This window comes from Malurus melanocephalus, unplaced genomic scaffold, assembly GCF_030028575.1.
Source record: "Malurus melanocephalus ecotype Western Australia unplaced genomic scaffold, MMel_1.1 scaffold_29, whole genome shotgun sequence".
NCBI classification, from domain to species: Eukaryota; Metazoa; Chordata; class Aves; order Passeriformes; family Maluridae; genus Malurus; species Malurus melanocephalus.
Genome location: NW_026623261.1, coordinates 786955 through 859043, shown reverse-complemented (window position 1 = coordinate 859043; position 72089 = coordinate 786955). Strand labels below are relative to the sequence as shown.

The following is a 72089-nucleotide window of genomic DNA, read 5'->3' as shown; positions in this document are numbered from 1 at the left end:
RTGCTCTTGGCTGTTGAGATTATGGACTCTAACTGCATCCTGGAAAGTTGCTAATGTCTGAAACCTGATTTCCTGAGAAACTGTGCATTATAGGGATGTATGTTTTGTCAAAAATTTACTGTTTTCCCCATTTTTAATGACTCWAGTAGCCAAAGCAAGCACCARGTACCWYGTCACACTTGTACTTGGATTGGCTGATGGTTATTCTGACACAAAACATGAATTCACATTACCAAATCACTGCTTGCCCAGCACTTKGGGGATCTAACCATCAGGTGTGCTTAATTCTCATGGCCAGTTGGTCACATCCTCTCCTCCACTGTGGACAAGGCTATCCATTTTCACAGGCTGCACTCAGGCCCACAGAGACAGAATGACCACTGCTGTGTCATTCTGCTGGGKCAAAAATAGCATCACCAGGGTGAATGTGTAAACATGCAATGTTAGGAGGTGGTCAGACCTGATACTTCCAATACCAGACCATAGTTAGTACCTCTGCTATGACTTAGGCATGCCGAAATGAGTCATTGCTGACCTTGGACTTGATGAGCTTGTGAGCTCACACAAAAGAAGATTTATCTCACTTTGCAATAAAAAGTTTCTTAATATTTGTCTGCACTGGAAATGCAAGGTGTAGGATGCCCCTTGRTGTGATAAATTGCACTAGAGCATTTGAAGATTCAGTAGTTACTCTTGTTTTGATATAACAATTCCATGCCCACAAATTCTGATCAATGTGTGTTTSTTTGTGTCTGACACAATGCAGTCCGAATCTTCCCTGATGCCTCCAAAAAGCACTCAACTACATTTGTGTTTCTCACATTAAAATCCATGTCTCTTAGTGTTTTGATGTCTTTTAACAATTGCCCAGTGTATGATTATCCTTCTACTTTAGTTCATCTACCCTATTTTAGAGAGCATCTCTTTTGGAACCCTACCATGTCAGCATACAAAATACACTCTGGTAATCTAAGAGAACAGTTCACTTCCTGAAACAGATTTATCCCCTTAAACACTTCTTCAGTAAATCCAGGGATCAGGAGCACTAAATAGGATAAAGGTCTAAGCAACAGGATTCTGTGTACTGCATTTGCATCCTTTAATTATCATCTTCTTTAAAGGGAGGGGGGGTCACATTTTACTAAACAAGGTATCTTGCAACCTTAATGAAACTGTATCATACTAATTTCCTAACAGTTTGGAGACTGCTCCTGCACAGCTCTGCAAGTCCAGCCAGTGAACTTCTTACAAGCAGGACTTTGACATACATGTTTCAAATGTTCATCTAGTTTTTCCTGATACAGTTGTGCTCTTTGTTTGACCCCAAGGAATTGCTAGTATTTCCACTAGTTATTGGCAAAACTCCCGTAGACTTCAATGYGAGTTAAATTTGTTTGCAGAAGGAGACGTGTCATTTAGTCTGTGGTTTGGTCTCATGTTAGCATGTGCTGCCCACTGCTATGCAAAACAAAATAACCAGTTTCTAAAAGGAAAGCTTATTCTTCTGTGTGTGTGTTTTCTAACCATATAATTAACAAATAAACATGGTAATTTCACTGCCTGCAATTGAATGTCTGGAGCTTCTTGAAAATCATCTTTCACAGGGACCACGTGAGCCTGCAGGGCTCRTTAACTGAGCCCCAGGTGCTAATTCCAAGACTAAGCTGTGTTGAAGTGACTTAAAAACAGCTGCAAAGTAACATTTGGTGGTTTATCCTCTCTCAGGTCAATGTGTGCCCCAGTTCCACTTCCTTGTCTAGATGTGCCCCTGAGCATCTGTAATCCATGTTAGGAATTAACTTAATGTTGGCATAGGGTACCACAAAAAACTCTGCCCAGTCTGCAGCAGTGATGAAAAAAGCTGATTTATGTCAGAATACAAAAAAAAAAGGCAATGGGAAGCAGTAAGAAATATGTTCTGTGTTATTCCATAAATCAAGGAGAATTTCTTATGCAAAACATATTTTTCAATCCTATTTTGAAAGAACAGAATTGTACTGGAGACAATTGCAAAGCATTATTAGAGGCAAAGCAAAATTCCCCTTAGTGGATGCTTGAAAAGTTTGGGGTATAAGATGTTTGGGAAGAAAATAATTTGAATAAAAATAAACGAGACTAAAAGTATACAAAATKATGCAGACAGAAGTTAATCAGGAAGACAGCGAAGGCAGTTCCTGAAAGGRATTTTTTAACCTGCTTAACCAAATGAAAGAAAAGCAGGTTAAAAAAATGTTTCATTTCACCACATGCCCAGCAAACCTAYGTTGCTGTTAAAGCAGACTCCCCTTAAAGCAAAAAGCTAAGTTCAACGTATTTTCCACTTAAAGCAGTCCCCAGAGCTGTGACAGGGGCACAAAGTAGGCAGGGCCCAAATCCCAGTCTTGGTGGGGATGTAGCTATAATGGTGGATGAGAGAGGTCTAGGTTCAATTTCCTTCTCTACCATGTAATCTCAGTTTGGCCAGGGAAGGATGAAAGACAATGGCTGGGCAGATGCTGAAACTTGGTTTGGAGACCAGAATCCCACACAAATTCTCTGCAATTACACAGTTCAATGTTTAAAACATCGGTCTCYCTCTGCCTCTGCTCTGCAGCTACAAAGTGGGAACAATGTCTCMGCACTCCAAACAAAACAGAGGAAAGAGACAAGGAATATGYGTCAGTGTGMACAGACGCRTATTCCTGTSAGTGAGAATCAGAGAAACATTAWCTCCAGGACGRATTCACTCATTTTCCTACYTCTAAGGGTTATTTTTGTTAGTTGSTTGTGTTGTTTTGCTTTGTTTTSTTTTCCCTTTTCCCTCCCTCCCACAAAGTACGTGAGGCTGCTGAGTGCTGCCAAGGTCTAGCTGGGCTCATGCTGCAGCTGCAGCCCTATTCCTAGAGGATTTTATCAGATGCCTGAGTGTCAGGAGGGCAGAAGCAGTGTTTGATGATGCTTGCCTGCAGCTCATCATCCTTCTCTTTTGCCTATATTCTTTAAACTTCAGTGATTGAACCCATTCCTTTTCTCCAACAGAGGGGCCTTCACTGACAAAGCACCAGGCAGTAGAATCTAAGATCCAGCTGTTGTCAATAGTGTTCCYTTACTTCCATAAACTGATTCGGGCTGAAACTACAAATCCCAGTGTGCAACAGCCCAGCTTTATCAAAATGTAATATTGGTTGCCTGGCAATTAAAAATCTTGGCAACAAAATATCTATACTTACGGCTATGGGAGCAAACATTATCTGATTTGATATCGCTGCCCCTTCTAAACCCTGTTCGACATAACCAGTGCTGCAAAATTCAGAAGTCGGGAGTTCAAAGCACAAAAAACTGCTAGAATTACAGAAGAGGAGACACAAAAGGGATGCAGCACTTTTTGACTGCGTTCTGCAGTATGTACTGATATATAAATCATACAGCAAATATCAGAAGATGCAGCCTGGCATTATGTCTAACCATGCTCGAATAATCAGGTCAGTCTTATTTGTTACTGTTCCAATCTCTCCTACAAATACTAGCTTCCTTGTTTTATTCTGATTCATGCAGGCCCATCTGCGATTTGGCAGCTTCTACTGAGTCAGAGAATGTCAGCAGGAGAGGGGAGGGGTGATTAAAGAGAAGAGACAGAAACTTTTCCAGCCCTCTGTTTGCCTGCCTTTTCAGCGTTCTCTGTGTGAGCTCCGCTGGCAACACCTACAATTCCTTTCTTTCATTAGAACATCTGATTCCGCTAACAGGGGCTGCCCAGCACTTGATTAAAGATGTGTTCTTAACCAAGAGCAGTGCAATTAAATGTGAGGGTTGTATGGATCCAAGACCTTAATCAGGGGCAGGAGAATAAAGTATTGCAGATTTGGAACCCGATGCATGGAATCTGTTAAATCATACTGACAGTCACAGACCAGTCCAGCTGGGARTCCAATATGCCTTATATGGTAAATTCAGCAATATTTTAATAACTTTCACTATCTTGATAGTAAGTTCTTTTCTTGACAGTGGAAGTACAGTCCTTTTCATATACTGTCACAGTCAGGCAGAGAGGGACACTCTCCTTTTGCCCAGAACTAGGACTAACACTCAGGAAATTTTGCCAAAGTATAATGGGGTGATACCTTTTAATCACAGAAAAGAATTCTCTTTGCATCTGTTCAGGTCTTTCTTTCATGGCTTGTCTCTCACAAATTTAGTGATAGGAAATGCTAGCTAAAAATTGATCTTAAACACACAAGGTGTGATCCAAGATGGAAAGGACTTCTAACGATCTCAGTGGATTTTGGGTTTGTTACTACTCCTTCTGGACCGAAAAGAAGTTCCTGTTGTCTCTCTGCAATGTCTGCAGAGTGACTAACATAACCTAAAAAGAACAGTCAGCCAAAGAAAGCATTACTATAACCATTATTTTGTACAAGAGGCCCACTGAACTATGCAAGTGCCTCACTCACTCCAGTAGAAAAAAACAAGCACTAGGTCTCTATTTGAGAATCTCACCCAGTGGTTTGAGCAAGATCAGCTAAGGCAGGTCCTGGTAGATCAAAACACGAACCACAGGTCCCCAGGGTCACAGTCCTATGATTCTTCTTGATATGGTTTCTGTCCTTTGGATTAAGCCAGAGCATGTATTGTAACACGAGGTTAGACCAGCCGTGTATRTCCAAGGATGTGTCTCTGGAGAGCRTACATCCCTGTGGAAAARAGACTCTTAAGRTTGTAAATACAGACTAACAGAATTATTTGTCCAATTGCTACACAGTTTGAAAGGTGGAATGAGCTTGACAGAGTTATCAAATTATTTGAGATGACTAAATCTCTAAAAAATTCTTCCCTCACTAATCTGTGAAAGCAAATACAGACTGTACACAACAAGTAAGTTTCTCCCTGTGAAGTGAGTCTATTCAGAACAAGTGGTACCTCCTTAGTCTTCAATGAGATCTATTGTTAACACAACATTCTCCTGGTATTTCACGCTGGGGAGCGGGGAGAGAGAGGTCTGAGTCTGAGGTCCCATGCGGACAAGCAGGATTCAAACCTCAGGCAATGGGTTGGCCTTCTTGTCTTCTCATCACTGAGCCAAAGACCTGCCACTGGTGCTTGGGTAGCCTGGTACAGATCACTGGGGGCTGTTSTGACCTCACTTGGCTGTTCTGCCTTTGGCTGTTGTCAGACCTGTTGCACCGTGCACCCAGAAACGCGTTATGTGCTGCTCCAGGCCAGAGTGATGCGTTTTCAGATTTGACCAACTTTGCTTGGACAGGGGTAACAGAAAGTCTTCAATACCACAACAAAGGCATGCTAATGGCACAGTGACACTTTTGGACTGGAGTGCTGCTGTGGGCTCCATGAGCCATCACAGCAAGCACAACTGTTCTGGCTCAGCAGCAGAGGTCTCCTCGCAGCAGTTGCCTCCTTTGCCCCTGCAGAAGACATCCATCTTCCCAGGATGAGCTGTTGGAATGAATCACAGAAGTCCCTCACCCAGTTCAATGCAAAGTGAGCCCTGCCCCAGCTTTAGGTGGGTTGACATCAGTCTGAGTGTTTGGCTTGTAAGGTGGGCACAGGTTTCACCCTTTCCCACTCCAAAGGGCAGTAGGAAAGAATGGCACATCTTACATTGCTACAGTTCTGTCTGCTCTGATATTCTGCTTCACTTCCTTCCTCCCACTTATCCCCAGAAAGTCAGKAGTTTCCTGCTATGTCTTTTTCTGSTTCATTTTCCTGCACTTCAAAACCAGGATTGTTAATGCTTGCTCCAYAGGACTGCAGAAAAMACTGGMAGGTAAACAAGTRCCAGTGCAATGCTGTAACATCTCATRCTCTCACACTGTAAGCTGCTTGTGGAGAGAAGAGTGGTCTTCCCAACCCCCAAATTTATCACTTAGCTGGATCAGTAATTTATTCTACCTCCAACCAAAGTGTGGTATACTTCTTGTGKGATAGCATCTAAGAATTCTGCAGATCAAAGCCCGTGTGAAGTGATGGAGATGGTGAATGCCCCCTCCTCTAGATCCAACTTAAAAATAAAAGCTGTGTGTCTAATGAAAACCAAATTGTCTGTGTCTCTGCCAAAGAAATAAGAAAACCAAGAGTGTCATTTCCTTATTCCAGACCTGTGGCAGCTGGCCTTTCCTGTGTGATGGAAAGTCAGYGGTGGGTAATATCATTGTCATGAAAAACAGTTTTAGTCAGCAGTGAGTGGGTGTGTACACAGTGTTTTAGAAAGAAAAGTGTGGCTGCTGGGCTTTTTACAGTGTTTAGGRCAAGAAACATTGTGAATTTCTCCCTTCAACAACCCTAAACTTSCTGTGGGTGTCAAGCAGACCTTTATTCCTCCTGTTTTTCTGGGCCAGTAGTAGCAGCACGGAGTTCTGCAGCAAAGATGGTCGCTGATGACATCAGTACTCACTTACAGCGCAAGAGCTCATTTGAAATCAGCTCTGACACTTGTTGCTCTTTCAGGAAAGTCGGTGCAAACCTGGGAATCCAGCTATGAACACAGACAAGTTCACCTAATGCTCTCTGTATAAGAGGAAGAAAACACTCCTTTTTTTTGCATCCAGTTGTGGCAATTAGTGTTAAAATCTGTGCAGCAAAACCGGTATCTGTATCCTTGTTTTAGCACARATGTCCCAGGTGTGGCTGGAGCTTGGACTTCTTTCTGTGGGTTGTTTTTTTTCTGGAGTTTTTTTGTTTGTTGGTTTGATTTGGGTTTTTTTTGTTGTTGTTTTTGTTGTAGTTTTCCCTGTAGGTTCATGGCTTTTACACAGTTGGTTTTACAGGGTAGTGATTACCAGTGGGAAACATTAGCAGGAAATTTTAAGCTGCATGAAGTTCTGTAAGTTTCATTATAGTCTGTGTACACTGACAATACTTACACATGCATGTAAAATTTGAAGTTTCTCTCTTCAGTTCAGTCATTTCAATGTCAAACTGTGGGAGGTATCAGGACTGGCAGATTAATCTGGGATTTGATTTTGGATTTTAGGGAGGTTCAAGTAGCAATTAAACAAAACCAAAAGTCTGAATTTGACGTCTCAGTTCCTCCCTGACTTTTAATATACTCCTATCAGACACTTTGCATTTGGCYTGTGTGCCAAGTGAATGAACTGAATCCAACCTTCCTGAATTGGGGAAATATTCACTATTAATCAAAGTCCTTTTTATACAGYCTGTCTTTCTTCAATTCACAGGACAACATAGGTAGGGAAAAATATAAATACATTCACACTGGTCCTGTAAAGACACATGGAGACCAATAATGTTTGAACTGAATATCATGAGAAAGGATTTAGCTTTAGCTAAAAAAWTTATTTTTAGTAATTTCTGCTTTAGCTGAAAGAAATGATAAATTGCTTGATTCAACTTCCTAGCCTAAAATGTCTCAACACTTCCTTTCACTGGGATTTTAGTTGAGATCTCAGGTCCAGCAGAACACCCCTGCTTGTTCCATTTTAGCTAAGACTGACTGTAATCTTGTATAAGCTCCACTCTTTTTTTCCACACAGTGCAAAACCAAGAAGGAAGCATTAAAAAAATGTATCAGTGTATATATCCATGTGATRTGTACATATCTGTGTGTCTATATAGACAAAAAAGGAAAGCAGGCACTCTGGATTAGTGAGCTTTGATTTTCTCAAATGTTKCTTGAATGATGACAGAGATGATGGCTCCAGCTCATTACATGAGCCTGATTCTCTGAGACATATCTAAATGTACAGCTCCTATGAGACAGCAGTCTAGGCCAAAATACACACAGGCTGGCACTAAATGGCATTCTAGGAAAAACAGAATATATAACACATAACTCATAATAACTCAYAGAAGGCTGTGCAAGCAGCATAATGCTACTTAAATCACCACAGTTATCTTCATTTCTGAATGTTGCAAATTACTTTCATCATCCACTTTCCACTCGCTACAGAAGAATGAAGTTGGTTTATTTTCCAGAGCCAAGCTTAAAGRGACAGTTCACTTCTAAAAATCTTGGTGGGCTGACTGCAGATGACTTTGGCAAGAGATATTTAAACAGTTTTAAATATGTCTTGTCTCTTTGTACATCTAGTTCAGCTTTTGGACACCTTCCAGTAGTAAATGAGGAATTCTTCACTTTCCGTCCCAACTGCTGTGAAATTTTGCTGTAAAATGAACTAAAATAGCAGAAACTTTTCCCAGAGGTGGTTGAAAGGAATACAGACTACTACACAGAAAAGAAAAAAGCTTTTTTCCACACTACAGTAGGAAAAAAGACCCATAACACTATTCAGCCCCAAAGTGGCTGATGCAGTTCTTGTTGCAGAAAGATGACAAAAGGCATCCTTTTCTGCTCTGTCGTATCTTTCTGTGGAAATATCGTGTTTTGCACATCTGGAGTGCTGCAGAAGAGCTGGGAAGTGAAAAGGAGCCTCCACAACTATTTTTACGAGGCCTATTTCTCTTCTCTTCAGGTGGTTGAATGGTCACCTTCTGATGGAAGGAGAAGGAAGGAAGGAGTAAAACTACAGAGAGGAGAAATGGAAGATCTTTGCATGGAAAATACTGTTTAATCTTAAGCTGTCAGTTTCATCCRTGTACAGGGAGACCAGTAGAAACATTTTGCAGTGCCTAAGCTCAAAAATATTTTTTTTATCATTATTTTCACTTCCTTTCTTTTTTTTCCCCCTGCAGTACAAGAGCCAAATCATGATCAGAGGTGTAAGGTAAGCTTATAATATTTTGAARAAAAAGATGACATGCATAAGCACATTTCTTTCATTAGAAGATTTGATTGCATTTACTTATAYGAAACTGGGCTTTCAGAAACTGCTGGATCCCATTAAATCACAGATTATTTTTATGTAAAAGTTTCAGTGCCATTCTTTGGGAGGAGCTTGTTCACATACRATATTAGACATCATTTTTATGCATGTACTATGTGAGTGACTGTGGTGGTCATATATGAAATAAATTTTTTGTATGTGTGTGTGGGGGTACAAAATGTAAGAGTGTGTGAGCCAGTTTGTGAACTGGCTTGTTCAACTTACATCTTATCCCCTTTGGTAGCCCGATACTTCTCTGAGTAGATATTTTGTCTTCAGAACTCCTATGAGACTTCTTRCCAGCAACAGCATGGGTTGTCAACYGTCTTCAGCTGATTTTGGAAAAAAAAATCTCCAACTCCCAAAACAATCAGAGTATCTTTGTGAAACCTGGAAAGATCCTGCAAAGAAACAAGCAGGCATTGTGCACACATAAATCTGTCTGTGGTGTACTTCTAAAAACATCTTCAGCTGCTGTGCATCATATATGGTACCAGAAGAGCTGACCTGCTGCAGATGTCTCATGATACAGAAGTGAAATTCAGTATGATCTWCTGTGTCACCATGCCAGCTGGCAGTGTCATGTTTGCAGAGTTCACATCTGCAATTTTCTTTAATGACAGTCCTTTCTTACTGTGAATATGATTTAYAAATTAGTCTAGCTGCAGTAAACTCATTTAGGGAAATTGAGGGGCACTGGCAGAAGACTACRCAGACACATCTGCCACAGGCAGTGGCATCCCTCCAGTAGAGGGACAATCAAAATCAGACTTCTGAGCACTGCAATCCCTGTGGCACATCAGCAGCTGAATAGAGGTCAATGCATCCACTGAGACCTGATATCAAACAAGCTCTGGCTTTAATGAATTGACAAAGCAAGGGATTTAATTCACCATTAATATCAGCCAGCACAGCTTGCTTACTTGTATTACATACCTTACACATACCTGTGCAGGGCCTGCTCTCTTCCCCCCTTCATTTTGGGACTGCAGCTACTCCAGATGCTTAAACACAAATATTGCTGACTGCAGTACTAGAGAAAAGGCATTAACCACACTTTCACTTTGATAATGTTGAAGGCTCAATCTCTCTTATCCCATGGAAATTCTGGTACAATTCTTTTTAGAGTAACATAGTTAGCAAGGCACTGGTATGAGCGGCCACACTTAGGTATGAGCGGCCACACAGCAAGTGGACACATCAGAAACACATCTCTACTGAGGCAAGAACTTTGCCAGCAGAGAAGGTCCRATAGAGAGGGGTGGAACCAAACTGCAAAAGCAGACAAATTGTCATTTCAAAAAAACAAAAGCACAACTTTTGTGTAATATATACCATTAACAGTGGACAAAAAAAGTGCATTTTCAGTGATGCAAAACAACAGATCAAGCTCTAATATATTTATAAATGGTAACATTAATATAAGCACTTTTTAAAACAGCCTGTCCAAAAAATATTTTGGCTGCAGTACAGATAGTAAGTCCTATGGTATGGCATATACACAGAGACCAAGGACAATAAACCACACAAAAGTACACACAGGGAATCAAAGAGGGGTGGAAAGGCCAGAGGCAATGAGGGGCTTTGATTCAGTGCATTTAGGGCACCTCCCAGTTTAAAGATCACGTACACAACTAAAGACACCATTACAAATGAGTCCAAAAGAGAATATAAGCAATATAATGGCTAGAGTTGTATATTACAGATCTCAAAGCCAAAGACATTCTTTGCATAGCAGCACTGTGAGAATTGCATAAGTTCTTGGGCCTGCCTTCTGGATTGCTGTAGATCTTTATTCAAATGCTGTTGAAGACATTTGGATACAAAATCCCTATTCAAAAACCAATATTTTTTTAACAGACAACTGGAGAAATAAACTGGTGTTCTGAATGTGCTGGAAAATTCTGTTACACTGATTGCCAATCCGTTCCTACGTGTAACAGCCAACTGCCTTCCAGTGTGTGCAACACTGAAGGACAATTGTGCTGTTGCTGGAGAACAAAGAAAATTCATTCTTTCAGCAACATTTTAAAGATACATGTCTGTCACACTGTAAGGACAAAACACTTAATGGAAATGTACTTTGAGTTTGAGGAATGATACCCAGATGTTTTAAGGGAATTTTTTTCCCTCTATTCCTTCTGCCTCCATCAGAGGCTCTGACTCAGGCTGCTTTTCTAGCCTTCAGGTGGCCTGCTCTGCTGCATATGCAGGTARGATCTAAGTGACCCTTCTCTATATGCTTCTACCCTGCCCCACTCCTCCACAAAAGGGTCTGGTAAGATTATGGCTCCATCTCCCAGCATGAGGGAGAATGATGCTTTCTCTAAGAGTGGTCCACTAAGTACCACCCAGCTGATTCCTAGTGGCACCCCCATTTCAATGGGCAGCTGACACTGTGTCTCCAGGGAGTTACTAAGACCCATAAACATGCCATAAAGAGAGACTAATTCAGAGTGCAAGTAAGAAAAATGTATATCAGCATTAAGACTTCAGTGTATAGAGGAGTAAAATCATTAAAACCTATTTTGTAACCAGTCTTACAAAATTCACTGCTTTCATAACTGTCACTAGAATTAATAGGAAGGTCAAGTTATGCTTGGATCATTTGTGTTTCTTGCACAAATATGTGTATATGTGTAGATTTCCTTGTAAGAAACAACAGAGGGAAACCTGAAAGCCCAATGGAGCTTTTCCCCCTCCAGCAAATAAGTGAATAAAGCCATTACTATGGTTCAGTAATCACAGTTATGGGAACTAGAAAAATCACCACAGTCCACTGGCCCTGTTACAAGGGCAGTTGAAGAGAATATTTAAACAGTGACAGTGGCAATTTTCTAAGGTTAGCACTTCCAACTAGCCRTCTGCAGACCAAAATCACCAGGTTTGATAATTTTAGGCTTCAGAACCAATGTCTGTAATTAGATGAACACAGAAAATCTTGACAAAATGGACTCATCCTTGACCTATTAGTTTATTTCAAAAACCTTCTGTTCATTTAACTTACATACATCAGGGAATGTTGTTGGTATTTGATCCTTCCTCTGTGATTCAACAATGTGGTCTATGTCAAAGGCAACCAAAGAAACTGAAGGGAACTAAAGAAACACCTTCACTGACTAATCAAAGGAAATGCTTTCATAGTTACATACTTCCAACAAAACTGCACCACAATTTTTCAGAACAAAACTGTTTAACTTCACCATAAAGGTAATTTAAAAAAGTGTTTTTGCAGTCAACAGTGACTGATGTTAAGAACCACATTTTTTTACAGTTCTCTCATATTAACCTTCCCTCAGCATTAGGTATTTAAAGCAGGTCAGCTTCTTAAGCATTTAAAAGGTCAATTTGCAAGGCATTTAGGTTTGCTRATTTCCACAGTTAAGAGTATTAAGCCACATTCCAAATTTACAGCATGCCTAATTTTTCTAGTTCTGAGGAAGCTAATGGAGTGCAATCTCTAAATTAGGGCAAACAGTCRATTTTATAGAACTCTTGATTTTTCACTTGAGGACACAGAATTTTGTCTCTATCTGAACTGTATAAATTTTAAGATTTTCTGTCCTTTTATTTTTTTCCAGCAATAACTTTGCAATAACATCTGAGTAAGTTTTGATGAATTGTTGATTTGCTTGAAGTCTTCATGTACTGTGGGGTAGACCTAGAAAGGACCAGAAGTCTAGATAGAGCAAATTACTCTGAGTGTGTATTTTGCCAAGAAAACAGCCACAATGGATGATAAATTGGGATTTATGGCTCTAACGCCTGCTCACTCCAATAYTGGCAAGCCTGGACTCATATCAATACTACCATACAGGCTATTGCTCAGAACACATGGCCTCCTGTTTTTTTCTCTCTTCAAAATCAAAGTTGTGCAGAGGAAAGAAGAATAAGGTCCTAAAAGGAAGGAAAAAGGTRTGAATTCTCAACATGACAGGAATAGAACAACAGATCACTACCAAATTAAGCACATTAAATTTTCCCTATATTACCACATATACAATTCACTAGGACAAAAGCCTACACTCTCTCTGAAATCCTTTTTACATTCACATAAGAAGATGTGCACATTAATGGATCCTGGGATGATTCTTGAAATTCCTTTGAACACACTAYGTTTCTCCAGAAGAAGAAGAAAAGTTGCCAGACAAGATCAGGCTGAAGTTGAAGAAATGCCTCTTTACTCCTTTTGACCTAGACATGCTTTTTAAAGGCAACATTTATCATCATTACTGCACTGTGCATCCAGCAAAAGGTGAAAAAATTCCAGGATGAAGGACAMTGTCTTTCTGAAAGTTCAGAGCCTGGGTAGCATCCATACTTYTTTCACGCTGTGGGAAGGAATGAGGCAGGCTCTGTCATTCAGATGGCAAACAATACCAAGTCAAGTGGTGGCAACACCAGAGTTGCAATGCCATGTGCCAGAATTTTGGGCACTGCTGTGATCGTACCTCGATGCAGTATTTCCATACCAGATGTAGTTGTTGCCAGAGTGCAACATAAACTTCATAACTGACTGCCACGAGTCAGTCCAGGAGCAGGGAATTAGCAAGTGGCTCAGGCACTCTAGTCTAGGAGAAGAGTAAAAAAAGGAGCGTGGCTGCAGCACCAGGAACAACGGTGCTTGCTCTCCTGCCTTGAGTRAAAGTAAACAAGTCCATTGTTATCTGACTTTGCCAAACCTCAAAGAATAATGCTAGAAGGAAAAATAAGTTTTACAGAATTGAGCATATACAACCCCTTTCTTCCCTTCATAAGTTGTATGTTACAGTAGTCAGAACTACCGAAGTGTTTACAGTATGCTATATATATAATGGCACRTTTAAGCTTTGTAAAGGGTTTGGAACATTTCAGAAATGTCTCTGGTGCTGAAAAAGGCTATATTACAAATCATATAGTATTTTAATTCAGAAAAAATATGTTTGGGAATTTTGACCTAGCATAAGGATTAGGAAACTGAACAAGGATGCCATGAAGCATGACTGACAAATCAGTCGAGCTAGTCTGCTTCAGATACATATTGTGCAAGGCATTATCACTGCGATCAGTCACCAAAAATGCATATTTAGGTTTTTTACATTAAATACTACACCTGTGAACCTATGTAAAAGATATACAAAATATAAATGTCATCAGGAGTGTATATTTCAAACTTTTTAAAATAAACACAAAGTATATATATATATGTAGGCATATAGGTTGTAATTTCAATGTCAACACTAGCACAGTTTGTCTCTTCTAAATACAGGCCTGTATACTTCCTAGTCCAACACATGCACCTACAAACACATGATCATGCATACAGCTTCACGTTCTGCTGTTTGCAGAAGAGTCAGAATATACAGCACTATACATTGTTTCAACTCAAAATTGATTGGCAAATTAAGACGCTATTCAAAAAAATTCCTTGTGAACTAGCAAAAAAAAATTAAAAAAAAAAAAGAAAAGACCCAGAGAAAACCAGGGATATAGCTATTTCATCTGAATAAAAACACTGAAGACCATGGTGATGACGACCTAAGATTCAGAATGCTTTGTCCAGCGTGTGGTGGGGGTCACTCTTGGACAAAATACAACAGYGTGGAACTGGTTGCTATGACACATACCAAACACAGTCATAGTGAGGCACAGAGCTTTCACAACACCATCCAACCCAGCTCTGGGTTCAGACTACTGAGGTCTCTGACCGAAAGGAGACAGAGTTTAACACTGTTCTTCTCACAGCAGGCGGTGCTGAYGGGGATCTGGATGCCCATCTGGAAGGTAGGCGTCGATTTGCTGGCCGAGCGGGACGGGAGAAGCCCTTCTCACTTGAACATTTAGCTGGCACACATATCTGGAACACAAAGGCAATTCCTCGCTTTAACAAGTTACAGCTTTTSTGGAATGCAGCGGGAATGCAGGAAGACATTTGTGGTGACCTCAGAACAGGTGGTTGAAGCTATTAAAAGGAGCACAGCAATGCACAGAATGCAAAAAACCAGCTATTTCTATGTGCGGGGACTCTCACATCAGTTGCTGTTTAAAATATATGGAGACAAGTGTCAGACACAAGGAAAGGATAAATTGATAGTGCAAGACAAAACTGACATTTGCCTCTTATCTCTTAGTTTCTTGAAGTTTTTTGTCAATKAACACTGTAAACTATTCTAAGTGTAGAAGTCAGAATACCACCTGATATTACTGGAGCATGATCTATACACTTTTCAGGCATTTTTTGATAGCTGCAATTTTCACAGTCACATACTGCCAAGAACTCTGTTTCCATTACTGCAGTGTGAAGCTGTTTAACTTGATAACTAATTCAGAATGGTTATGTATTAATACAGTGTCATGTCTACGTGCAGAGCCATAAATGCAAAGGGAACCCAATAGATTTTGATCATAGCTACATTGATGTAAATTGGAAATAATGAAAATAAGCCCAGTGCCTCACTCCACATGTAGTTCTTTTCATCTCTGTGACATTAATTCTGCTGGACCTAAACTGGTAACTCCTGATCAGGCAGTATTCCACACTTGGTTTCTTCAGATAGAGATGACAATATAAAATGTGAGCCTGTGGAGAAACAAAATCCACTTGGCTTTTGGAGTTTTTCTGGGTTTACATCAATATAAACTTAGTCATTATCTGATCAAGTCATTATTCCTTCCTCCATATTCACAATGAAAATTTGTTTGCCTGTCAAAAGTTTATTGGATGAAAAAGAAATCAGAAACTTCATGGYTTTTTTCTTTCTGTGCTGAAGTAAAGATGTGCCTGTTACGCAAGACATTGCGTCACTGCAAGGCGTTCAGAAAGACATGCAGAAGAAAATCTGCATGGTCAGATTCTCAGCTGCTTAAACCCACATAGCACCRCTGAAGTCTGTGAATTTGTGACAAATTAAGGCATATCAGCTGACAGCCTGAACCCATTTAAATTTATCAGCTCAAAACACACCTGCCTTCTCTTTTTTGAGATTCCAAGAGACACATCTCTTAGTGTTCTTTGTGGACTTTTATGGAACCTGCAACTTACAGTGTGTTTTCCAAACCATCTGTTTGCCTTTTCATCAAGAAAGAACATTGGCAAAGGCAGTATTTCTRAACTTCTGAAAATAAAATTCAGCCAAATATAAATTAATTAGTCATGCCATGCTCTTCTGTTTCTGTCAGCCTATGCCTGATTATATAGGACAAGCTGGAACTGAGACATGATTAAGGGAAGGTTACTTTATTACTGGAAACTTTATGGAGTCACAATACCCCTTGCCATAGGCAGTTCCAAGGAAACCTGAGCCAAGCAGCACCCTGGATACTGAAGAATGTTACCTAAGATCTCTAGGGTTTGGGGCATGGCCAAGTTTGCTTCAGCCCTATGGGAAGGCTTATGGCAACACATCTTAAGCAAGAAGAGAGGGTGTTAAAATCTGATTGAAGTTCTCACTAGTTCAATCCTAGAACAACTGCAGTGCAGTAAAAATCTATCTTTACAGAACAGCAGCAGGGATCAGAATCTGGCACATGTCATCACTGCTCATTCTTACTTACATGCTCCTGCCCTCCCACAACTCTACAATCTGCAGAGGAAATGCTCCTGATTCATCCAGATCCTGGCCTAAAGTATCTATTTTTACACGACTATTTACAATATAATGTTAGTCTGTCCCATTTCAGAGTCTGTGGCTTGTTATGAAATGAAATTATTTTGGTTTTGCCATTGTTATGAACCTTACCTCTGGTAACTTCTGCCTCTCTTTTCCTTGCTTGAGTTGCTGCCCAATATGCCTGGCTGAATTCCTTGGAAAGTCTTGCTTTTCTTGCTCAATCTGGAGCATTTCTAAATACTGACTCAGTGTCTCACAACCCCCATTGGTCAAYTCAGAATTTGCCTGTGTCCACTTATCTTTGCAGCATTTTGAATTACACAGAGAAGTCGCTGTTGACTTTTCGTAGTTTTTCAAAAGCTTTTCAACAACACCATAGTTSGACCTTGAGTCAGCTGAACGCGGGCGACCGGACAAATTACTTGGTCTCCAGTCATGCTCGTGAAGCATGTGCCTATAACCACTAGTATTTGGAAGWCCATTCGTGTGTTTTTGTTGCCCTGCCGTCCTGACAGCTTTGCTGGGATTGCTAGCTTCTTGCTCCTTTGCTGCAGAGAGTTTGGGATTTGAAGCACAAGATGTATTKACAGTTTCTGTCCTGCTAGTAGCAGAGTCACACAGAGGACCACAAGGTTTGTGATCTTCTGATGCTGCTTGAGGCACCTGATTTTGTTGCAGAGCAGGGTTACATTTATCTGTGTGAAATACAGTCCGATTAAACTCATCAATCTTTGCTGCCAGCGTTTCATTTCTTTGGGTCTTTCCCAAAGTATACTTGGTGTCTTCCAAAAGATCAYTGTGCAAGGTAGCAGGGGCATAAAAGTCATTACTGAAAAAAGGGCTGCTGTGAGACTTGCCATTTTGTTTCTGGTGCWTCTTGTTGCTTTGGGCCATATTTCCATCTGAACAACTCTTCTGGGCTGACAGTGAGGCAGGCTCGTTTTCATTGTCTTTTCCCAGCTTGCCCACATCATATGCCCACGTGTTGTGGGAGAAATTTGTTGGAACATGGCACTCATTTTTGGTTACAGGTATTGCAGTAGTTACCATCACAGGAACTTTCACAGCCTGCCCTTCATTTGCACAGACTGCTGCAGATTTATTCTTGTTTACAGGTGAAGGATTCYTCAGTTTCCCTCCATTCCAACAATCCTGAGCCTTGCAATTGCTTTTGATGCCTGGATCTCTTATTGGTGATTCTGAAAGCTGTACCACTGCAGAAAGTGAGTTTGTAAGGTGCCGAGAAGTGCTCCGTGGAGGAACTGGTGGAGCTTCTTTCTTTTGCCAAGATCTGAAATCTGTTCCTATGTCACCAGTCAGACCACCATAAGACATGTCCTTCAAAGACTTGGTGGAGCTCATCAGATTCTTCCTATTGTTRTGTTCCTCTGTTTCAAAAGCAAGTGAAGTCTGTGATTCATTGCTGGACACATGGTTCATCTCAGGCAGAATAACYGTGTTTTGGGTTTCCTCAAATTCCCCCAGGAAAGGAAGTGACTTCATTCTGGAAATAACAGAGGAGGTGTTTTAGGGATGAGCAATAAGAAACCCTCCAGAGGACTCAGAATGGATTAATTCTCCCCAGGAGCATGTGTTTTAACACTGGCTACTTAAAAAGGTTTGAGAGCAGTTTTGCTGCAGCTCATATATCCAGCATAATTGAAACATACATGAAAAATTTGAAGAAAGGTCAACAAAACAAATTTGTATTCCTTTCCTTTACCACTAAAATTCATCTTCTGAGKTCTTTTGATGACTTTGCTTTCTTATCTATGTTACAGTAAGGACAGTAGGAGCAGGTTCTAATGACTCCTATGAGTCTCCCTCACTATGAACTGGATGAAGAAAGCTTTAGGACACAGAGTACCCTTTGTGTCAGTTTCCTAATTTTACACAACAGTAAAAAGGTGTCTTTTGACATCTGTTAAAAAGCACCTTTAGAAGCTATCTATCACCTATGAATCCACTTGCTTTAATGATGCAAACAGTAGCCCAGCTAAAATAATACACCAGTGCAGACATTCAACCGATTGAATAGCAGAATGTGAGAAATCCCTTTGCTCTTTGGGAGCACCTGAGAAGGTTCAGTTGTATCTAAGAATTTCTGCACAACTCAAGAGGCACTTTGGTGTTTAGCTTGCTAAAGAAGACCATGAACACTGAATTTTCAGCAGATGATGGAACGTTCACGTGCCATACTTTTCAGGGTCTGCCATACTTTTCAGGGTCTGCCTTGCCATCTTTCTGTTAGTACAAATGTATCGTGGTTCTTCCCTCTCTTGCCTTTGTTCTTTTGGATCATCAGTTCCTGACACATCCCCCAAGCTTAAGGCTAGATTTGAGCTTTAAGAAACTTCCCAGCCTGACAAACCAACACAGTGCTGTTGTATGGAATACAACATACTTCRTGGAAACAGGGCCAGGGCAGATAGAAATATCTGTTCACTTTCCCAATCCTCTATACAACCATTGAAACAAACACAATTTCATCTCATATAAATAATAATCTGAATTGGTAGGTTCTGTATATAAAATCAATTTTGCTAGTAAAATGTACCTTTGTATCATATTTCAGCATATTTCATTTGAATGCTTTATGCTGAGCACTGAAACACTAGGAAGGTAGGAACTGCCTAACTACTAATAAATGCAGCAACAAACATGCCTTCAAAGGGAAAAGCATAAAGAGCATTATTAATTTTCTTCTTTTAATATAAGAAGTCTCAATATGTTTTTACCTTCTGTGATTGGACTTCTTTCGAATTTCCTCTTGATAGCTGCACAATTCYTCACTGACTCTGGCAAGTTCTTTAAGAGCCTTTATAAATATAAAAACAGTTCTTTAATATATACATTTTAAATGGTCTCTCCAGAATTAATTTGAAACTTGTGGTCATTTTCCTTTGAGATTCACAGCAGAGGGAAGTAGTATGAGGAAAAGATTAAAAAATACCCCCACATTATGAACAGTGGTTAAGAGCATGATATCAACACATTTTAATGGTGAGAAGATACTCATTGATAGCAAAACTAGGAGGAAGTAGAGATAATGACTTGTGGAAAGCTAAAATCAGGGAGATCACTTCAGCTTAACCTGGCAGGCCAAAGTCCTCAGTGTTTTCCTYCCCCTTGTAACTGAAACATGCTCATACTTTACTTACTACATTGAGATCACCAATATAATTCTTGGTGTTTTCCTTGGAAGTTTCAATGCTGAGGCTGTCTYCAGGTTCCCCGTGGTTCTCAAAGGCCAGATTGTCCATTAACAGAGTATTGTTTCTGCTCTTGTCTCTGGGTTCTTTCCATTCGTGTCCTGTCATACCGAGCACACTCCCTTTCTCCATTCTGTCATKCACCATGTTGTGTTGATGGTTCAGCTCCACTGTGTCACTCTCTTGCAAAGCAGGGGAATGCATGGACAGCTGCAGCATCTTGCTCTGAATGGCCCTGCTATCATGGGCATGCATATTGCTCTCCCTTCTAAGTTTTACTTCCTGGTAAAGCTGAAAAGACAATAGAACCTTCTATTAAATCATGGTATTGTAAGGAACTTTATRGCAAAGCCCCCATATTTATCTTCGTTTTGAATGCTGCTTCACTCAGTAGCACTGATTAGAAAGATTCTACTAACGTGTGTTGGTAGAAAAGTGCTGAGTCGCCTAGTGTGATAATTCACACGCCATAATTGCYACAAGGAAAAGGCTGTTACCATTCACAAACTCTCTGCCACAGTTTTAATGTGTGGCTTCCACCCATGTTTGGTACTGGAAGAGATCTCCCAAGATAAGTGGCCCTGCCCTGAGCTGAAAGCTGCATGGGTGTTTTCCAAGTCATATCAGCACACACAACTGTGGTCAGATGGATAGGGAACGTGGGGGAATGTGAGGGAGACAGAGTGTTCTGGCTATGTTACAGCCTATTAAAGTATATTATTGGAAGGAGGGGAAGTGAAATCTCATCACATACAGTGCCATCTGCACTAGAGCAGACTCTTTGGGTTCTCAGACAAGAGGAATTCTCTGTGACTGGAGTGATAAATCAGTGCTGCAGAATGGCATTATTTGGCAATGTCCTGTCACCCTCTTCTTCCTTGCTATCTGCTGAGATCCAGTGACTTCATTAGTAAAAGAGAAGGTGTTAATATTGGTCACCCACCACATTCCAACTAGGAACCGTGGTAAATTATAAATTAGAAGAAAATAGCAACATCATAAAAATCTCTTCTGCTTACAGTATAATTTCCAGTGCCAAGAATCCCACAGCTCTTTATAAACATTCATTCTTAACTTGCTCTCACRCAGAAAGCCCACAAGCACCTCTGAACAGCCATCTGCCTGCCCTCTCACAGTGCACAAGGCCATCATCACAGCCTTTGGAAGGACAGTGGAAAACAATAACAGCATGAAGAACATGTGGCCCTTTCAAGGCTAGTGCTGTGCATTAGAAGTATTCTCACGTTCAGAGACTTAACACTTGACCTCATCCTGGGTTTTCAAATTTCACTCCCAAAGCCCAGCTGTTCATGGAAACTGAGGGCTGAACTTTGCCATTTCCAAGAAATAAGAGCCTCACACAGATTCAGCAGAGCAGTAAGAAGGAAGGATACCACCTAATAATAACATCATCTTCTAAACCCTACAGATCTTCCTGAAGGAATTAAGTTAAGTTTGGTGAGCTAGAGAAAATTGCCAAATTAAAATACAAGCTGATAAGTTTAATTGAGGAAATCCTTCTACAGATGATGGCATTTAAAAGGTATCTATCTATCTATCTATCCTTTTCTGCAGCCATGTGGCTTTTGGAGAAGAAATGTCAGGCATCTGAAATCAGCAGCAGCTATAGACACAGCATAAGAAAGCACCTTAGGATTCCAATAACCTTGGGGTACCATGTGCAATTTAGTTTGGCCCTGCARATTGCTTCATTCCCTTCCCCTCAGCCCCATTCCATTCTTTATCTCTTTTTCTGTCTCTGTCATGATTTCCTAACCTATATGCTAATAAAGAATATGATGAAAATAGTCTTTCCTGACATTGTCAGGTCTACTAATAGCCAGAATACCTTTCCATTACRGTCATTCCAAAACAGCTGTTATACCTAAGAAAATGAAATTCAAYCACATGCACAGATCACATTACTAACTTTTGAAGCATTCTCAGCTTGGCAGTGAAATTAGGGAAGACTGCACAGAAAAGCCCTTACACAAAAGACAAAATGTGGCACCAAAGTCTGCAAAAATAAAGTTTTTTTTTTATTTAAGAGGGCTGACATAGAGYTCTGCTGCAGGCTGGTATAATGGGCAGTGTTTGGCTGCAATTTCTGTGGCTCTGACCATTTTCCTTCTCATACTTTCATGTGAGCAATCTTTGCCATACATTCCAGCATTGCTCAGCCACAGGACAGTGTTGGCAGAGAGCAAGCAGAACTATTCCATGCGTGTATTAGATGAAAAATGTGGAAAGCTCACTAATGAAAAAACTTGCCTCCATATGCTGCCAAGAAGACACAGTTATTGCATTAGAGAGTGTCAGAGGGTTTGGCAGCAGGGACAATTTGGGGATAAAAGAATAATAAATAATTGCTGTGACTATTTCTGGAAGGAGATGCATTGCAAATGGCARGGAATGAGTGTTTGCTAGTATGTGTAAACACAAGTGGTGTCAGAACTTTCATGCTATTTACTGTACCTGTTTTCTCTCCCAAAAGTCACCCATAAAAGGAATAGGTTCTAGCCAGAATAATTCTGTATCATGCAGTATTTAATATATATATAAATTATTTTTAATATTATCATTTGCCCCAGCAGAMCTGTGTCATCTAAATCCTTTTTGCTTATTGTTATGATACCTACATTTTTTGTTACTGAATACACATTTTTSTAAAGCCATGTTGTTCAGGATGTACTTGAAAAAAAGCATGTATAATACAGGCAGAATGGCTCGTGCCCCGTTGAACTGGCAGCAGTATGTACAGCCAATAATCTTGTAGCACACAAAGCCATATTTTACCTCCTACTTTGTATTCATAACTATTAAATGAGCAACTGCAAATATTGCTTCATCCCAGGATTTTCATCCTACCATCAGCTATTAGAAACTTCCAGTGACACATAAGAAATAGGATAAAATTAAAAAAAAAATTGAAGTGACTCCATGTCATACACCCCATGTGAAAATGGTAGTGTTCTGATATTTGTTCAAAAGTACCTCTTCTATTTTCTTCTGCATGAGCTTCCACTGACATTCCCATTCTTTCCTTTCATTGTCAAATCTCTCCAGCAATTCCATTTTTTCTTTATTCCAGTTCCTCTCAGTATTCTCCAGTTGTTCACGCAGGTCCATGGCTCCAGTCTGTGCAACAGCAAAGATAGCTCTGCTTTTTTCCTTTCTTCCCTGAATGTTTCCTGGAAGTTTATGAGAATAAGTCTAGTTTTTTATTCAAGCTTTCAGGGAACAAGACAATCAAGCAAATTCCCAAATTTATAACTGAAATGTGCTTGCAGGACACAGTATTACCGACTGCTTGAGGTTTATCTGGAGTGTGACTGAAATATGGRTGAACTAAATATTATGGGACATAAACCCAAAGGCAGAGATGCCCAATCTGGAAAGGGAAGTTGGAACACACATTCAGGAGCACAGAATTCAGTAACATCTGCCACACTAGGCTCTGTACCCATGATCACTTTGCATCTTTGCCATTATTCTTCACAATAAATCTGTTTTCAACAAATTTGAGTATGTATAATACAGAATGGCACTTCAGGACCTTGAGATACTACAGTATCTGCCTTTGAGGGTGCAAGCTATTTTTATGTTTGCTCAAAAGACAACTKTGAATCTAAAGATATCAGGTTTTCTGACACACTCCTTAAACCCTTGCAAGGAGCAYGACAATGACTGTCACATTCTTTTGGCAACTGAAGACTGTAAACTTGATATACACAGGGAATTCTCATGGCTCCATGAAWGTTTTGGAATTCATGAAGGAAGACAGGACATGAAAGCTAATAACAGGTACAAACACACAGACAGGAGAAATCATTTAGATATAAAAGGCAGTAGGTCACTTAAAAGGGTTCAAGAATTTTGGATTTACAAATCTAAATCTATAAACCTGAGTTTCGTRGACCACCATAGGGAAAACTAGAAAATATTCTCCAATAGTACTAACTCCAATCTAGTTCAAAACACCTCTTAKAATGTTTGACTAATTTGTGCTTCAGTTTCTTCTTCCTCTTCAGAARCCTTTAGCATCTTAATGTCAGTGGATGAAAAAAATATTAATTGAACCACTAAATAGGCATGTTTTAAGGGAAATATTTTAGATCTGCTTATCTGACCTTGGAGCAAAGCAGCTACAGGTTTTGTGGGTCRGGTGTTCCTCTTGCTTTCTTAGGCTTTACACTAGAAACCCCACTACCATCATCAGCACATTTATGTGCCAGCAAGGCCAAAAYAACATTCACTCAGTTGTGATGGCTGCTGTGATGTAATGCCTGGTACACAGGAGCTGATACTTGAGTTTGTTAACTTTAGCTCTCAAAGCCCGTTGCTGTGTCACCTAGATGGATGTAGAATCTAGTTCTAGCAATAAAATACCTCTGCATTACTTTCTTCTTCTGCCAGAAACCAAACAGTTAGGTAAATGAGTTATTGGAGAGTTAACTAGGGGTGAGCCCTGTTYACCTTTTTTCTGCAATTTGTTCATTTCCCTGACTGATGAGCAGTGATTGCCAACTCACAGGAACTGCTGATTTTACTGCCCACATTTTCTATGATATAGTAAAAACTAATTGCTGAGCTAAGTTCTTCCCCATCCTGTATGTTACTGGGCAAGTCTTGTTGATTCAGCTGTGGCTACCATTAATCACCATTTACCAGTGTCTGCATTATTGCAGCTGACTGGAAAGAGGATGCCAAACTTGGAGTCAGCTTTTTTCAAGTAAGCAAAAGAGCTCAGAGGAAACCCAACAGGTTACTCAGTTTTTTGGGTCATAGGAAGTCGCCCACAGGATTTCCTAAGACATCATGGGCCCAGCCCTAACTCAGGGCTKGTGGAACAGTTTACCCCAAGCACCTGCCTTGGAGCTCTGAAATGACAATCTGTCCCWTAACAATCTACAGATTTCATGTGCTTCTTCTTTCCTCTGCCTAAAAATATGCAGAGCAACTCCATTAAGCCATAAAGTTCCCTGAAACTAGGAGCTGCTGAAAGACAGCACAGAATTCTCATCAAGAAGGAAGCCAAGTACTGGTTTGCTCACAGCCCCTTAGGGAATGCAGCCAGGCAACAGAGACTGCACCTCTCCAGGCAGYGTTTCAGCTTTGTGCCAAACTCCAGTAAGTGTTGACCAAAAACAACTTGCAAAAACTTCTATTACACTGCAGGTCTACTGCAATCTAAACAACTATTGCTAATGAACTTTAAGAATATTTCAGTACTTTGTCACTTTGCTAATTCAAAGGTTGCAATTTTTAGCACTATCACTTGATTTTTTTTTTGCTACATTTATGTCTTTATAACCTTTCAGAATACCTCTGAGAAATAAACAAAAATAAAGTCTCTGCTCCACTATAATCCCTACACAAATACATGTCAGAAAAAAAGATTTAAAAAACTCCCATGTGCAAATGCTGTAAAGTCATGAACAAGACAGGCAGACATAATCCATCACCAATTTGCACAAAAGGTGATTTTGCTAGTGCACTGTTASTAATAATGACCATGCTTTAATCAGCCACATGTTACTAGAAGAGTCAGTACTGTACAGTGTATTTGTTTTTATACATATAAGAATATATATAATATGTACTCCTTTCAAGCATGAATATAACATTAAAAGGCTTTTGGTGTTTCCTTAGTGCTGGAAACTACTGTTGCCATGCAGGCATTCATCTTAACAATTTTCAAGTTGTTTCATGTGGAACTCAGATTATAAAAAGAGACTGAAGACAGTCAGAAGGAAATCAAGTCTTGAAAGAAGATTGTTACAGAAGTTACAGATGGTCACTTGTAGCTCCAAGATCCATAAAAAGCCTGTATTGTTTCTTAGGCTTCTCTGTTTTCCTCTTGACATAAATTCTGAGAAGAAAACTCATGTTTATTGATGTTAGCAGCTGGGCAACTATACAGCTTTGCTGCTATTGTACAGTGGATCAGTTCCTCAAAGACTTTGACTCCTATTTCTACTTCTTTTTGCCCCTCTCCAACTCCCCCTCCCCTTTTATTTTTTTTCTTGGTGTTTCCTTTGGGTTTATTTGGGGTTATTTTGGTGCAGTCCTGCAATGTGCAGTCCTGGTAGTGCAGCCTCTGCCTTTACAGTGCACCAAGRTTTTCCCATGGGTATTTCACGTGGCTTAAGCAACCCAAAGGCATGTGAAATGCCACATTWTCATTTGCTCTGGGAATCAGAACAGTATCTGTGCTCTTGCAGTATTGGCAATTTCTGCATGTCCTAGACAAGGTCAGAAGCTCATTATAGCAATCAAATTAAGCAAATAATCAATYTTGTCTGCATCAGCTGCATTTTCCCTTAACTCTTCCTTTAGCCCTCCCTCCTCTCATGCAAAAAATGTTTTAAGCCACTATTTGATGTTAGTCATCATTCCCCTKTACCATACCCTTTTTAGCCACATATTAAAAATGCAAGATTGTTTGCAAACAACCTCTAGCAACTTCTGAAAATAATCTGCTTGACATCAGCYGTGATGTTATTTTTCAACAGAGTTTAATCAGATTGGATGTGCATAATCAGTCAGATACATAAATCTTCCCTTGTTTTTACAGAAAAAAATGCAATCAAATTATATTTCCAAAAAAGTGCTGTATTTTGGATGACTAAGAAAATTGTAAACATATGTATTTGTTTAATTATAAATGTGTGCCATGTGTCATGGTAAGCATGCACTTTATACATAAAAACAAAGTTGAGTGAGAGAAAGGAAAGAGAAAGAGGGAGAAATGAGAGAGACTGAAACAGAAAAATGAAGAAGGGAGGGGGAAAATAAAGCAAAACGAAAGTAAGAGAAAGAAAGAGGAAAAAAAAAGAGAGGATTCAAGTCCTCACAATGCTATCTGTCATCTCTGTTCTGTTAATATTTTTCTGCCTGCACTGAAGAAACAGACTGAACTTTAAGAAAAAAGACCATATATAACATAYATGAACTTCACATTACATATACATAACATTAGAGGGATAGTTAAATAACTGTTTGCCACATCAGAAATTAGCCTTCTTTTTAAATCTTAACTGCTCAAAACCACTGATTTAAAAGAAACTGCAACCATACCTTTCATGGAACAAGAAATCCTTTAGGAGTTTTTCAGTCCATTTCTAGGCATCAGCAAAAGCAATGAAACACTTAGCTAGCAGGGATCCTGTTCGGTGAATCTTGATCTTTAAAAGAAATAAGAAAGCTAAGCAAGACACAACCTTTCAACGGGGGCAGCATTTGCAACTCTCTTTGAATAACTCCTCAACTTTTGCAAACTGGAAAACAGTTCCGTTCAGCATCATCCCCGCAGCTGGCTTCCACGTGACGTCAGTGCAYGGAGGATGGTTTTAAAGCCATCTCTTCCAACCCCCAGCTTTGTAACTTTATATCTCCTCATATTTTGTGTAAACAACTCCAAGTCCAGGACATTTTTAGGCTTTGTAGTGCAGTCCAGTCTTTAAAACGTGCCAAATCAGCTAGTGTCACTATTAAAGCTATGACAATAGGCAAATTTAGGTTTCTTTTATTGTTGCCCATACTGTGAAGGAAGATTTTTTTGCTGTATTTCAGACCCAGTTTTCAGGGTTATATTTTTTAGTATGAYCGTTTTGAGCTTTGCAATTTGATCCTCCTTAACAGCTTTGTAAAGGGAGTTWTGTTTAAAGCAGTGGTTTTGTTGGTTAACAGCTATCTGAAAGAGCTAAAAGCAAACCACTCCTCCCTAAAATCCTTTTTCTGTATTCTAAATATGCTCTYACTTATGAAATGCAGAATTATTGGGCAGTGTGTAATCCGGCTGTCTTGCATTCTGGAAATGGCAGCAACGGTTTCTTTGGGATACACCCAAATATTCCTGATACTTTATAACATTTCTGGATCAGATTCTCCAGTCTGTTAAGACACTTTGTGTCTCAGCAAAGCAAAGCACTTGAAATTGGATGGAGACTCTCCTTTGAACAGGGAAATTAATCTCTGGCACAAGGCTTTTAAGGAAGGTCCAAAAACACCTTGGGCTGGATAAATCACTGGGAGTGTCCACAGCAAGTGCTGGCATGGGATGAGRGAAGGAAGTGTGACAAAAGCAATCCAGCAAGAAAAAGTCCACAGGAGCCCCTGAAGACAGAGGAGCAAAATTGMGCTGCTCCCCCTGCTGAGCCGCAGGCAGGAGGAGCCCAAGGTGTAGCAGGAGCGTATTTTTATGGGCAGCAYAGCTGATGACAAGATAATCGTGAGGCAAAGGGCACGATATGAGGATTTGCACATCCTTTGCTTAGTCAGCACTCTCCTCTTTAGAGCAGTAARTTTTTATGAGATAAAATCCATGATAAAATCCATGCACAGTATAAAGATTTTAGCTCTGGGTGCATTTTATAGTAAATACCAAACCAGGCTTCAGGAAAAACACATTTTTTCTCCTTATATGGTCTAGCTGTAAGTCTAAGTGAATACATTAATAGGGTCCCATGTAACCTAAATATGGGCTATTTGTGAAAATTTTAAAGATTATCTAAAAATTGAACAAATATGCCCAAAGTATGCAACGGAATATTCCTGAAGGAAATTCCCAGACTCTAAACTCTGATGATTTAAATGAAAAGAAACAGTGTGACTTTCTTTTGTGAGGTTAGGTCTCAAGTGCCAGCTGACATGGCTGGGAGCGAAGCTGGCRTGCCTGGGAGCAGAACTGAGCCCACAGCTGAGGCCAGGCACCACAGCACTGCCTCCTCCCTGCAGGCAGCACAGCTGCATCGCTGCACATGAAGGCAGACTCCTAAGACATGTTTTCTTACTCTTATCCATCAGCAAAAGCCATAGTTCTTGTGTCTTTAATATTGCTAGCTCCACGCCTCTCGTCTTGCTACGTGCACCCTTTGAAGTAAAAACAGCAAAAATAAATAAAACTATGAACTAAATCCCAGGGTTGAGCTCTCAGTCAAGCAAAAGCCTACATTTCTGTCAGTGAGGAATTRGAAATGTGTGACTGAGGGGCTCAGAGGAGACAAGCACTGGGCCCAGCTCACAGGTTAAAGGGACACGTTAAATTCATCCTAATATGGAAAAGGTGAGACAAAGGAAACATGAAGTGAGTTGTAAAAACATGGGATCATTGTTCTATGTAACCTTGAGTGTCACAGTAGAGATTTCTGCTTTTGAGGAAAAGAAATTATTCAACAGACTGTGCCTGCTGTCCCTCCTCCAGCATCAGCAGACAAAGCAGAAAAGGTGGATTTCTGGTCTCTGGCACAGGTAAAATAAGCAGGAAGACTRCTGCAGGCTTATTACACCCAACATACTGTTTCCACAGGAAAATATATTTTCTCCATAACTGGTACCAACACTGCTTGTGTCCAAAGTCATCATCTCAAAAAAAGGTGCAAGGGCATTTCAAAACGAGACCTCTGCTAAATTCCTCTTCATCGTGCAAGACTGGAAACAAAGCAGCATTAATTTCAGCATGAGCTATAATTTGATCATGTACTCAGAGTAATGGCTAATAAAATGGACTCAAGACCACCTCAGAGCATCTTTGGTTCTGCTGCACCAGCTTGGTAATGGCACACCCATTTTGCATGGCCACATAGCCAGTGACAAGAAAGAGGAGTGGGCAGAAGGGAATACAAATTCTGTCTCCTCTTACTGCTGTGTGCTTCTGCGATGGGAYACAACTCGGTGGAGAAACAGAGCCAACAAAGTGTTATGTCATGTCGCTGCTCCAAGGTTACACTGGAAATCGGTGGCAGATTCTTTAGATGTTTACTTTAAATAGAGCCACCGTAATTCTCCCCATAGGCAACTGCATGTGTAATGGCAAAAGTTGGGTTTGAATATCACTTCCCCTGGCATTAAATCAGAGACAGAAATGTTAGCCAATGGGAACTACGTCCCTGATACTGATGCTTTTGGAAGTCTCCTACTCACCTATCAGATTCTGGGGTGATTAAGGAGAAGGGCATGTAATACCCTGAAGCTCTGCTTGTTTTCGTAAACAACTCCCAAGGTTCATGTGCAGTTCATCTCTTTTTATAACACATATCTAGACAGCCATGTTTTTGGCAATTTTCTATTTTCCGACTGCCAGGCATATTTCTGCACCATGGCACCTGCTCTCTTCTAGTGTTGATACTGAAGCACTGGTGACATGTGTCAGCAGACACTTACTCTATCCCTAAACTGGAGCTTCAGGCATGAATTTTTGGTTTGAAAGAAATATCTCTGATCCTGGAGAAAATGGTCATTCTAACATCATGGGGATTTTTCAGTAGCAGTAAACAAAATATTTGTAAAGGGATTTTGTCAGGGCATTCAGAGCCACCTCTAAAAAGGAATAAAAATTTAATTGATTTTTTTCTGTTTGCATTGAAGGAAAAAAAAATGCAACAATTCCCTATATTACATAAAAATTCATTGGAGAAAGTGCCAGTTTCCACAACTGTAAAAATCAGAATCAGATCTACAGAAACAAGACCTTTGCCTTTTGAAAGAACACAGAATGAGTCCCCTGGGAACACAGGAAGCAGAAATTTAACATTTCAGGGAAGCGTTAAATTAAGGCAATCTAATGGTTCAAATTCAATGACTTTCTTCCCCTGGAACATTAATATTTTACCAGAATATTCCAAAACGGGAACTATGAATCCTCTAAGTGAGATTTGAACTGATAGGTAACCTGGCATATCCAGCTTCTTGTCACACGCTAGCAAAATCTGTATTCTTCTTTCTCTTTCTCCTCAGAATTCCAAGCTCTGCAGCAGGCAGAASCAGTGAATCAGCAGTGTTCTGTCTGCCTCTGCCCTGCCTGACTCTAGTGCAGTCATGCTAGAGGATGCTGATGTATTCAGCTGCCTTCTCCCTCACCTGTGAGATGGTCTTTTTGCCCACCAGGCCAGAAATTGAGTGGGGAGAATCTGCTTTCTTTCTTGGCAAGTATAATTACTGCATTTCGTAATACCAAGTTATTTCAATTTAGCAAGACAYAGAACACTTATTTCTTTGGCTAGACCTTATCTTCTGGCTATGGATRAATGTCCACATCATTCTAATAGCTTTCTCAGCAACTTTTAAAATTGTGCAATGTCTGGTGTGAAACCAGATCAGCAGCTCCGATCACTCCCTTCAAGCCGAATGCAAAAGGACAGGAAAAACACTTTTCATTTCTRACTGAGATTTCTCTGTTTGTGGGGCTCCTTACCATTCTCCTCGCTCATTACAGATTGAAACACTGCGGGAAGCATCTACAATCATATTGTACGCTTTGGTGCGCTTTAATTTCAGATTGCAGCCTGTGCAATAATTTCCTAAATGTCCCAAAAGATCTCAGCTTTGATTTTGCTTTGTTAATTCCGGATGGAAAGCTCCAGATATATGCAAGAAAAAACACTGTGAGAATCAATGGGGTTGYAATTGTCAGTGCTGTGCAGAGATTATATCCTTTTCTCATCTCAACAGTTCATTCTTATCTTCTGARAAAGAATGAACCTTTCCCAATTACTTCCCAAGATTTATTCAATTGTATTCAAGTGTATTGGTACTTTACAGTAGTCCTGTTACTAATACACTCACTGTAGATCAAGACCTTCTCTACTCATCTTTATTACACACAAGACCAAGAAAGGTACAAACAAGAGTGGGTCAAAAGCTAGAAATCCAGAACTTCAGATCTTAGATTTAAGTATGACTTTTTCTCTCTTATGGAAATTGAATCAGTAACATTCACAAGAATGCAAATGATCTTTTTTTTCCTCCACGGGAGACACTAAAGCAGAAAGAAACGGAAAGAGTCAGTCTTGTGATATGATTTAGTATGAAAAGTTTAAGCCTCAAATCATTGCATTTTTAATGTCCAAATTGCAAATCCATGGGAGAAAAACCCTGGTGTTTCCAGCAGTTGCTAAAAACAAAAGGCCTTTTCCAATTACAGAAATTCACTGTGAATTACAGCTTGGATCACATCCTGCCATAATAGTTTCTAATACGTGGAACTCAACTTTTCGGCAACTGTGCATAAATTAAAGCCTCTAGAAACTCTTCAAAATTACTTTGGGCCTGACTTTATCCCTAATCAGGGAACCCGTCAAGGCTATTTATTAAGTTCACATATATTGATCATAATTCCCTTTAGACATCTTACTATGAAACATAATGAACATACTATATGAAACGATAATGAAGACAACATCCCCTGGTAGGAATAAGTATTTGGATTAAATCAAGGAGTTGAGTGATTTAGCTGATCAAGGTCACTACACCTGCAGCGAATGTGAGGGGAAGGTAGATAAACAAGGAAAAAAATGCCCTACTTTTTAATAATGAATATTTATACTATTTTTTTCATTCTCATAATAAAAAAAATTTTGCCCCACCTCTTGCTGCTATCTGAGGATTTTCCCTCAAAATGGTGTCTCAACTATTTCAGGGAGCAGAGCACAACCCAGGCATGGAGATGAACTGTTCTCACTGGGGAATGAATTAAGTGAACAGAGTACTAGGATGATAAATCAGAAGKAATTCTTACTGCCAGCTAGAAAAACAACTGCTTTGTTTATTACCACCCTTTATTACTAGATTATTCAACATGGAAACTGCAGGATAGAAGTGCCATTAATACACAAACTTTTCCACATATTTGTGGGACTTAGTGGTTTCAACACAGGTTGAATAAAGCAGAAAAGAAAAGTGAGCTCCATTGGGCATTTCAGATGAGAATATTTCTGTTTTGCTTCTGATTTGGTGMAAATTAATGAATATTAAATTGGTTCCAGTTACTCAGGAAATTTTGATTAAAAATTTAAAAAAACAGACAAAGTGAAAAAAATTCTGTTTTCTTTTGCTTACCTGGAACACCGTGGTGAGCAGGTTTCCTATTCAACTGGGTGACTTTTTGGTATGCTTTTTGCAGGTTTTTTGGTTTGGTTTTGGTTTTGGCAAACAAGTAGTCTTCAGTGTTTTTACAGCAGTGGCTATTACAGAAACTATGTCTCTTGCACKTCTTATCTTGGAGGGTGGACAAAATAAACAAACTGAAAATAACACTACAATGAACAGTAAATGATGAATGACTTACAGTACAAAAAACAGTGTAAAAAGGAAGACAAGTTTAAATATYGTTGTGTATGAAAGGGATGAAAATAATACAAGGATGAGAATAAGTAAAATGATAGGCTGGAACATCTGGGAAAGTAAATACAAAGACAAAGAGAACAGTCAATTAATGGAATAGCAAGTCCAAAGCTTCAACAAAATAAATAGTGAATCAGATGATGCTTGTGGAGGGACCATGTGCCCATCTCCCATTTCCTTCAGTAGGAGTTCTGCATGGTCCAGCCCTGAAACGTCCAATTGTTAGATGTTCAATTGTTGCTATTTGTTTAGAAGAAGCACTAATTTGTTTGTTTTAAATTTGTGTAAGCCCATGCAGCGCTCTGCCTTCAAGCCAATGGGAGCTCTACAAGCTCAGAACCACCGCTAGATCAGAAAGTGAGCATGCTAAATGCYGTCTCTGTTCGATTTCATGCAATACATGTAGAGTAATTGATTAGCTTTAAACTCACTGCGTCTGTGACTTTCTGATACAAGGAAACAAAAGACTAATTAGTCAGCATAGGAATAAGAATAGCTTTCAGCTTCACCTGGCAACTACTTCGACTGTAAACCAGCAAGACAGCAAAAAGTAAATTAACACAGCAAGAGACTTACAAAACATTGGATAACTTCATTAGCAATAACAAGATATGCCAACTATAGGATGGCATGATAAGATAAGGGTAGGTAATTTTCATTTTTCATGGCAAAAGATCTTGAATCAGCAATGAATTTGCTCCCCAAAACYTCTCTGAAATAATTCTGCACAAAAACAAACCACACCAAAGATGCTTGTTACTGCTGCATGCAGGCAGTGACCAACAGGCCTTCAACAAGATGCAATCTGTTACAGCAATTCCAATAYTCACATTACTGAGGGGCTCTGTTAYTYCATTAAGTAGATTTGCATGGTTTCTTTTAATCTGCAGTTTGCCATATTCTCTATAATTTTTGAAATCTAGTATTTCCTCTGGTTTAAAATTTTATAAATTTTCCTTTTATTCATTTAACAGGAACCCAACCACTAAGTAAACCATCATGTTAATCTATGTGCCAAAAATATTGTCTGTAATGCCTTTGGTGGCATTGAAGGCACACTCTGTCAAATGCAACTGCAAAGCCAGAAAGGAATAGTATCTTCTAGCTCCTAGAGCATAATTTTAATTTCCAGGAGGCATGACTTATTCACTGCTCTCAAACAACTCTATCAGTAGAACATATTTTCATATGGCCAAATGAGGATTTGAAGTAATATAAGAAGCAGTGATTTTTGTCCACTGACTAGAATAAAGAATTTTCTTTTTGCACCATAAATCGAATTTGGGGTTTAATTTGCTTGGCAGAGCCTTTTTACCTGTAGGCCGTAATAAGTAAAAGTCTACCTGACTCACTGACAAAGGTTCATCTGCACTTCGATCGTCCGAAGACTTTGGAACTTCCAGTCTGTCGATGAAAGCCTGGAGCTCTTTCCTGAAGGCCTTCATCTGCGCGTTGATCCGGTAGAGAAGCTCATGCTCACGTATTCTGCTGCCMTCGTCCTCCTCGTCCATCAGTCCAAAGAGGTCCCCGTTAGCTACATAAATCCGYGCCTCCGTGATGATGGTGCTCGTGTCGGCAATCAAGCGATCTATTGTCTTGCCCAGCCGCTCCGCTTCGGAGCGAATGTCCTTCATCTGCTGCCTGTCAGTGAAGCTCTTCTGCCACCCGGACGGCGTTGGATAAAAAGACCTGGTGGGCGTCAGGCAGCGGATGTTGCGCACCTCTTCCGAGTCGCTCTCCCCACCAATGGGCCCTTCCCTTTTGCGGTGAGGGGGGCGGGAATCGTCATCGCTCTCCTTTTTTCCTGCGTCGCTTTCCGCATCGCTGTCCCTAGGGCTGCCACGGATACCCAGATGAGAGGCCAGGTCGTAGCGCTGCATGTTGGACATCAAGACTCTGTTCTCATACTGGAGTTGCATGACTTTGCCGCTCAGCTCGTTGATCTGCATCCGTGCAGCTTTTAGCTCCTCCTGCAGCGCTTCTGTCTTGGCACTATCGTGGTGCCTAGAGCTCTCATGGGCCCCAGATTTGTACTTGTATTTGTTCAGCTCAGCTGTTATGCGCTTGTTTTGTTCTTCTAAATCAGCTACATTTCTCCTCAGCAATTCTGTTTCATCTTCCACTAGCTGCAAATGCTGTCGTAATTCTGACAGGGATTCACTCTGCTCTCCCAGGAGCGGGTTAGTCGTCCCTGAGAAATCATCTCCTCTTAAATCATCAAGCTCTGCTTTCAGTCCTCTGTTTTCTACTTCTAGTTCTACTATTTTCCTCCCAAGAATGTTGGCTTCCTCCTCCACAAGCCTCAATCGAAGCTTGAGTTCAGCTTCTCTTGTGGTAGGTGGCCCACCTGCTTCACCTTTTGGCAAGGGACTGTCCAAATCCCCATAAAATGATCTGTATTTTTGCAGCTCATGTTCAAATCTGTCTTTCTCTTTATCAATTTTTGCCATTTTCTTCCTCATCAAGGCTGCTTCTTCTTTGACAAACTGTAGCTGGCATTTCAGATCTTCATTGTCCTCCTTAGGAAAAAAAATACAGTATTTGAAGAAACTTGAAGTCAAACAGGAAATGTCCAGCGGATCACCTTAACTTAAACGGTTAATAATCACAGGTACATKACTTTAGATACTAAAATATTTTCCTGCAATTTTCTTTTCACTGATCAATAAATTAAAAYGAGGGGTAAATACTATTTGCAATTAAAATTTGCACAGTCCCTAGAAATAACTTGGGCGGTGGGAAAAGGGGGGCTGGTAAAAAACCTTATATTTTCTATGCTTGCAAAATTATCAGACTTTACAGTGTTCAAAAATCCTGAATTCAGCACAGACAGAGCCTATGAATCTTGTTTCACTGGTGCTGCCATTTACTTTGCCTAAAATGCAGAGTAAATGAAAGCTGGTGGGGTCTGTTGCAGCACCAAGTTTGCTTGGGTGGTCCTTGAGATTAGTGGATATCTGTGGGTCTGGGGTAAGATATCTTCCGTTCCACAGCACACAGGAAAACAAAGGGCAAAGCAAAAAGCAAGCCAAGTGGAAATATGTAAATCATGTACCCCATTTCCATAGCATACCTGAAGCCTCCACATAAAAATCGAAGCTACAGTTATTGCAACATACCTCTGTTGGTGTCTGCTGTGACTTTTTTTCTGATTTTGGCAGATCTTTGCTTCCTCTCCTTTTCAGTGATTGCTGTAATTGAAAGAAAAAGACATGCACTGAATTTTTCTAAACATATATTAAAGAGGCATATATCATTAATTTTAAAATACAGTAAACCAAATGCAACTATAAAGGAATTAATTTCTYGTAATTTTTGAGATACCAAATACAGAAGGGAGACATTATTGTCTGAAAATGATACAGCAATGGCACACAAAGAAGGTTTTAGTTTAATCAGTCTGTTACCGGTTTTATTGAACRCATTTTAAGACTAGTACATTATGAATCTTTAACACATGACGAGAGTGGTAAGAAAGCAGGCATTCCAAGTGGTAACTTAGAGATGGGAAGACAAGCAGTGAAATCCAGCTTGGACATTTGATATTAACCCTAGTGGGGCCAAGGCACTTTTAAAAAGCCTTAGGCTTAGAYTTTGTGGTAGGACAGCTACACAAAACAGTGTCACTGAGATCTGTCAGCTGACTCCACTGTACATCTACAAGCACACCTTTCTCTGGGCACTCTCAGGCTTCAAGTTTGCAGTGTATTGCAGTCACACCTCCCTAAGTGTACCCTGTAGACAAACTCACACATAGCTCATATGTTTTCAGAACATATTCAAATAAATATCAGTTAAAACTGCTTGGACTACAAATTTCWAGTGAGAAACAAAGCATCAGCTCAAGAACAGAAACACCCAAACCATATAAACACAGGTCTGTACCACCACATATGAGCAGGATTGCTTGCTTGCTATCCTCTCATCTGCTATGTAGCCCAAGGGGWTAGAAAAGAAACTCCTGCTCCCAGAGCAGGATGCACTGGGATTGCTAGTGTATCCAGCACAAATCTTGGAGCTGCTGAGAGCAGAAGTGGTGCTTCCAGCAGCAGTGGAAAACAACTGCATTCCCCTTGCAACACTCAATACAGATTAACAAGAAAACAGAAGAGAAGAAAGCAAATGAGAGAATATGTCAATAAATAACACTCCACTTGCAGCTGTTCCCAGTTTTTATGTTTCCCAGGTAAACTGTAGGCCCTGAGGCGGGACAGTGCTATAACCATTATCATCTCCCTCTGAGATTATGCTCTGGTGGAAAAATGCTTCGAGAAACATTCATTTCCCTGCACCAGCCAGGGGAGGATCTAGTTCTATCTAAAAACCATCCWGTTCCACAGACTGGCAATTAAATGTGTACATAACCATCAAGAAATTGAGCACATTGGGCGGGTATGCTGTACATAAYAATCCTGTGCACCAGTTGCCTGCTGGTACCAATCATTCTCTTTCTTCTGCAGATCAGCTCCRTTAAAAATTCCTATGCTCATGGGCTGCTCACTCAAAAGTAAAAGTTWACGCCATAGAAACAACTCAGATGTAAATCTGAAAAATGAAGTGACTTTTCATTAGRTTTTCTACTTAAATTTACCACAGAATTAAAAAAGAAATTAAAAAAATATTKTCAGATTCAGAATCAGAACTAAAATTCAATGATGTGTTCACCAAGAAGCAGAATTCAAATTTTTTTTCAGAAATATTGAATGCTCTTAGTAGACCAAACAATAAAACAAATCAAATATCATAGCTAGATAGCTGGATAGCTGTAATGATTAGCACTACTTTCTATTCTGCTCTACTTGAATTACAATAAACTCTCCAGAGCTTGTATTATTCACCAACAAAATCACGGCATTTAGGAAAAAAAAATTATAGCAGAAAGCGATGAAGAACATGCACAATTCAATTAGCAGGATGATCTGGGTAAGTGGATTAGGCCCAGCTGGAATTGGTATCATCTCTTTTCRCATGAAAAACACCACGAGGCAATTCCTGACCACTAGAGGTTAAGATCTSACACATCTCAGCTGACAGACAATATCCTCACAATCAGTGTCACACAACATCATGTCAGGGCACTGAAGCAATATCACGCCAAACAATGCCACATATCAAGAAGTATATGCTGTTATAAATATTAAATTTTTGCTGTAAATACTAAATTTTGGAGAGTTTCTTCCAGATGTGCATTTCACAATCAACAGTGGCTACTCTTTCTATCATTTCTCTCAAGCCTTGTACTACTGCACTCTTCCAGTTCGATTTTCAACATGAAAAATTACGTTGCTGCTAATGAAATAAGTGATGAATTCATTGCAGAAAAATGGAAAAAGGAAAAAAAGCTCAAATGAATGTATGACAGAGCTAAAAAATAACAACTCAGACTCCTGCACACAAATCTTCATACTAACCCTGAAACTGGACATTACTAAAATGGTCTCCACATTGCTTCCCACTAAAGGCCACCTCTGTTGTTTTCTCAACTGTGGCAAAAAATCTGCCCCTTATGTGCTAGAATTCATTTTGAGTTTGTCCTGAAGGACAGTTTGTGGGCTCAGATAATTTTTTTTCCATATAATTTAAAAACATCATATTCAGAAGCATCCACAGCCTAGACAAGACTGCAGATAATGTTTGCATTAGATGCAAACCAGATCACACACAAAGGGCAATTCTGTTGCAGTGCTCAGCAGCGTCAATTCTCCAGTGACCTTCACTGGAGTTTTTCCAATGTCTTGCTGGAGATGCTAAGCACTTCTCAAGATGGCACAATCCTCCTCTTGCCAGCCCCAAAATGCGAGCCAAATGTGCAGTCCTAACATCACCTGTCATGCTTAGTGCTTCTCAGATGGAAAGAGACTTGAAATCCACTCCGAGAATAACACAATGCAGAGGTAATTGCATCACACTCCACTGAGTAGAAAAGCTATAAAACAAACTCAAATTCTTCCTACCTGATTCTAAGCTAATATCTCAGCAATTAATAAAGAATCTCTACGCAAAACCTACCAAGATTTTTCAGGATGCTTTGATCTGATTATTTCAAACMTGATCTGGGGGTATATCACCTAAAAATCATTCTAGGCAACCACGGGAGGAATTCYTGATGCATCAAGAAATTTATGCATGCATAGAGGCGCCATAACAGCCTTTATCCCACCTCACAGAACAGGACAAAGTGTGTGCAGCTCCTTAAATCTCCACAACTACCACGAACCTTCTCATCTGCACAAAACTGTRCTGTATTCAGCTATGGTTAGCTGCCTTCCAAATGCTGTAACACATCTGCAGAGCTTTCAAAAATCTGAATAAACCTAACACCATCTTTACAGTCTTAAAAGTCAATGAATATTGAACAATTTTTGGGCTGCATAAACTTGCCTCTGTGTTACACAGAATGACTATGACCAGGGAAATGAAAATTTGCCCTAAGCCTCTCTCTGCTTTTTCYCTTTAATCAATATGGCTGGGTAACTCATGGAGCTGGATCAAATCAGACACAAGACAATTTTTTTCATTTTCTGTCACTGGATCTAATGTAATAAAAATTAAACTGATACTATCCATGTTGGCAAATTGAAAATGTATATTTCCCCACAAAAAAATCTTTGTTTTTTGAATGTCTTCCTTATCCTGCAACTCTTACCAGTGCAATTTGCCAGTAATCAACTTGAAACCCTGGCATTGGCACAAGTACATAGAATGATACAACACTTTACTCCTCCTACTACCATTAAAGAGCAGGAGTAGTCTTGAGTATTTCTGTATTCTACTTGCCTGCAARATCATGTCAGGAATGAAAAAGCAGAGGACAACTGAAATGCAAAAAGCACAGACTTCCTATCCAGAAAGCAAATACTAAGCATATCCCTACAAGCTGTCGCAATGCTGTCTTCACATTAAAACTGGTATATGTGAAAACACTGCTGAAGACCAATACAAAATGAAAACAATCATTACTACTTCATTAGAGAGAGAAAAGTAGTTCTCATGTAGTTGAATGACTTCATATTGTAGAAGAGAAAAGAGRAGCTGCCTTCCAATATTTGTATTATTTGATTTGCATTTATTTTGCAATTATTGCAGTTACCACTTTCAGATCCCTTACTATTATTCATTTGCCAATTAAATGAGAAAAAAAATAAAAGAAAGGAATAATATATGCAACATTTGCACTTTACCTAGAGAAACATTTTGCAGTTTGAACCTAAACCACATTGCTACAGCATATCACAGTAACTCTGTGGTATGAGTAGGTRAAAGCATTCTTTGCAGAGCATAAATGAAGCAGCATATTTATGCTTCCATTATATTTGCTTCCTCCTTTTCCTTACTCAGAAAAGTGACAGAAGATGAAAGCTGCCTTTTCAAAGCTCTCACTATGTCCTGGTCAAATGGCTGGCCAAAGTCTGATACTTTGCTTTCTGTGGTTACACACTCCTTCTTCAGCYCGGATACCATGAAATAGTGAGAGCAATTTCTCTGAGGAGGAAGAGATCTTCTGYCATTTGAACCTTTCAAAGAATGGAAGAACTGGACATGCTTAGCTCCCCATGCTTAGCTCCAGCTAGGCTTTGTTACAGATGCAGAAACCACAATCATCTTTCACTTKGCTCTCTCATCCTGAAATGCGGAAGAAAATCTCAGAACACCATGAATATTTTGAAGTGTAAGTGCAAGGATAAATTATTGTCCAGCATAGTGATGATAGTTAAACTTTTYCTAGGGCTTCTTAAGTTGGTGTTTATTTGCAAGCTCAGCTATTTGTCTGTTCTGAGAGACGAGATTCAGTCTTTTTGCTGGGGTTTGCACAATGCCTAATACAATGTACTGCTCCAGCCTTTATCTGGGACTGACAGCCTGACAGACAGCAAGTCAACATAGCTGAAACCACTACCACATAACAACAGCGATAATCAGAGGCACAGACATGTATATGGCAATTATGAATTAAATGCATAGGAGATTTCATCAGATGTAAAGTGATTTTTCTCACACCTCATACCACATGCAGACTTTTTCAGTTTTCTTAGGATATCTTAGAAGAGATGCCAAATAGATTTTCATGAGTGCCAGCAGCCAGATTAGGTTCATTGCCTCGGTTACACAAATGCATACACATTAACCAAAGTGTAGTTCCCAACAATAAAGGTTTGTCTCAAAATGAAAAGTAATGAGAAGGAAAATAAGAATGATTCTGAGCATAGTGTGCACCTCTGCACCGCTCATTGAAATGCATAGAGAAGTCAGTTCTGCAAAGTTGTGGGGTGATCACACATATCCATTTGTGTTCGTGCTCATTTGATACCAAAGAGTTGCATTAAACATGCAGACAGCGCTTAAGAGTCCTTCACCCAGATTCACAGGGTGGAATGGCATCAAACACAGGCACATCCGTGTGCATCAGTAGGCACATCTGTGTGCATCAGTAGGCACACAGCAGAGAAAGGAGCTTTGAAGCTTGCCCTGTGAGACTGTGCACTTCTGACCAACTTCCAGTTATGGGAACCTCTCATCAAAAAATCAGATTTTAGAGGTCATTTGAAAGGATGCAAAAATTGAAGATTAATTCAGGTAGGAAAAATTCTGAAATCAGCATTTGGTCTTGAAACCTGAGCAGTGAGCAGAAGATTTTCTGTTGATAAGGGAAAGAAATCCAGCTATCACATCAGCAATCACTACTCTGTCCTCTGACTGCAAAGARGGGTCTTCTGTTACTCTTGGTCTCTTCTTTTGCCTGAGTTTACTTGGGAAAACTCTTCTGTAAAGAGCTCTTTGTAAATTTGCCAAAAGATATTTTCCATAATCGAATATATGGGGAACTTTCAAAGGTGTTTGAAAAGTCTGGTCACTGAAAACAGAGGATCAGACTCTACATTGCTCTGAAGTTAGTCCAGTGTGATCCAGCCACAAATTAAATCTACAGTTTAACAAGCAGCTCATGTAAAGGAGGTGTTTTAGGAAAATAAGCCATGGAGGGTGGAAGCTGAAATGCAATGAAGATGTTTTAGCAGTTTRGACATCCCCACACCTGCTTTTCTCACTCTGGTACCAGTCTAATCTGACAAGCTGAGCCTGCATCCAATACTTTTCCTGGTATTTCAACAATGCAAAGGTGGAGATGAGGGGAGGGAGGATATTGCAGYCCTGGCTAGAGCAGAGTGTCCAGCTGCTTCACCAACTTCAAGAGGCTCATCAGACGAGTGACTTGATCCCCAWGTCATGTCCTCCTAAATAATGACTCTTCCCCCTAACTGAAACTTACTCTGGTTCTTATGGGAAATGCTTATTCCCAGCAAGGGAAGAAGCAGTGGCTCTTAGGCTGACTTAAAACTTTAAGGTAGAGGTTGACTAAAAACTATTATTGAAATGTTCCCTTTGCTAGAAATGTGAATATCTCATTCTGAAAAGAAGCTTGACAGTCTTCAACTCATTATAAATATTTGATCACTGGAACRTATTTTTAATTAGCTATCATGAGCAAATATTTGACTTCAGCATTTATCACAAATGTCACTGAACCAGCAAATCACCTGCAAATTAATGCCACAGCAGCCCTAATGGGGTTAYGCAAGAATCAATTATAGGTCCTACCCTAATTAACATTTATCGTTGCTACCTGGGAAGGCCTATAAAATAACATTGGATAAAGACCGCAGATAGGGTAAACACTGGAGAAACATTAAACATTGAAAAAGACCATCACTGATACAAACCTTGGTGCAATCAAATAACATCTGCTTTAATATGACTAAATATGAACATACAGATTTAAGAAAGGGGAGTAAAAACTGTGCTAAGACAATAGGAGAACCTCCTATMGAATAGAAGATCCCTTGAAAAGTCACATCTCTGAGAAAAACTACAGGATCATAAATAATAATCAGCTGAAATAATACCAAGGTGTAATTTTGTGATCAAAAGTTTTATTAATATATGATGTAGATATCAAAACTGAAGTTCACTGTGCAAYAACTAAAAAGAATGTGCTTCTCCACAGAATCAAACCAGCCTCAGGCAAGTGGAATGATCACTTCCAAGTAGTGCCCATTTTTCACCTTTGAGGGAGGTCAAATTCCTAACCTAGGTTGAATGCTCAATTTTCACATGGTTAAATTATAACAACCCTAAGCATGAAGCTTAAAAAAACCCCAAAAAAACAAACAAAAAAAACCAAACAAAAAAAAAATAAACAACAACAAAAAAACTAAACACCAAAGTACTGATGCTGGACTCTTGAATTTAGCAAGGCAGAAAGAAATTGTGCTTCCTGCCTAGTAACTAACTTTCAGCATATTCAGATGAGAAGGGAGGTGCAAATTTTCACCTGTTCCTGAGACAGCTTAGGAAGAGCTGTGGTAGACTGTTCTCAGCTGCCAATTTTTAACACAGACCAGCACMCTTTCTGAAAAGTAGGCACCAGTTTGAATAAAATGTCTAGGGTATTTTATGACCTGCATTATTCAGAAGACCAAACTGGTTTGTTATACAGGACAGTTCTGCCCTCATAGCTTCTGAACACATGCAACTTGACTAAAATTTGAGAACTGAGCAAAAATACTCCTAGAAGCACATCACAAGAAAAACAAACCTTTGAGTGTATCTATGTGTACCAGCAAGGCAATATTCCAGTTCAAAAATCTTTCTGGAGAAAAKAATCTTTCTGTTACTGGTGCTTCTAATTAATAATTTAACCAAATATTTACTAATTAATATTAACATTTAACCAAATATTTCTAATTAATCATTCAACCAAATCTGTAAATTTAAAATCATTTTGACCAGCCTGTAATATAATTGATGGYTGACAATCAGGCCAGTTGGACATCATCATTAGTCACACTTTGCAGAGATGTAGAATCCTCCCATTACAGAGAACATTGTGGAAACAGAGGCATGGCAAATACCTTCTGAGTGCCAGTACTCATCTGTGACCCAAGCAAAGGGCTTTGCTGTTATCCTACCCTGGATTCATTGCTAAGCTAGCCAAAGTCAATTAAAACAATCATGCAACCAGGATCAAGCAAAGCAAAACAGACTTTATACCTGCAGGTTTTATTCCACACCTCCTGATATATGCAGCTGTTCATACCAGCAATGGTGGGGAGAAGATGGAAAACACATCATATGTCAAAAAATCTGAACAGAAACAAACACTTCAGAAAAGCACATTTGCACATCTAAGAGGTTAATCCAGTGCCCTTTACTTCAAAATAAGAAATGCTGCTCTTRGAACTCTTAGCTATCAAACATTATATAAATCTGAACTTCTCAAATGCCGGAGCTTGYATTTCTTGATACTATGAACACAGTAAGTGAAAAAAARSCCAAAACATCAAAAYYCTGGTGCTTTCGTTCCTGGCTAGCMTTGATTCCACACAAYTCAGARGAGCTSCTRAGCTGATCCCCAAAGCCAGCACACCATATAGTTGAGTATCCTCCCAATCAAGTGACACATACTGTAGCATAGAGCTATAAATGTGTGCAAATGAGAGGGTCTAAAAGATGACACAGCCTAAAAGAAGAGGGTCAGAATATGCCATTCTGCTCTCCCAAGTGTCATATTCTCCGAGGTCAGTTCAGAGGTAAAGCACAASCAGCACACTGCCAGTTGATGTGGAATCAGCTGAACAATGACACACAGAACCCATTTGTGGGGCAGCATTCCCCATCACTGTGTATAATACTTTGTAATCACGATGTATAATACTTCCTTTGTTGCACTTTGTTCTTCATGCATTGCTCCCTTGCTGCACAAGAGGTGTGTGCTTGATGATTCCTATGCAAACAGACACACACACAGGCACAGCTGTATGGCACAGAAAACAGGAGGCACAAGCCACTGTGCAATATCAGTGCTGCAGGGAAAATGCCCTGCCTGATAGCAAGTAGCTGCCTCTGATCTCCTGTTTACTCAYTTGCCTCAGCAAAAAGTCTGCTTGGACAAACCCTGGGCTCTYCTGTTTAGCAGAAGTAACCTGGAAACAATTTCCTTTCTCCCTATCCAGAAGTGACYTTTTGTATGCTCCATTGAAAAATGGGAAAATAGATTCTGTTTCCTATGAACAAGCACAAATCAGAACAGTYGAGGCTGAAAGAGACCTCTGTWATRAGGYCYYCAAAACCGGCCTMAGCAAAGCRCCCTGGCACCTCCACAAATGGGCAAATGTTTTGARTCATTAAACATAATTAGTGCAGTCTCTCACAACCTCTGAAGATCGAGTCCAGTTCCCCTTGCTCACAGCAGAGACAACTAAAGCAGGCTTCTCAGGGCTGTGTCCTGYGGGGCCTTGAATTTCTCCAGGGACGGAATCTTCTTCCTCTATARGCAATGAATTCAGAGTTTGAGCACCTTCACAAAAAAGTTTGTTCTTGTCCTGTCGCTGAGCACCATGAAAAAGAGTGGTGTTTCCTCCTTCTTCTTTATATCATATGAGATATTTTATCAAAACATGGATCTACCCCAGCCACCCTGCCCACAGGTCCAGGGACCCCATTTCTGCTCGGCCCAGGCTTCAGCTCCTGCTATGTGACCTATGTGAGGTGCACCGAGTCTGAGCCTGTCTTTAGCTGACCCAGTTGCTCCTGTCACCAATCATGGAGTTTGTTGATACACCTGTGGAGTGGTTTTCCAACTGAACATTAGACCTGATTCACCACCTTGACCCTGACTGATAATCTGGACTGCGCAATCTCTGATTTTTAAGTGCACTGCAGACAAACACAAGTGACACTATAAAGCATTTGCAACAAAACAGTAAATTTGCCTGATTTTGGGGGGGGCATGGAGTGCGAGGGCAGGGAGGAGGAGGTGGGGAACTCAGGGCTTTGAAGGAGAAGGATCAAGCCCTGTCAAAAGGCGGAGTATCACACCACATCTTTTGTATCCTACCGTGTGTCATTAGGATCCTAGTTAACAAACAGTATCACCACTCCTTTAGGACCTGCATACTAATCACAGGAAAATATAAAGAAGATATGCTTGTTTCACTCTGCTTTTCTGATTCTGGAAGTATGGGGTAATTTATGCCAGCCATCTAAATGCATAGAACCATCCTTCCGAAAGAAGTAATGAGCAATTAATATAGAATTGTAAWTATCACAATTCCTGTGATAGCTTTGTTGTATATGTCTCTGCTGTCCACGGTCCTTTTGAGATCTTGCCAATTTGTTTCACCTGTTTTTCCACTGGAAAYTGCTCCCTGAGGGCCCATGACATGTTCCAGAACAGCCATCAGCACTGTGACATGGCRAGGCTCTCCTTCCTTACACTGACAGCTGAGTTCAGCCAAAATGCAGTGCAGCACAAACCACCATAAGGCTACTTCCTATTTACTCTCCTAAAGCCAAGATCAGCTACCTGCAGCTGTGAGGCTCTGCAAAACTCCTGCCRTGAACACAGRCACCTGAAGRATGCACWGGGAAATTCCATCTGCWGRAYAACKGAAAAATCTACCAGGCTACAGGGTYCTCTGGAGGTTTTTTMARCTGTAAATTTGCTAGAACCACCWGARTATGTAAAGACAGAAAATTGTTTCATGTGGGGTTTCTGAAAATCTCAATTTAATACTATGGGAAAGATAGCCCTGAAACCAACAAAGAGCACATACACTGAACAATAACAGAGCTATGGTATTTTTTCTTTCAGTCTAAAACCTGCTCACCTTTGACCTGTATCACCACATTGCAAATATTCTGTTATTTCAGGTGTTTCTTTGAAGGACAGGTGCACCTAATAGGACTAAATACAGTGGTATAAGGAACACAAAGTATGTATAACTGTTAATCATCAAAGCCTTGGTGGGACTTCCAGCAATATGATGGCATTTGGTGTACATTGATTCCATACAAAAAAACCTATCCAGACCTCTGGTTCAGCATTTAGAAAATGCCTCTGTTCTGCCTCCATAAAGCATTCTAAGTGATCGAATTTGTCTTCTCTATAATGCAATCTYTTTCTTTAAGATCTAAAGAAGCACACATAGTGTCTTAAAAAAAAAAAGTAAAAGAATTCCAGAGACCTGCCAAAAATGACAAAATGAGCAAAAGTAAAATGTGAGCTGGAATTTGAAAAGCATAATATATTATTAAATAATAAAAAGCAACTTAGGCAAAGCATCAACGAAAGAATCAGGGTGGATCACACGCTGTCTATGGATACTGTAAAAGGTAATACAATAGAGCTATTTAAGAATCAGCTAAGCCAGGGAGCTCATTTTTACACTTTTAAGTGTCCTAGCAAGTTTTTCTTTCAATTGAGCAGTCAGGTTAGTACCCCTGTCTCTAAATTACATATATGGACACTTGAATGTCTGTTTGAATAAAGCAATACTGACATTGGGAAGTACAAAAATAAAAACTTTTCTTCTGTGACCAAGGACCATTAAAGAGCCCAAGAATAGTACTGTATTTCCCAAACTTTTCTCCATTTGTCCRTGTGGTATCTTCTTTTGGCAGCCTTAGTGAAGTCAGTAGTGAGATTGCCTACTTCAGCAAAGAGATATAAAARGCTTTCTTTCTCCTTTGTACCTCAAAGAAGTCATACCCTAAAGTCTGTAGCAAGAGAAATACACCTTTTTCAGCCTGTCCCATTGTGAGTTCATGCTCAAAAACCATTTTCTCTCAGAACCAGTCACCATCTACCCACAGCTCCCACCCTGTCCATTACTTCTACAGACAACTGGGCATGCCAGCTGCATTGGCTTTGTCACTGCTGGTGATTGCCCCTTGCCAAGTAATTCCCAGCAGCAGGAAAATACATGGCAACAGACTGGACTTGCTGTTCTGMATCTCGTTTGCCATCTCATCTGGCCCCATACCAAGTCAGAGAACCTTTGCCTAGTTTTTACACTAGTAAATGAAATGGTTAGAGACTGTTCTCAGGACCTGATGCCAACTGGCACTTCACAATTCTATCCTCTTTCAGCTATTATGACAATACAGCTAAACTTCCCTGCAGCTTCCTTTCAAACAAACAGGATCACATCCAAATTGTCMATCAGTAACAAGCTCTGACCCAGGCCAGACCCCAAATAATGCACTGAAGCAGTGGTAGCTGACCCAGGTCAAAACCAWCTAAAGGATGTTAGCAATTGCCTGMCAGCGTGTGGGCCCTTCCTTAGCCTGATTTATTTTACAGATAYAGTTTTTGACTGCTGGAAGCAATTGTCTAGCAAAGAACAACTTTGAAAAAAATAATCCAAGCAAAAATAAAGGGTCTCAGGTGCTCAAAACCATAATGCTGGGACTCATATCCTTTCTGTAAAATGTTAAGTTTCTATGTGTTTGGAAGCTCTGGTTTTGTTCTATGCTTCCATGCTAGTTAGGTTTTTTTAAGATGGTCATTATTTTTTTTTCTTTTAAAATACACGTTACTGCAAAAATACTTTAATTTTACCCAAAGACTGTATTAATATGAATAACTCCTTTGACAAGAGAACTTGCAAATCTAAAGCTGCTACTATCTATCACAGAAATTAAGGAAAATAAGATTCTGACACAAGGAAGGAACTCCCATGTCCCCATKAAATCAGAGTAGCAGCATTATGTCTACAGATTCAAAAGAATTGATCAGACTTTGTGAYGGCTAAATTAGTTTCTGTTTTAAACCCATTCCAGATATACTCTTTTTCACTACATCTGCCACTCTTTCATTATTACTTCCCAACTAGCCATGAATCCCGCCACTCCTTTAACACATCCTTGTGAATTTTCAGACCATTTAATAGGAATTCACAAAGCAGCACACCAACTTCAATGACTGAAAAACACCCCTGCCTAATGGCATCTTTACTCACAAAATCTCATTACAATAAAATATGAATGGAGCTTTATTCTTTTGAAATCACTTCCTATTTAGTACATGTTTTGGAATATATTGTTATTGACCAYCAGGCTGTTTATATTCAATTCTGAATAAGTCTGTTGAAGCAAATAGCTCGTGTGAATTGCTGATGGCTGACACATAATTAAAATCTAATTTTATGAAGTTTAAGCTGTTTCTCAAATGCACCTTTTTTCCTGCTTATGGTATGACATTTTCAGAATATTACTGCAACAGATTCTTTAACAGAGAATAATTTCTTTCTCCATTTTGAGTCTTTTCTCATATTCAAAGAACTAAACCAAAGCAAACTCTGCTTATCCCGCTCTCTGTGCAATCATAGTGTGCTCTGAGCTGGTATGTCAGTCACCCCCTCACAGGGTATGAATAGCTACCCCACAGAGTAATGTTTTTAAAGGAGAAAAGTCTTTGGGCAAGAAACCAAAGAGGGTTATACATCTGTGGGAATTCAGTGCTCAGAAATCACTGAGCTGTGSTTGGACACAGAGGACTTTCTTTCTTTTTCCTATACAAACTCAGGCAGACACTGGCTTCTCATCTCTTTTWAAAAAGTCTTTTAACTATCCTGTTTCTCTCTTCATCTCTTCATCAAAGCAAATTGAATTTTTGTGGGGCAACTAACTGAAATTCCAGATCACGGAAACCCTCTGCTTAAAGGCACTGTTGGTAAAAGTGTTGCTGRTAGACTTAGTATTGGGCACTCCAAAACCCACAGGAAGGAGCTGGTCCTGTGAGAGCCCTATTAAATCCTCCCCTGCTGCCATCTGGTGCCAGGAGCAAGTAAATTACTGTAACTGTCCGAAGAGTTCCACTTGCTGCACTGAGCCTGAGAGGATGAGCAGCTACAGCAGCCTCTCATCTCACTCTCCCTAACCTTGCTCCCTCTGTTACCAGCTGTTCGAAATGAGGCTCTAACGCTGAGGARAAATGAAAACCTGAGGTGCAATTATAATGTGCTTGGGAGACAGTATGATGGAGGAGACTGAAACTTTCCCTTTCAAAGCAGAACAACCAAGTATCCATCTCCARTGACTCATATGCATGCAAACAGAAGCTAGAAACCTGTTAACATCTGCATAGTTATGACCTTGCTGGAATCACACAGACCTGTCAGGACAGCTCACATGCCTGGAGTACAGCAATGAACTGATGGAAACTCTAAAGGTGAGGAAGAAGACACAGAAGAGCAGTTCAACTGCACTTGTGTCATCCTGTAACAGGTAATGGGACAACTGTGAGCTACGGGCAAGAATCAGAGGACAGAGAAGCAGCATCTGGAGGGTCTRCTACTGTCATCTGATGCACAGAGGGGGAAATAGATGCAGCATTTTTCAAACAACTGCAAGTCACATGATTTCTGCAATTGATTGAAGACAATTTTTGCCACAGGTGATTAATAAGTCAACTGTGGCAATTACTTGGATGGGTGTCTTACAAGGAATCATTGGTCAGAGGTTTGATGGTCAGTGGCAGCACTGACTGTGAGATGGTGAAGTTTAAGGTCCTAAAAGAAGGGACCAAGACAAGAACCAGGCAAGAAAATTCTGAAAGCACACAAAAATGTAATGCTACCGTTTTTATGTGGTTGCCTTGCCTGTTGGAAATGCAGCAAACCACCACTCTTTATGAGACTTGTTTCCATTTTCTTTCAACCTCTTTGCATTTTAAACATATAAAAGATTTTCTACACCAAGCATCTGTCCTAGGATAAGTTACCGAGAATGTCAATATTTTGGGAAATTTCAGCAAATTATTCAGCTCTGAGATGAAGATGAGAATATTCTTGTTTGTTCATAGTAAATTATTCCAGCAAYTGTCCTCTTGCAGAATTCCAACATGTCTGTATTACAAAATATTTTTGTGTTTATATACAATGCATACCTCATACTTTCCTAATTCATCAAAAGGATCACATAACCTATTAGAAATTTGCCATTCCTATACATTACCAGGTAATTATTACCAGTTTGAACTGCTGAAAATTCAGTATTTATGAATTACTACACCCTTTAGCACTCTAGCTATAAATCTGCACCAGCTGACAGATTATGTTCCAACTCCAGGGCCAGTAGGCAAAGCCTAACTAGTCCTGAAATTACTGTTCCGTGAGGGTCTAGGTAAAGTTGATACCAGGCATTAGAACCAGAAACCTTCCTTTGGGTGCTCACAATAATATCGTTGCTGTTTCCTAGTGAGTGGTCCTCTGCTGCTCTCGGTCCAGATGCAAAAATGAAGAGCTAAGGTTTGGAAACAGGGAAAGAAACAGAACAAACCAAGGAAGCTGACAGATTTGCATGAGGGGGTGGGGGAATCAGGGGAAAAGTAAAAATTTAACAGCAGTCAGAAGCTGTAGCTAAGAAATGGGGATAATATATTTTAAACAGAATAAGAATAAAATGAACTAGAAAATTCATGAAATCCAGAGAGGAGATTGGACACTCATGAAGAGTTGGAAGGACTAGCGAAGGATGGAATGGTGGGAGAAGGACAAGACTGGGACTTAGAAACCAGAAGACAGCAAAACAACCGCTACCAGCAGACATGAAAAAGAAAAAGAGAAAAAGAGGAAAAGGAAAAGGAAAAGGAAAAGGAAAAGGAAAAGGAAAAGGAAAAGGAAAAGGAAAAGGAAAAGGAAAAGGAAAAGGAAAAGGAAAAGGAAAAGGAAAAAGGAAAAACCAGACACAGAATTAAAACTGAGTGGAAGAATCTGGAGAAAGTGAGACTTTGTGAGTTACAGAAGAAAGACTGGAAATAAGATACTGTAGTTAAATGGCAGGAGAAGGGTCTTGAAGAGAGAAAGCATTATGAGAAAGAAGAGCTACTGGATTTTTATCTGAGACAAGCTGGGCAAGGTGGTATTGGTGATCAAGGGGATGCAAGAGGATCTTACCATATCTTTCACAGTGGGGGTTTGCTGTTTTGGGCTTTTTTTTTGTTAGGGTTTTGGGGTTTTTTGTTGTTTTTTTATTGTTGAGGTAGTTTTTTAGGCAGGGGTGGGGAGGAATTTAAGGTTGCTTCGTTGTTTTTTTTTTTTTTTCAGCAGCTTTTGAGTTAAAATCTCCAGCCATTCTCTTGATGTCTGTGCAGCCTAAACACTCAGATCTGTAGAGAGCTAATCTGTGCTTAAACAGAGCAGGCAAAGGTTGCAAGCGTAAGCAGAAAAGTGTAATTACTTTCCTGTGGTCCCACAGCAGGTTAGTGCCAAAATAAAGAATTCATATTCTTCCTCCCATCTCCAGTGCCCAGCTCCACACATTCTGTTGCTTTCTTCCATTTCCATGCAGTGTACAAACCAGACTGACAAGACAGGCACCACTACAGCAAAACACAGACCCCTGAAGGAAGGCATAAGCTCCTCAGCCTGCAGTCTGAACTGCAGGGATAAAATCTATCTCTGGTTCATGTGCCATGGTTATCACAAGTTCTGTATCTGAACTAAAAATCTGTGCTTGCAAGAAGAAAATGGTGGCTTGACAACATCCCCCTAAAGTGGCTGTAAGAACTGAGCTGCTTTGCATCTGCCCAGCTTGGAGCACTAGCAGGGCCATCTATTTCTACCCAGAAAGACACATCCCTGAAAAACACTGTGATTCTTTCAGTTGCATGTCTGCATTGCAATGAGGATTTTTAAAGCCCAGGGTCCAATACATCAGTCATATTTTCTCCSTACTTCATTTGTCTCACAACAAAACACAAAAGCACAGATAACTGGGTGTTTGCTACATAACTACAGCAAGCAAATGCATTTTTAGTTCATATAACAAAAAGGTCTACAAGTGTTAGCTAGGCTTTATCAGTTAACAACAAATTAATGAAAGTTAATTARTGAACAACATGTTCATTATTACTATTAACACGTTCATTTTTTTAATGTCTGAAAAATTACATCTAGCTACTGTGGGTTTCTCCTTCTGCTGGGAAACAATTCCYCTTTGTTTTCATCTTCCCAAAAAGCATTACAATTCATAGCAACCATTATTAATGAAGAAATCAGCAGCAGTTSCTACAAATAAAACCAACACAGATTAAAAATCTTGTGTGTCCATGCAGCATATGCAGAGGTAACATTAAATCAAATGGCTGCAGGCTGGGGGACTGAAAGTAAAAGTAACTGATAGAAAATGTATGCATGGCTGGGACACCTTCCAAATCCTGGATGCTTACAAGCTTCTGCTGCCATCAACAACAATTTCTAACTTGTTGTGGAATTTATCATAATTATTTTTTCTAAAAGCTCCAAATCAAGAAGGCAAACAGCAATTACCTCTTTATATTAATGGACAAATACATCCACATGTCTATATTCACCCAAATGATCRCTGGAGAACTCTAGATTTGACTCTACACCAACACATCTGCTAGCGTTTATCTTTTCTCCATGTTTTCACTCAAGTTCCATGCTTTTTAAAACAACAGAGAATCCACACAGAGAGAACTTTGGCTTTGGTTCTGTCCTAGAGATACCTACCAAAAAATATGCTTTGTTTCTTACATTTTCTGTTAAGTCTTACTTCAATTCTCTCCTATCTCACAATGTTCCTTACAAAAGGAACGCAAATCTCACATGACAGTTGTGCATAAATACATTTTAAAAATTGAAAGGCTTGGGTTTCTGGAGTACATTTGATGACATAAAAGTACAGAAATCAATCATTACATTTCYGAGCATTTTACTATGCTGTGAAATCAAAATGTTTCTTTGTCTTTAAAGAGAAACTTTCCCATTAATTCTAAGCTCATAAAGCAAAGATCCAGACAAAAATTCTTCCCTGTATTTTTATTTAAGATGAGTAGAACTTCCTTAGGCAGGAGGTTCCACTGGTTATAATGGCTGTATTGAAATGAGAAAGGGTTGTAAATCCATGAAATTAGAAGAAACAACTCACAAGCAAACAGAAAATTAACATGATGACTATCTGACAATGACATTTAAAATGCGTGAAACCTTCAATTGCCTGAGAAGAATAAAAATMATTTGTCACAGAAAAATTCTAATGCAGACTGCTTTGGGTTGCTTTCATGTTTTTTTCATATTTAACAATTTTATAGCTTCTTCGCGGATTCTAAATTTCAAATATGTAAGATTTAGTATTCCTTACCACCAGGTTTCCATGGGTCCTCCAAGTCATGGCATATTTGCAAAGTTCATCATAATTTGCCTTTGCTTCAAACCTGCTTTTCTCTGACTTTACCTCCCCAAGTACCCTCCAACTTCCCCCACGCTGTGCTGAAAGTAACAGCCTGAAAAGCTGCCTTCACCTGCTGAAGGCAACTCAGCAGCTCATTTGAAATACATAAATGAAAACTCCTGCCTAATTATGATGACACATACAATGACTGTGCATGGCAGTTCTCCCTAGTTCAGCATAAGGATGTATTTCTGACTCTTTGTCCATTCCACCCCTACTATGGTGTCAAGTCTTGCTGCATGTTTTCATTCTGGCTCAATGCCCCCATTCTGTGCCAGTGGGAATYATCCATCTGCTTCGGCTTCATGAAAAATGTTATTGTGTAACAGAGACCCTAAACATGACACCATCTCTTCTGGAGTCTCCAGCACCCTTTCATTGATTCCAACAGCAAAARCAGAAAGGGCTAAACGCACAAGCCAAGGAAAGAAGTGGAGAGCAGCAAAGGAGCAACAGAACCACATGTGGTTCCACATGGTGAGCCAGAGGGAAGGACCATGATAARGAGAAAGTGACTAGTGATGACTGGGATAAAGAAGCCCTGGCTTCTATATTTAYTTATATTTACATTTATTTRCTGGCTCAATATCAARGARCATAAACTATTAAATTGCCACTAAATATCATTGTAATCTGAAGATGGTTAAGAAAAAGCAAGGCAAAAGAAATTTACAACAATAYAACCTATTGGAGAGAAGGAGGAACCAGAGATGAGAACTTAAAAGAAAGTAGCATCTGAATGGATAAGTATAACAAAGAATTTGGAGTAAAGCCAATCTTAAACACAAGTTATAAGGATAATTACGGRAAGAACATGCTCTCATCAAGAGGCTAGTCCAGGAAACCAAGTTGCATTTGATAGCCGTAACCAGAGAGAAAACAGAAGAATAAAGTCTCAGGAGATTAGGGGAAATCTGACTAAGGCTCAGATTTTTTTCATGCCCTTTTGAAATCTGCAGTTATCTGGGAAAGCAGYAGAAGGTGGAACAAACCACCTGTTTAACCTCTACTAACATGCTTGAAATTCAGTTCCTGTAAAGAACGCATTTGAATATTTTTAATACTACATCATTAAAGGATTTATTTGCAGTTCCYAAAAATGTCCCAACATCATACAACTGAAAATTTCCTCCCATTCTTGACAACTGAAATACATCTCTTGTGCTTCATACAAGATCAAAGAAGACACTGGCATTCCTACTAGTTTACATTCCTAAAAGTGAAAATCAGGGGCATTCATTGAATTTTAAACATTRAAAAGGAGAGCTGTTTCTGAAAGCTTTTCTGAGAAGCTGTTCTTAGTCAACAGTTTCCCCTTATACTGCCTGCTTTGTTATCTCTGTCAGCCGGGCTATTACTGCTGTAATGCAATTTTCTGCTTACTTAATGGCATGGTATCTTACATCTGTATAACAGCAGATGGAGTAATTTTGAAGATTAACGAGATACAGGGTTAAATTATGCTTAGACTGAAAGGCCAGGTAGAGTCTCTCACTTCCCAGTACTCCAAAGAGCATGTCTGAACAAGATGGGGAGGCTGCTGGATCCCCAGCAAGAAGGTAGCAAGGGAAAAACTACTGCTCTTTGTAAAACCGTGTGGGGAACACCATCTGTAAAGTTAGATGCCTCTGACAACCTTGAGCACACTTCCTGTATGAATATTTATGTAGGTACAAGGTATCAAAGCCTCTGAACTCTTGTTACCATTAGTTTCACATTTCCCTCCTAGCAGAGAAAAAAAGGAAAAATGCCACAATTTGGTTCCTGTTTTGCCTATTAAACACCAAATATTTTAGTTTCTTCTCAGCTTCACTATCATGAAGTTGTACTTCAGCACTCCTTGCAACTTTCAGTTTTGACTGCCATTTTTTTTTTGCCCCCACAAGAAGTTRTAGAGGAAAAGCAGTTCAGCAGTAAGAATTTGAGATCTTCAAATAATTGGTGTAGAAGTAAATAGCAACACTAACCTCTTTCATTTTTTCCAGTTCATTCTGTAGAGCTTGTTTGGCAATTTCAACTTCTATTAGCTGCTGTCTTAACTTTTCATTTTCATCTTCTGTTATAGTACGCTTTTCTTCCACATTTTCTAACTCATGATGAAGTCTCACCGATACATCTTTTGCAACCTAAATGAAATGGTACACAAAAGAAAGATTTAAAAAAAATAAATTACTGCTGCATTGCTTAGTGCCTAAGAAACAATTTAGAAATTAATTCTGAATGTTTTGATGGAAGAGGTATGTAAGGAAACAGGTAGACAAGATATCCACAGATGGAATTCTAAATTATTCCAAATTAAGACAATTCCTTCCAAAAAATGATACATTATTCCTAATAGCCAATTAGGAATAATGCTGGCTCAGTTTAAGGTTAAAATACCAACAAACAACATTTTTACTGATGCTGTGTTCACCCAAATGATGTCCAATATTTTCAATGAAAATAAACACTAAGGTTTTTTGCTTGTTTGGGATTTTTCAATGCATTTTCACAGGAGTAGAGTTAAAAGGCATATGACAAGATCTAGTTCTTCTTCTTCTTCTTCAGAAAAAGTAATGAGAATCTTGCCCCRCAAGCCACTGGCACAATATTTTGTTAAACCACCAAAAATTATAATCACCCACCAAAAATATTTTAATATACACTAATCACTGTGTTGATGGTGGTTTAGATACAYAGACACATAGTTTGAAAAGCCTCATTTCCTGCTTTTTTTACAACACAGGAAAGCATAATTAATCCTACTTAGCATTARCTGGGGGAGTTCAGCGAGCTGTCCTTCATGGCTTTCACTTGAACTACCTTTATGTTAGTATGTCAGAGAGCTCTTTGACATACTAAAACTCTAAAGAAAAAATAATAATTGTAAACATGYGTCTAGAAAAATCCAATCTATCAGAAATCAGCAGCAGCTAGTGACTCAGCCTCCCTTGACAAGAAACCCAGTGTGTGTGAATTACAGATACAACACTGCAGTGTAGCACAAAATCATTCAATAACCTCCCCCACTGCACACACACTCAAGACACATAATGCCCAACAGAAAGAGCGAGTGGAGGGGAATTTCAATTATAACCATGCTCCAAAGAGACTGCAGAATGAGCTGAGAAACACACCAAGGCTTTAACTTGATATCTTTTCCTACACTTAGTATTAAAGTGCTCATTTGGTTGTCCAACCAAAGTAAATGGAAAATCMTGGGGGATATTTTAAACAGCATCCTAACAGACCCTGTCTTCAGTCTATAGACACAGTCTGGATCAGTAAATAAAACCAAATCATATTACCATTTCTAGTAGCTAATTTTTTGACACAAAATTTGGTGGAATAGCTATTAATGCAGGAAAATACTACAGAGCATTCTAGATCACATGCAAAATGAGACTCACTTATGCAAGATACATTTTAATACAGCTATAGGAAAGAGTGTACCTCTGAAGGATCAAGGTCCCTAATACATTGCAAAATGAACAATGCAAAATGAACAATTTGGATAGTCATTCTTAAGAAGGACTTGCAAACACTACAGAAAACTGCACATGAGTTATAATTATGGTTAGCCAGCACCCAGAATTCTATTAGGCAGAAATCTGGCATTAGACATTCATCCCTACTCCAAAGCAGAACACATTCATGAATGGTGAGAACACTCTGCAAGAACACTGTTCCTTTCCAAAGAGTCAGTCATATTGGGAAATGCATGAGAGAAATGCTAATTAAAACGAGCTCTTTCTCCAGTTCAGTCTAAGGCCTTAGCTTCCATCTCCTATACTGGCAGATAAGCACCTTTAGCAGAAGTGTTCCCTCTCCTAGCCTGCATGTGTATGATTTGTTAATGAAAGTAACACCGAGCCAACAAAAAAGCCAACTCTGTAGACTGGAATCACAGTATTCATTTGGGTCATGAAGGTCCATATTCAACTTCTGCCTGTAAATGTGTGTATCTCAACTGATCAACTAAGCATCATTCTGAGTGTGCAAAATATTGCTTATTTCAAACAGAAATCCCCATGAAAAGGGGGTGATTTTGCATCTGACCAGGAAGACTCTTTTTTGCCAAGAGCCACATGAGCAACTGTATTTAAAGAACTGTCACACCCACAACAGAAAATGTGGGGTTTGAATAAGCACAGAAAAGGAATATCAAATAGAAATTTTAATTATAATGATGACAAGCTGGAAAACTTTCAGAAAAGATGATCCAAACTAGGCCTGGAAATAACATACTCTCAATCTATCATACTTCTCTGAAAAATGTTAAAAAATTACGTCACATATAAAATTAACATTTTAAACTGTAGCCTGCAGAGTCCATGTGCCATAGAGTCCCAGGCAGAAGTGTGGCAAATAAGCTCACATTTGCTATACAGAGGTCTGCACTTCCATGAGAAAAGGTAAGCTGACTGGGAGAACAGTCAACTGAAAAATGTTTARGTTTCCTGCTTCAGCAGGACTCTTTCAATGTCTAGTGGATGGAAGCAGAAATTAGACTTCCAGCCATGTCAAGAAAGGTGTTTTTCTGTCATTGGACCAATTAAGAATGGAGATGATGGGTATTTCAACACTCTCAATCTTTAAARAAGGACTGAAACTTTTCCTCAGCAAGGGGCTGTGGCTCATTCAGATCCTCTGGATGAAATGCAGTTGATGACACACTGAAATTTGATGGGTTTTGTCTAAGGTTTCAGGTGGATGTGAAAAACCCTGGATTCATTGAACATAACAGCAGTTTTTTTACTGACAGCAACAGAGTCAGGATTTAGTGTCGTGACTGCAAGTATTCAATCAGCTTGACCCCTAAAATCTTTCACTAAAGAGTGACACAATCCCCTCAAAGTCAATGGCGCTGTTTGGAGAAGYTGGTTTAATTCTGCAGTGGAAGGGTATGATTTGCATTCATCATAAAGGGTCCAAAACCTTTAGCTCCTAATTTGCATTTGAGTCACTGCTTGCACATTACCTTTACAAAAAATGAACGGACAGAAGCTGGAAATATCCTATCTTCACACCGGAAGGGCTTCTATTCCCAAGGATACCTTGGCCATTGTACTCTACGAGCTGCACTGGGCGCACAGGGGAATGGATGGAATCGCCTGAGTCATGAGGACCAAGAGCACGGTTGTGTTTCCATCTGACATTCTCCCTTCCCCCTGACACCTGCTCACGGCTGTACCTTGAGGTCCTGCTCCATGCTGCGGATGAGCTCGTTATCGATCTCGCCGGTCTGGGCGTAGCGGAGCCTCTTGCGCTCAGCCTTGCGCAGCCGGTACTGAAGGATCCGGCAGTTCTTGTTGGCTCGCTCCAGTTCATGGCGCATTTCTTGAAGCTGACAAGCATCCTCCTCAAAGAAACTGTCCCTCATCTCGTCCATCTCTGTCCTCAGCTCATCTATCTCGTTCTGGCACCAGGGCGAGAAGGGGACAGGGATGCAACAGGTGGGTMAAAAGCACAAATGTCAGCACGTATAGGGGAAAGCAGCCAAAATGGAGCTCCGCCCCGCAGGGACGGCAGGTAAATGCAACCCGGCTCATTATAAGCACCGCAACGAAACAGGGAACTGGCACTGCCCGCACAGCCCCCGACAGAGCCATCTTAACGCTGACTCCAGCGCTCCTGCCGCGACAGAGGGAGGMCGGGAAGGTCCCTCCCGGCGCGGTCGTGGGGAGGCGGCCCTGTCCCCGCCCGGCCCCGGTTCTCCCCCATCCCCGCCGCCACCCCGGCCCCTCACCTTGAGGGTCTCGTTCTCCTCCCGCAGCTTCTCCATCTCTTCCTCCATCTCCTCCTGCAGGTGCGGGCTCAGGGAGCCTTCGGGGCCGCAGCTCCTGCCGTCGTCGCCTTCCGCCTCGCCCTGCCGCAGCCCCTCATCCCCGGCCGCCGCCATGGCAGCGGGAGAGGAGGCGGAGGCGGCCGGGGGAGGCTCGGCCGGGGCGGCGGCCGCGGAGGCGGCGGAGGCAGCAGAGGAAGCGCCGCCGCTGCTGCTGCTGTGGTTGCTGCCCTTGGTTTGCATCTGGGCGGCCGCCGCCAGCCCTTTCCTGAGGTGGAACTGGATCAGCTCACTTTGCAGGCATCCCTCCTTCCAGTACCCGCCGCCGCCCGCCGCCGCACCGCGGCCCTTCCCCGCGCCCGAGGAAGATGGAGGCGCCGGGGCCGCCTCCCCCGCGCCCTTCAGCGGGGACCGCCCCGCTTTCCCCCGCCACTGCTTGGGCGGCGGCCCCGCCGCCCCCTCCCGCTCGCCCCCGCCGCCCCCTGCAGGAGGCGCCTCCTCGGCAGCGCCCGGGGGCGGCAGCGGCTCCTCGGCGGCTCCTCCTCTCCCGGCGGCGGCGGGCGGTGGTTCAGCACCGGCGCCGGGCTGGACAGCTCCCCGCTGCGGCTTCTCGGCGGCGCGGCCGCGGCCGGCTCGGGGGGCCTGGCCCGGCGGGGGCCGTGCCGGGGCGGCTTTGGCGGCGGCGGGAGCGGCTTTGGCGGCGGCGGGCGGCGGGCGCGGGGCGGTGTCGCGGGCCCGGGCCGGAGAGGATGCTCGCGGCTGCTTCCTGCCGCTGCTGCCCTCGGGATGCAGGCGCGGCTCGGCGGCCGCGCCCCCTGCAGGCGGCTGGCTCATGGCGGCGGCTATCTCGGGGACGCGTCCATCACCGGCGGGGTCCTCCGCCTCCTCCGCCGCCGCCGCCCCGAGAGCTGGGGGAGGAGAAGCGGAGAAGCGGTCGGGGTGGGGACGGGGAGGACGGGGAGATGGGCTTTCTGGCCACGCTGGGGGCCAGCCTGCCCGCTCCCCGCTGCCGCGGCGCCCCGCCGACCCCAGTCCTGCCCCGTGCCCACCTGCGGGCGGTCCCCTGGAGAGACCGGGGACAATCCGGCCGAGGCTACAGCYCAGAACCAAACGGAGCGGTTCGTGGAAGGGCCCGGCAGAAGCTGAGACCTGTTCCCATTCCGCCTGCACTTAGGGGCGTTTCCCCAGCCCCGATGCCGAAGCTTCCCCCTGCCGGGCTGCCACACCAGAGATGAATTTCCTTCCACAAACTTCCCTTTCCCTTGTCCTCACCACCAAGCCTGGGTTGCTAATTCACCTGTCTGCCTGCTCAAAGGCCTCTTCCCAGTRTCTGTCACAGCCGAATGGGGGAAAGCTTCTGTACAAAGGACTGCACACGTGGAAGCAACTACAGATTTCCCTTCAGCTTTGACAGCGACTCTTCCGGGTCAAGGTGACTCGGGAATCGAGASTCATAAAGGAAAGGGGTTCTTCAATTATCTTCTAAACACTCATTTGCCCCAGTTTATTATTCAGAGGTGCTGTCARGATTTACGACCGATTCATGTCTATTATCAGTTATGCAGACCAATAGGTTATAGAGGACTCAGATATAATCATTGCAGCATTTTTCAAGACAGAGGAAGCAAGGAATACACCCTCACCCAGAACAAAATGCTATRTGGCATTCTCTGAAGGATGCTCATTTGGCAATTTGCCCCTATAATGACATAAACAGAGTTTTCATAACCACAACAGATTATGAAAAAGGGCTGTTAAAAGCYATATCATACTGCTAATGTCCTTCAGTATATTCTGAAAATAATAGCTATGATCTACAAACTGTTTTCAGACAGCCTTTATTGTCCTTAGAGGAAAAACGTGGGCAACAGCAGAAATGACAGCATTCCCAACACGGCCTACTGATTTCCTCCTAAAATGTGGCTAAACCATCCCCTGCTAGAACAGGGAATAAAGAAAGAAGCACGACYGGGCAAAGTCAATGTAGAGGCTATACTGTGCCCTGACAATTGGTTTACTCCTTGGAACATACTAGACAATGAGGCTGTGTTTGCTCTGCTCTCACTGGCAGGAGCACGTAATTTCCTCTCAAATGCACTGTCATTAACAACCCGATTTAAACCAATATTCTGGAAATTAATCTCAGAATGACACAATTTGGCAGACACTTGCCAAGCATTAATTAGTAAAAAGAGAGCATGGGAGTGTAGACCTATCAAAACTTGAATGACAACACTTTATAAAAAGACTTGCTGTGCGTTTCTATCAGCCACCCCCAACAGCATTCCCACCCTACTGTTGTTTGGAGCCATACAGGTATGAAATATAAGAAATGTAATTAAAATCAATCATCAGGGACCCTATGCTGTACCTGAATCTTTCCGGGAACTTTCAGGGCAACTAAGTCATCAGGCTCAGCCGCGACCTGCCAGAACACAACCGTACCCGGCATGCTCCAAAATCCCGGATCAGCTACCGCCTACGTTTAAGTTGGCTGATTTTAGAGATAGATAGATAGATAGATAGATAGATAGATAGATAGATAGATAGATAGATAGATAGATAGATAGATAGATAGATGTATTTATATACATCTTTAACTGGCACAAGGAAAGCCCATTTTGACACTAAGACCGAAATCTCTGTCCTCACAAAACTCCGCGGCTCGACCTTCTCCCGGGAGGGGAAACCACGTGGCGCCGGGACGCGGCGTCTCCGCAGGTTTTCCTGTYGGGAGCAGCGGTCCGGGCGGAAAAAAGGGTAAATAAATGGCAGCAACAAAAGGGAGTAGTCCGGTGTCTCCAMGCGCCGCCGCGGGGCTCTCCCATGCCCGGGACTTCGGGCACGCCATCCCCCCCGGCCCCGGCCCTTTCGCCCCACCGTGCGCCCGCTTCTCCCCCTCGGAGAATTCGCAAACACGGTTAAAGATTTGGGAGCGCTTCTACCTTTTGTCCTGCTCTAAAGGAGCGGGAGGGATTTTCGAACGTCCCCCCTCATACCTGGCAGGTTAGTTGCTTCTGGATCCGGCATAACGTTGCCTTTTTGGAAAAAAAAAAAAAAAAAAAAAAAAAAAAAAAAAGAAAAAAAGAAGGGGGAAAAAAAAGCTTGGATCTAAAGCATCTGCATTACTCACCACCACTTTGTCCGCTGCCCGGCTGGCGAAATGCATGCACGGAGAGCGGGGCACCGCACACGAGGTACCCGCCGCTGCCAGAGCCTCTCAGGAAAATGAAGCAATATTCATGAGCTGACCTCACTGGGCCTGGGAGACGGAAAGGGGGGGAGGGAAGAAAGCGGCGAAGGGAAGAGAAAGGAAAAGATTAAACGGCAAGAACCCCGCCCAGGCTTGAAGGCTGATTTACGTCCCTTCATCTATCTGCACATGGTGGAATAGGATTACACCGCAAATGGGGGAAAGGAGCAGGCTGCAAGCAAGGGATGCGCCCACTTTTCCTTCTCAATGCAAGCAAGCAATCGATTCTGATCAATTATTTAGCGTCCCCTTCAGGGGAGCCTGCCCGGGCCGGGCAGGGGTGCCGGACACCTTCTGTAGGAACAACGGTGCGGTGACAGGGCTTTCTTTCCTTTGTTCGCCGCCTTCGCCTGAGCTCCTTCGGCGAGAGCCCGCTGCCGCCGGGAGGGGTAGAGACAAAGGCAGCGCCTTCCCTGGGCTGGTGGAGATSGTTCCCTGGGGTTATTTATCCACCTCAATACAGGAACTAACGGGCCACTGGCTTTTTCTTTACTCGTGTCGGGGGAAATCTGTTTTACCTCTCTGTTCTGTCGTGAGGTGAATTTACCTTTGCTCTGAAGCGCCTCAAAAGGCTCTCAAGACTTTGCGCTTGAAGTCTTTCCCAATTACAAACAAAGAAAAACGGGGGAGAGGCTTGCTTTCTTTCCCCTCCCCTCCYTTCCCTCCGAGGAGGGAACCCTTGCCATGTGATGGCTGTGTGTGGGAGTGTCCGGGACCCACCTGTGTCTGCGAGAACACCCAGCAAGAGCAGTCTCAGGGGGAGCCGGGCTCCATTTGGGGTCTCTCTCCCTCCTCCTRCAGCAGCTGACAAGGCTGGGGGAGCTCCTGGGCTCTGCCTCAGCCCCGGCAGCTCCTCCGCGGCGGGGAGGGCGGGGGGCTTCCCTCCAGCCGCGGGGAGATTGGGGTTCCGGGCTGGAAACTCCTCCCGAAGGAGAATGAAGAGAWGATTTCGTGCCCATAGGTATAGCAGCATATACATACATGCATGCATCTATACACGAACTATATGTACACATACACACTGTGCATAAATGTGTGTGCACACCTATACAATATGCATACATATGCATAGATTTATGCACTGTGTGTGCATACGRCTTACCTCTGAGGTTCTTCTGCAATCCTTGGGGGAGGCAAGCCCAGGGCAGAGCAGCTGCTCCCTTTCCAGCTACCCCTACCCCCACAGTCCTCTCCACCTCTCCTGATAAGTGAGCAGGACTCAACTCATCTAAACCAGCATATCCTGRCATGCAGAAAAGTGCTGCTCCCGTGCAGGTGCATGTCCTCCAGACTCGAGCCCAGGGATTGCATGAGCAGGATATATATAGAGGTGATGAGGACAATCAGAAAGTAGGAAATGGAACACTAATGCTGAATAAGAAAGTCACTGGGATGATGAAAAGCTACTTTTAAAATTAAAAATATTTAATTMTTTTTTCAGGCCTTTGAAACTCATAAATAGCACCTGCAATCATACCAAATAAACATAATAACTGGTTGAAAACATGAGGAATGAAAATATAAAATATTTCTGAAGCTGGAGTTGAGAAAATTTTCTATGAATGCACTAGATAGATTTTATTAGAACATCTAGGTCCTGTTCTCAGTGAATATACAGAATAGAAACATTATGATCATCACAACAACTTAACATTTCATTTACATACCATCCTTCAGAACAACAAGCACAACAGTCCATACTTTTAAGCACTRCACATTAATTAATTARCATCCTTTCTGYTCCCTTAGTAGGTGARTTTCCTGGTTAAACTTTCCACAGAAAACAATTATGGGATGCGAAGGCATCTTATACCACCTACAACAAGTTTTATCATGCTTTTGGAAAGACACAGATTCTTATTTTCTCATAGTGGTGTCCAAATGATCAGACTATTTTCACCTGCATTGTCAGGCCATATGTCTGATAGTAAAGATCAACCTTACTGTGATAAAAATTGCCAGTCTCTACCGTGTGATTTGGGACAATTGATTTTTGTTCTCAAAATTTCCATTCTGGYTAAACTTCAGTGCTGACACTGTTATAAAAATTGATGTAGACACAMAAATATTCTGCTCATATAATTTACTTTTCTGGGGGAAATGGGTATAATCTACCCAACTAAAAGTGTCTTTTTCTAATATAAGATGTATTTCCATAAGGAAATTTTCTGCCAGATCTCTGTGGGCATTTTCTGTTACTAAAAGTTTACAATATGAAAGAAAAAATAACTATACCTACCCTTGAATACATGCAGTATGAAGAGATCCATATMTACAGGGTAATTTAGTAAAAATTCCATTTATGAGTAGGTTTTATTTTAGAGTCTCTAAAAACCTCTGGATGGAAATAACGCACAGAGAGAAAGGTCTTAACTTCACACAGAAAACAAGGGRCTCTCAGCTGACTATTGTCATTCAGAAATGAAACACTGACATGGTGCAGAACAGTTGCATAAATACACCAGCTCAAATGTCAGAGAAAACAGTGGAAATAAAATATTAGAAATTATTTAGCGAGAAGTGGAGAACAAGCCAGAAAGTGTAATTACTGATCCTGTTAAAGTTCATGGTGCAGAGAGATTTTGATTACTGAGAGCAGTTCTGGTTCCCCATCTCAAACCAGGCAGGGTGGAAAGGGATAAGGTACACAGAGGGGTGGCCTGGAGTGTCTCTGCTCAAGGAATGATGAGATATCATAGGAATGTTCCYCCTGGAAACAGGGTGGCTGAGGAGAAATGTGATGCAAGTCCCTACAATCTTTGGAAGGAAGGCAAACAARTGCAAAAGGTTCACAGCTACTCACAGTCTCTGCCCATGCAAATAGTGCACAGATGCAAATGTGGAGGAAAGAAATAAGCAGGTAATGGATTCCTAAAGCCTAGAGAGCAATCCTTGTGGCTAAGCTGTTCAGCGTCCTGACACAGTGTTGTAAATACAAGGGTCTGTGCGAGTGTAAAAAGTGATTGAAGAAAGTAATGGACGAAAAAATTAGTTGGAGACAAAAAAGGGCAAACATGCTCAAAACCCACCTTTGCATTGACTATTTTTTTTTATCTAGGAGATGCTCTGGGAGAGGAATTAGTATGTGTTCTTGAGTTCTCTTCCAATATTGACCACAGTCAGACACCTATCAGTAAACTAAAAAATATCTGATCTGGTTCTGTATGACAATTCTTATCCTGTTAGAATCACCCTCCTCCTTTGCTACTCTCTCTTTTCCACCTGGTTTTATTTTCTTTGTTTCTATTTTATTCTGCTGCCTTAGATTTATTTTCGTGCAGAGCATTGGCAACCTGCTGCACCCTGGTAGAGCAAACCTATGACTTTTTCATGACTTTTTTGCCTTCAGTAGCTAGAAGTGTTTTGACTCGAATTAGTGCTGTGAGTACCTTGTTTTCTAGTCCCCATTATYGCTTGCTCAAGTGGAGACACATTTTTGTGTTCAGCCTACAACTGCTTTAAGTTGTATGCAGTTATGCAAGAGGTGAAAGTGTAAGAAGAGAAAGGAGAGGAAGAATTTCTCCTCCAAGCAGAGTTCAAGTCATGTGAGTTTCTTTTCCAAAGTTAAGAAGAGRATCCCTTTACGTAACACCCTGAAAGTGTGACCGAAGCATGACCTGCTAGCTTTCAGTAGAGAATACTTTAATAACAGATTTCAGAAGCRGCTTGGAGAGGATGCTTTTCCAGGAGAATGCCTGGGTGGCTCACAATTGCTGTACTTTCCCCACTTGCTTACTCACCTCCTCTGCCCTCTTGGGAATATGCTGGGTTATGGTGGTGCAGAAAGAGAAGCTTCTGGAGCATGCTGTGCTAATTCATGGTCCTGGCACTGCCCCAGCTGGCAGAGGTTGGAGTTTATCTCCCTGCCCAGGAAGATGTGCCGGACACGACTAATTATACCCCAGGCCAGGGACTGTTTTCTSTGTGCATGAAAAACAAAAGATAAGTTTAAGACTTTAACTCACAAATTTCTAATGTGTTGACTAACCACACCAAGAGGTAATTTGAGAATAAACAATGAATACTTTACAACTGTTCTCTTTTCTTATTGACTTGGAAATGGAAAAGCTTTCTAGATGTACTGCATAGCATAATTTTACGGCACCAAATAATAATTGTTCAAAAAGAAGAAACCTTGATGTTAGATAGGAATAATATTTGGCTGAAAAAGCAAAGCTAAATCCCAAATATTTTAAATTCATACAATTCAACAGAACAGAACTAACATCACCAAATAATTTGTTAAAAGAGGCATAGTTTGGCATACATGTTTACCCAGAGCATTATACAAAATCATGGTGGTCTGTTTGCCATTTCTCCCTCCTTTTTCTTCCTCCTCCTCCTCCTTAACACCTGCTTCTCAGCCAGAGACAGCTACAGTGTGACACATTGAGGCTGCACCTTCTGTTCATCAACAGACCCTCCCTACCAAGGGGACAGGATGCCCCACCAAAGGTGCAGCAATGCCATCTGCACCCTCCCTGGCAGTTCATCCCAATGGGAGAAGTAGGTCATGCTGCCTTTCGCTGCTGTGTGAAGGAAGCAGCTTCAGCTTTCATACCTGAAAGGGATTGCCTATATCCCAGTTTGGGAAGTCACACTTCCCTTGGTTTAACCCTTGCATTCACTGGATTCTCAGCCTCACGGGATTGTGAAAAGGTACAAAAAAATGAAATTGTAATGGAAGTTAGCGGGATCTTTGACTCCATCAATGGAGAATAAAACTAGGTGAAACTAGGTCTGTTTCTTATAATAACTAAATTATTTTAAAATAAAGRCTTAGTTCTAATTCTGCTATCACGCATTTCATTCAGCCTTTCTGAAAGCTTCAAGAAGTTTCATAATCCTGGTTTTTATTCCTACAGCAATCAACTGTWCTTATTGTTCAGAGATAATGACAGAACTGAACATGCCCTGAAACAGGCCAGTGCTGCTCAACCATTTCTAATGATAAAAGAATTTCTATCAGTCTCTCCCTATCTCTCCTGGAATTGCTATACCTTATTCTACTATAATTATTAAAAAAAAAAAAAAAAAAAAAGGTATTAATTTGGAGTTTAAGACACTGAAAAAAGTCTCTGTATTGCCGTGTTTGCTGCCATTCTACTTTCTCATACTCTCTTCAGAGGATAAGATTACACCAAACTTGCATAAATCATATCCTGCATGCATATATTTGCATAATCTTTATATTGCATTAGTWTCTAAACCTCATTGAGGAACAGAAGAGAAAATTTTATAGCTAAGATTGTGGGGCATAAAAGCAAAAATATGGAATTCCTCTGGATTAATCAGACTTGTGCCCAGTCTCATTATATTTTATATAGCATGCTTAGTGGCTGCTGAAGRTAAACAATGCTCCTTTGGACACTAACACAGTACAAAACAGCCTTTTCCAGGAAGAGATTTCAAATATAAAGTATTTTTTGTTACAGGTGATCAGTTGCAGGTGATCTCAGTGTTAAAATAGATGGTCTACAAAGAAATTAGTCATGAACAGGGCTGMACTCCAGGGTCTGCCTGCTTCCTCCTGACAGGGAGGCTGTGCCACAACCTGTGCATTGCCCTGAAAGGTGGCTYACAACCACTATGAAGGTCTTGTTGCCCATCTTAATCTTGAAAATCCTCTTTGTGACTTGCTTGAGCAGGCTGCAAAGCTTCTTACTCCACGTGCTCCACTACATCTTAAACAGATGAAAACAGTGGTGATAGCATCCTAGGGGATTAACAGATACCTTCCTCTGTGCCTAAAGAGAGTTTGGGAGAAGCAGGGCCTCATACAGTCTCACACATCTGTGACTAACAAAACACAATACTTTCCAGGGGTCTTCACAATAGGTGATTTTTCTTCATTTGTCTGTAGGCACTAGAATGCCCAAATCCCTTTGAATCCTAGGGGACCTAGGTCCTAAGGGATAAAATGAGGATGCAGGTGAATGAAGAGTCTGCATTTTGTTATTCGAGAGGTTTGAGAGTGTTTTAGCATTTTATTCGTTCCTCATTTAATGTAAATTAAATTTTTATTTCCTCCTTGGTAATTTGGGATGCTTGTTTTGATAATTTAGGGATGTGTATAATTGTTTAGGCTGGGACTATATCTTCCTTCTCAGACTTCCAGGTGGCATCACATTACCATATACATAAGCTTCCAGATGTAAAATTCAACATAGATTTTCCAAGATCTGATATTAGATAATTAGTTGCTTTTCCACCTGTGATGCCTCCAGAATTACTCTCTGCCTTGTTGTCCTTGTCCTCTTCTACAGGATAATCTCTTTTTATTTTGTTGTTAGTGTCTCTGGTAATTATTCTCTATTACCTGTATTTCAAGTCAGTGGATTTTTGTACAGATCATTTGTGAGCTTGAGGCAAGTTTCAGAGATAACTCTTGGACTAGGAACTTTTGAAAATGTTGTCAAATTTATCTCTGAGGTTTTGTTTYTGTTTTTCCTAAATGCCTGTGAGACCTCAATGAAAGTAATTCTGGAAATAACCTCTACATTTTTATGTTTTAATGGATTTTGAGTACAATGACTTGACATTTTATTTGTTAATTTACACTTAAAAATCCTATGGAAAAATCCCTGTATTTAGGCATGATGTAAATGAATAAATCAATGTGAATCAGATCCTTTGTTCAACAATTTGCTGGGCTTTTTATGAGGCCAGTTATGCTGTTATCTACATCCTGGATGTTATCCAAGCTTCTTACATAATGCCCTAGTACTTTTGGAGAAATTAGAGGACTCTGGCACACATCAAAACAATAAAACCAGGATATCAGGGTTTCCAGCTGGTGCATGTGCACAGAAAAAGCTCTGTAGGTGTACCGAGAAGTACGCATGACAGGTTTGTTGTAAGGCTTTTGATTCAGGGACCGCAAATTTAAAGAGCAAGTGAGAAAATTATTTCCCCTAGATCTCCTCCCTTGTGTGCTCTGATAATGCTTTAGGTGGTTTTAAATGACARACAGTGTCCATCAGCTGTGATTGTACCTGCCACAGCTCCTGTGCTCTCTCTCCAGGCTGTGGGAGGCAGCTCGCTAGCGAATGAGGCCAGTGTCCCTGTTTCTATGGCGACTTTACCTGCAGTCACCCCATCAAGCAGCCCCTCTTCCTGCCATGGAGCTGGTGCAGGGGAGGGAGAGGAGGTGGAGGCAAGGAAGGAGTATTTCCAAGGAGGAGCCTGGGAAATCGGCATTGGTTGTGTTGTAGTGTCAGAGCGTCGGGAATGGGAACAGGAGAGACCTCATCCCTGTAGGGCAAGCTCCAGGGAGGTGCTGGGCTCCTGCACCCTAATCCCTTCCTGCACTCCTTGTGTCTGACAGAAGGCACAGCAAAGTGCTGGTAGCCTGATCCTTTTTGGAGTCCCTGTGGAGTCACTTTATTCAGCACAGCACATCCACCCTGCTGCCATTCTATTACCAGAAAACAATCAAGCTTTGTGGAGTAAGGACAGGGCCAGGGACGCTGGAGTCCTGCAGCAAGGCTTTGGGTCACATTGCCATGGCAAAATGCAAACCCTGGGCAGCTGATGCTGCTGCCCACAGAGAATCAGGATGTTGCAGGAGAGATCTGAGATAATCCTTTATTGATCTGGGATGGAAGAGACCATAATTGAAGCATAATTGACCCTTAAGCATAAGGTAATGCCTGTATGTTGAAAAGGGTGCTGCAGAGTGAGTCTTTCTCCCTCTGCTCTGAGTCTGAATGTGAAGTTAACTTGGTATCTATCCCAGCAAAGTCAGCAATAAATCCAARTGTTTCTGTTTGGCCTAGTTAATCAGTTATTAATGAGATATATACACAGGAGAGGATGCCCCAGAGGTTTCATTCATTATTGAGGGGGGAAGTCAAAGGAAGGCACATAAACTTACCCTCTTGTGTAACCATACTTGCTCAAAAGAGCGTGATCCACTCTTTCCAAACTCATCCTCTTTTCCCAGAATCCAAGTTACCTTGTMATTATAGAAGAGGCATGTGTAGGAAGCAACAAATCCTCATTATAAAGAAAAATTCCTTTAAATCTTCTGGGACTAAATATTGGCTCCACTGAGATCAATGGCTAATCTGACATTGTCATCAAAATGGCCATCCCCAAATGTTAGGATTCCCTGGACATTTTCCTCATTTGTGTTCTCTAAGCTGGCACAGGATTCTTCACACCGATTTGAATACTGAAAGATTTAATTTGCTTTAGTAAACAAACTTCTATTAAGTAAACATATGTTTTCAAATCATTGATTATTTCTAGAAAAAAACTGGAACTACTTCATGCAACCTGAGAACTTCTGTGAATTGCAATAATGAATTGTGCTCAGGATGGGCTTTATTAAAATATCAGTTGTTTTTGCACATACAAAATTTTTGTATGACTTAAAAATAAGCAAAACAAAATACAAAATTTCATATGACTTAAAATGAGCAAAACAAAAATCAATCTAAGCGTCAAAGTGGATGTTCCCAGTTTTATGATGAAGCTTTTCTTTCAAGAGGAAATACTATAGGTACTGGAAAGGAAGGCTCTGTCTGCTGAGCTGGAGCTGCCAGTGCTCAGGCACAGAGCCAAGCAGTGCATCCCATCTCCTGTTTGATGCTGTCCATGTACTTTATGACTGCCAGTTACAGCCTTCTAAAATCTTGATAATATTTGCTGCTATCTCGTCCTCTTCTGCCCTTCAGATCTAGTTCTGGAATGAGACGTGAGTAACAAGTCTGTTAACTCAGGCAAGTTAAGTCCTTTCTCTCAAAGATGACTGGGTTAATTTTTTAAGGAAAGAATCCTAAACCATTTTTGCCCACTTTTCATTTGCATGCACTTTCCATTAATCCATCATAATTTTAAAGATGCTTATCTGAGTTGAAGCAAAATTTCAGCTTTCATTTTGTTTACCATACTTTTAATAGCTTGAATACCAAAAACTTTCATTCTGTAAGCTTCACTACCATTAAAGACCACAATAAGATGCACATGTAAACTTTTCTGAGCCCTTTTTCAGGAATAAGTGTCTTTTTCAATGACTGCTGTGGTGAAATTCTCTCTCATTGCAGGGTGCTTTGTGAGCCATTGGGAGTCTGAGTACATCTTGTAATTACGATCAAAGCTTTGGCAAAGGATCAAACTATTTCTTCAAGCAGGTTTTAAGTCTAACTCAAGCCCGTGTGCTCTCACCAGCTACCCKCTCAAATAATCTGATTCAAGCCACTGAGATAATGGTGACCTGCACCACTGATGTGAAATAAGCATGACACAGAGCTATTTCCATGACTGCCTGGTGARCCCATTGGTTCATGGACTCTGTCCCTTGACCAAGGAGTTCTGGAAATGGCACAGATCAAT

General features: G+C 40.9%; 1 protein-coding gene across 3 annotated transcripts; it reads right to left on the bottom strand.

Annotated features, from left to right (window-relative positions):
• Positions 1–14213: 14213 nt before the first annotated feature.
• Positions 14214–62772, bottom strand: SOGA3 (SOGA family member 3). Of its 3 annotated transcripts, none has more exons than XM_057363589.1 (7): positions 32416–33874; positions 26659–26765; positions 22573–22769; positions 19528–19869; positions 19105–19184; positions 16496–17870; positions 14214–14613 (listed from the first exon to the last, which is right to left on the bottom strand). In XM_057363589.1, exons 2-7 carry the CDS (start codon positions 26663–26665, stop codon positions 14443–14445), a joined length of 2172 nt encoding a protein of 723 aa, XP_057219572.1. In that variant the 5' UTR covers positions 26666–26765; positions 32416–33874; the 3' UTR covers positions 14214–14442. The 3 variants fall into 3 exon arrangements, with proteins under 3 accessions (XP_057219572.1, XP_057219571.1, XP_057219570.1); XM_057363588.1 differs by lacking the exons at positions 14214–14613; positions 16496–17870; positions 19105–19184; positions 19528–19869; positions 22573–22769 and adding exons at positions 35820–35891; positions 55701–55859; positions 58907–59131; positions 59462–60405; positions 62631–62772 and having other exon boundaries at positions 26664–26765; positions 32416–35219; XM_057363587.1 differs by lacking the exons at positions 14214–14613; positions 16496–17870; positions 19105–19184; ... (1 more) ...; positions 22573–22769; positions 26659–26765 and adding exons at positions 27896–28452; positions 35820–35891; positions 55701–55859; positions 58907–59131; positions 59462–60395 and having other exon boundaries at positions 32416–35219.
• Between the last annotated feature and the right edge of the window lie 9317 nt (positions 62773–72089).